General features: G+C 34.6%; 1 protein-coding gene across 1 annotated transcript; it reads left to right on the forward strand.

Moving 5' to 3' along the window:
* Window positions 1-21,955: 21,955 nt before the first annotated feature.
* On the forward strand, window positions 21,956-58,034 carry LOC111044354 (chitin deacetylase 1; the record flags this gene model as incomplete). The annotated part of the gene is made up of 6 exons (XM_039422883.1): window positions 21,956-22,160; window positions 41,176-41,351; window positions 50,206-50,355; window positions 51,182-51,281; window positions 56,509-56,830; window positions 56,959-58,034. Coding segments are annotated over 6 exons (1,380 nt in total), but the record flags the coding sequence as incomplete, so codon positions are not given.
* Between the last annotated feature and the right edge of the window lie 2,914 nt (window positions 58,035-60,948).

Here is a 60,948-nt window from a genome sequence, read left to right on the forward strand (position 1 = left end):
CTACCGAGAGCGAAAAAGTGACACTTTAGTATTAGGTTTCAGGGAGTAAAGTAAGTACTTTAGACAGTAGGTGGAGGAAAAATCTATTTAGTTGGAAACGTAAACTTACTGGCATATTTTCCCAACAAGAATTGTGAGTTTGCACTACAGGTAGGCTATAAAGTGACCAGTATTGGGCTAATTCTCTATATTATAATATTGTGTTCTACATTCTGTGAAAACTGGAGTTATTTTCCATTCATAGTTTGATTATAATTCCGGAAATGAAATGACGAATTTTGATAAACTGTCACAATTTTCAAGTGTTTCAATTCTCATTTGCTAAATACTTTTATTTATAGTCATTGAGATTGAAAAGATACAGGAGAGTTGGAGTTCCGGGTTTCTTGACAACCTTATTCAAATTATTCTCTTGATACCGGACCCCCATTTAATAAATAGATAACCAATGTTTGCTGCACGTTCATTAAGGTACATCTGACTGGCAGGAGCCAGTAGCAAGGAAGGAAGAACATACAAACATCAATTTTCCTCATCTGAGTTTTAAGCTAAAAATTCACTTAGGCCTACTAGAAAGTATTTTATAAGAAGAACTCAGTGAGAATTATTTTAGAAAATTCCTTTCAAAAGAGCCGGAGATCCATTGTGGTTGAAATATCGAGTCGTCTTACGAACTTTTGAACCTGATATTATAATCATAAACCTCAATCGGAATATTAAAGTGTTCCTTTTGACCTTGACCCAGGAATCTAAGTAGGGCAGAATTAGGAAGATAATTATTATTAAGATCAAATTCAATTGTGACTTGTCAACTATTAATTATCTATTGAACTGTTACATACTTAGCAAACCTAAGCATGAGTCAAATATTTTCGACGATTGTACCCCATTGAACTCTCCTTGAACTGTTGCAAAACATAGTAGACTCTAAACCAATGAATGAACAAGCATTCCGGGACTAGATAACACCTTGTCAAAAATTCAATGTCATTGGTAAATGAATGAAAGAGTCAGCAATCAGTTTGTGTTAGATAGACCCAGCCTAAATGTATCCTTAGAAATTCGTTAAGGAATTCTCTCAATGACTTCCTTGTCTAATTAGTTCAATCACTACGATAATTGGTATAACTATTAACATACATATTGGAGGAAATATTTTGAGGTTATCTAGGAGTTGAGAACTCATGATGATAGGAAAATCAGGACATTATTTTTTTGCTTGGTAGTAAGCTATTAAGAGCTATTCAATGCCCTTCAAACCGCCCTTTGAATCGTCAAATTTTTATCTTTTCATATTTTGTTTTTTGTTGTGTGAAGACATTTCAGTTGAATCGAAGACAGTAATAGTAGTATATAATCAATTTATGAATGTACCTGATAGAATATTTTCCATGTTAAAGCCTAGTGAATAGTGAAAGAAATCTAGCTATAGATTCATCAATGCTTATAACAAATCTCCATTAATTCATTCATGCCCTTACTATTCAATCAGTTGATATGAATATTATTCCATTCACTGATGATTCAGAGAATTAACCAATAAAACAGTCATTTATATGAAAAAATTCATAGACTCGTTTTTTTCCAATATCAATCTGTTCAAGAATGATTCGTTTCATTATTAAGGAATTTGGCAGAAATAGGAGCAAGAGAATTTGAATACTCTACATTGAACATTTTTTTTATCCAAACAAAAAAGGTGAAGCATACTGAATACTTCATTTCTCCTATGCTTGGAATCAATTCTTTTCTAAATTTATTTCTGAATACAATCGATTCATCATAACTCTTTTCTTTAACCTGACCTGATACAAAGTCACTATTGTTATTTTGAATTGTCATAATTTTGTTTCAAAATAATCAGAGGAATTCTAGATAAGCTCCATAAGAGCTGTACAATTTCAGTCTCCATCTAATTCAGTCTCATCTTTAGTATTATTCGAAACCGATATGAACTGGACAGATTATCAGGGAATTAGGTATTTTTTATCAATAAATTACAAACCAACAAAACGACCTGACTCACGCACACCCCCCTTTCCATTTGAAAACCCAAACATCTACTTCTTCAACATTAGGCTTACCACAATCCTACAGCACAGATTTTTGAATCGTATTCGGCCGGAATATAATTCATTGCCGGTAGGTGAGCAAGTAGAAAATGTATAGTAGATGCCTACGAGAAGAAAACCTGATCTCTCCCAAGATTAAGAATATTCCCCGAATTAACATAACTTTCGTCTTCTGTTATTATCATCATAATCATATTCTGTACAATAGGCCACAAGATATTGTAGCATAACGCTCTAATGCGAGAAAGCATCCATTTGTCCTATCAAGAGTGAAAGCGTGAAATTACCGTTGAATCTTTGTTTCAGTGAGATACTGGCTCAGTATTTCATTCATAATTATAACATAATATAAAATCCATTGTGGATCATTCAAGGCGATCCACCCCAGTTCAGCTCAACCCTACAGAGTGAAAGGCTCTGCTCTGCCAATGGATTCGATTTCCTATCAAAACCAATAAAAACCCTCCCACTAATGAACATGCGATCATAATATTTACACATGATATGCATTCAACAGTTTTGTATCTACATGGTAAAGTGAGATAATGTTATCCTACACATTGTAACATATTTAAATCTGGGTAGATAAAAAGCCCTAACAGAAATAGTAATAGGTCTAAAAATAAAGTAATTGGCTAATATCGCCAAGCAGATAATAACCAAGATTAGATAGCATCAGCTTGTTCTGGCTAAATGATACAAGAACTTAAAAAGGATTTGAAGGAAGTTTACTACTCATAAATAGATTATTTATAAAATATTTGAAGATTGAGGTTATATAGATGTATTCACGGATCGGTGACCTAGAGATCGATCAAACCGAAGAACGTAGAATCTGACCAAAACCCCTTGGCAGAGCTTTATTGCATTCGGATGGTGTGCAATGTGAAAAAACACCCGTCCACGTGGCTAATTATTAGGTAGCATGGAATTAATATTAATGTATAGAATATTAACTAGCATGCAAAGAGCATAAATAAAAAACCAAATAAAAATAATTTAATGTATTCAGGAAATAAGAGTTACCAGGCGCATGAATACCTAATAAAATTTGCATGCACCAATAGTAAAACGGCAGTTAATAGGCGGCAACTGTAGGCCAATTCAAAAATATTTATATATATTTATATAAATGTACTAGATTTTGTGTAAAAATTTGTGTAATCTATGTTATCAATATGGCTCGAATGCAAAGAAATTATTAATCATATAATCTAAGCAATATTTTGGCATTTTTTGTAAGATCTATTTGAATTTAATGGCGGAGGATTGGGATATTTAAATTTTATGCTAATTTGAAAGTCGGAAAGAGGATCTGTAAAACTTGAGAAGGAAGAACCAGCACTCGCCAGCCAAATGCCACCATAAGAGGACCCCAAATATTTTAGAGCGAAGTACCTTATTAATAATTTTGTAAAAATTAAAGTTAAAGTAAATTATTAAATTTCTTAAAAGACTTCGTGATGCTATTGTGAAGCAGAAGTCATTTTTCATTTTAATTAAATTTATAACCCCTTGGAGGAGACGATTCCGGCTACCATATTCCCGGACCACATGGAGTTGGATCGACATCGGCGGCTTACAAGAAGATTTTCGACACGTGAGTGATTAAATTTGAATTTAGTGATGGGCGCCCTAGTGCTTCGAAATAATCTGATGATCAAAGCTAGCTCGCCGAAAGGGTTATTATAAATTGAGAAATTAATAAGAGTAATACTTGCGCAAGTAAAAATTAGTATTAAAGGTATTTAATTGAAAGAAAAATATAGATCAATATTTTAGAAATTTCTATTTAATCAAAGAAGTACGAAATCTAGGCTATCAAACGTATGCATATAATATTTAATTTTTTGCAATACAATTTGCGATAATTTATCATAGTTCTAATTCACTAGATGAATGGCTCTACCTATTCCGTCAGGTGCCGAATCTTGCACCCTGAGATGAAAATATATATTCGATACAAATAAATCTACTAAATACTAGAGATTTTAATATATATATATTTGGATTATTAGTGGCTAATTTATCAAGCTGATCTTAGAGCACACATTTTTGATTGAATTATCCAAGCCGACAAGTATTAGCAAGTACATGTCGCAGCTACATGCAAAAGAATGCATATGATTCCAAGATAAAGGCACATGGTAATGATTCGTGCCATAAATCTAGAATATAAAGTTAGCCTGTGATATTTTTATTGATTTCAAATATTGTTCTATTTTTATATTATATTTTTTATCGCTCTATATATATTTTTTGCCTCGATTGATCTTTGCATTATTTGTGTAATATATGTGTGAAATTTTCATGGTGTGCAATTTATTTTTTATTCCTCATCTCTATAGTATAAGTATCATTTTTATATATATTTATTATTTATTGAATTACATGAGTTATTGGAGAAGCCCATATCTAGGTCTATCAAGATTCTTTAAGACTGAATACTATTAGAAAACCACGACCTAATTATATTAAATCTCATGCTTTACCGACTGATGCCAAGCAGGAGGCTAATCGTTATTTTAATATAAAGAATAACGTGACACAAAGACATGGCGCCCAACGTGAGGCCACGGATACGACACAAAGACATGTCGCCCAACGTGATAGGCCACGGATACGACACAAAGACATGTCGTACCAACGTGGGACTGATGATGAGAGCCAAGCTCATTGAATAATTATTTGAAATTAGGTCAATAACCATATTGAAAATTATAGATAACTTATACGAGTTGTGAGGAAAACTGGCGAAGGAAAATTTGTATTACTTTTTGGGGAATCAATAGCTTTAAATAAAGAGAAATTATATGTTTTAAAGAAAATTTTATATTATTAGTACTGTAAAAAATTACCTGTTTATAGAGAGAGATTATATTTTATAAGCCTAAACTGCTAGTCAGAAATCAATGAATAGTATTATTATATTATAAGAGCTTAAGTAATAAATAGGTTACCTGGCTTGTAATGTCCATAGGCCTATCCTCATTTGTGTCCTTATTAATGCCTTGTTGGCCAAAACTTTCACTTTTTTAACAAACACTTGACACTTAATCCATTTTTAAAATATGAGTCTCTTTTCGTCCACGCAAAGTAAGGTAGCAGACACACTGCAGACGGCGATAGTAGCGGAGATCGACGCTGAGGGGGGCGCGATGGAGTCCAACGCCCAGATCTCTTCAATCACCGCCAAGAATCCTGTGAACAGTAATAAACCGTTAAATGTCTCCCAAGAAGCAATAAAAAGGGTTATAGTAGAGGGGATGATCAAGTCATTTTCTAATAGTTTAGAAAAAACAATGACCATGGTAATGAAGGACTTGAAGGCGGAAATGAAGGAAATGCGGGAATCATTGAAGGATACATCGGTAAGAACGGGTAAGGAAACTGCGGACACAATATCAGCATCTACCGCTGAAAATCAAGAACTAATTACAACCGATTTAACAGCAAAAATAGATACTGTCACTTGTGAGTTAAACGAAAGAATAGATAACCTACCAGCACAAAACACTTCGCAAATTCATGAAATAGCTCACCCAAATTCTGATACAAATCAAAACATAGTACAACTTGAAGGTCAAATACATCAATTTCCGCACGAGAATATAGAGCCTATTCCCATAGCAACGTTTGATTCACTACACAGTTTCAATGAATTAGGCCGTTTTGACAATACAGACCGCTATCTCCAACCTAAAGAATTATAGATCAGATAAAACTAATTCAATCATTAACACCCACCTCTTGGAATTTTTGGCGTCTTCGTTTGACTAGTTTATTGATTGGCGAACCCCTGATGTTCTTTCGGAGTAGAGCCCATGAATTTACATCATTGGATGAGTTTGTCGCTGTCTTCCTGGAACAGTATTGGAGCAGAAGTAAACAGTTGGACGTGCTAGCGGACATTATCTCATGCGATTTCAACCCTAACTTAGATGGTGCATGTACCACTTTCGTCACTGCCCTACAGTTTAAAAATTCTCAATTGAGCGAGCCCATTAATGAATCGGCATTAGCAAGTATTATTTTAAAGAAGCTACCGTATCAAGTTAGAATGGCACTCGCCACACAACCCATTACTGATTGCAAGCAGCTGATAAATCATTTATATGGCATACAGTCTGTGATGGCAATATCAAACCACCGTTCAGACCAGAGATACGCACAAAATCAACATAACTCAAAATTTAATCAGTATAACAGCCAAAATTATGAATCAGTACCATATGATTGCTCACGATCTACCCCTCAATTTAAACGCCGCTATAATCATAATCAAAATAACAGCTGGAATAATAGAAGTTTTCAGAATCGTCAAACAAACCATTATCCACAGCAAACCTATGAAAGAAATTATTATTATGGCCATGATCGATTTAACACAAATAATGATTACACTCAGAATAATTATAATAGAAATTACAAACCGCCACCTCATCAAATAAGTACAAACTACACATTAGAACATGCGTCCAGATCAAATCACCAAAAAACACAGAACCCAACACCCAACAACCCGCCACCAGATATACAGAAAACTACAGCTAATAAACCAGGACTATATGATACCCCCGATATAACACCTACAAGCTCCAATGAAACAAACAACGAAAATCAAGAAATTTCAACATCATACACCACCTTTAGAAATGATTTACCGAAAATAGTATTAGAAGAACCGAAGCCAATACCAGATAAACCACCACCAAAAACCAGCTGTAAACATCAACCCCTCTTGAGCCTTATATTCCCCGCCGACGATCCATCACCGCAGGAAGAGCAGCCCGCATATCCAGAGACCGCCACCATGTGTCTGCACGTCACACTCGCGCATCAAGAGACCGCCACCGCACCCGCGCATCATTCGACCCCACCAAGGCACCCCAATGAACCCAGGATAGAGTACCAAGAGGATGACACCAGGGAGGACGGACTACCGGATAAGAGGAGCGACCACCGCAAGGCCCGGAGACGGAGGCGCCTGAGGACACCGGACGGCCGACATCAGGACGAGGAGGACGGCATTCGGGAGAGCATGCATCGTAAGGCCCGGAGGCGGAAGAAGCGACGAAGGAGGAACCGCGCGCGCGCATACCGGCCGCATGCACGCTTCAAGAGGCAAAGGAGGATACCGGACCGACACCGAGGAGGACAGGAGCGGACCGACGGCGTGCATCCGCGGCACATACGTTTTAAAGGCTATGATCGACGATGTGACCGGCAAAATGGAAGTAATAATTGGAACAAAACCGGAGCTGCTTACGAAACTACTATGGATTCATGTTGGAATAAAAACGGAACTGATAGGAAAACTATGATTGATTCGTGCATGGGCAACATAAAAGTGGACTACTTGTGGGAACTAATAAAGGATAAACGGTGGCTAATAAGATTGGAAGAATTAAAAAATAATATTAAGAAAGTGAAAGTACCTAGAGATTATAATATTAAAGAGATGATAAATGTTTGGATATGGTGTTTAATGTTTGTTATGATGTCTGTGATAATATTGAAAAGTGATACTATTGATGTTATAATTAAGACCATGTTAGTGTTGAAGGAATTTGTTGACTGTTGGAAATCTTGTATGGTGAAATTATTTTGTTATTAAGGCCGTGATGTTTGCAAAAAATTGTGATGTTAAGGAAATAATGAAGAGGATAATATTATTGAAGAAGTTTATGGCCTATGAAAAATCTTGCTTTACGAAACTGTTTCCTGATGTGATTAAAGTTGTTTATAAAGAAACTATGTGGACAGTATTGGAAGAAAATAAATCGAAGACTTTGGATCAATTAAAAGAAATTATTATTAATGAAACAAGGAATTATTTAAAAGATACACCAGATACATGGGCTTTAAATTTGAGAAGGATAAATTAATAATAGGACAGCCTCAACAATCAACAGCAGATAACCGAACGGCCTACAGCAACATCTACAAACAGAATGCAAGAAGATGCAAGTAAATCACAACATTTCTACATGCAATATCGTCAAATTTGAAGAAATATGATAAGAAATCAAGGAAAACATTATTATCAAACCGATTACTAACCTTCCTTAATAAATTTAATCTTGGTATAGGACCGCGTGGCAACAATCCAATGCTTTAATTCCTTCCAGCCGTTAGAAGCCTGCAATAAGGAAAAGAACAATTTTTAAATATGTAATTAAATCATATACATCAGATAAAAAAGGACACAAGCGGGGATAATAAAATTAAAATTTGTTAATTACCTTTTTAAGAGAAAAAATTGAGCAGTTAGGTTAGTTATGAAAGTCGATAGCAAATTCTGATGTAACATGTAGCACTATGAAATGTAGAACAGCGACCAGCTGACCAAAGCCACCCAAATCAAATGAATGTAATGTCTGTTGAACATATGTTTATAAAAAGAAGTACTGTACCCAAAGAGTTATTTATTATTGTTATTTATTATATTTATTAATGTCGATATATTTATTTATATGTTTTTATATTTATTACTTTTAATTATGCCACGTTTGTTACCTGAAAAGACTTAAAGTGAATACCAGCTACCAAAACCAAAGAGCCATTAGCAAAGAAAGTATTGTACCTGATGTATAGAAAATTATTTATATTAAGACCTAAGAAATACTATAAGACATAAGCCCAGAAGTTTGTGAATCGAAATTATTGTCTAAAAGGAATCATTGTGAGAATTATGAAATGTGTGTAGTTAGGTTGGTGGCCCTGCAAGCGGCGAATTTAAAAATTACTATGTTTTAAGTGTTGTCAGGAGGAGTACGTTTAGAAGTTTATATTTATGATATTTTATGTGTGTTGAGGAGGAGAATTTGTTATTGTATTTGATAAAGGTATAAAGGAGATGCAGCAAATATGTCTGCAAACTGTGATAGAAGTATGAGAGTATAATTTATAAACAAAGCATAGTGTATATCGATGTATTGAAGGGTGGGTTTTCATTAAAAACATTGTGATTCTCAAATATTTTGAATTCAAACCCAGGGGCGCGTGTAACATATTTAAATCTGGGTAGATAAAAAGCCCTAACAGAAATAGTAATAGGTCTAAAAATAAAGTAATTGGCTAATATCGCCAAGCAGATAATAACCAAGATTAGATAGCATCAGCTTGTTCTGGCTAAATGATACAAGAACTTAAAAAGGATTTGAAGGAAGTTTACTACTCATAAATAGATTATTTATAAAATATTTGAAGATTGAGGTTATATAGATGTATTCACGGATCGGTGACCTAGAGATCGATCAAACCGAAGAACGTAGAATCTGACCAAAACCCCTTGGCAGAGCTTTATTGCATTCGGATGGTGTGCAATGTGAAAAAACACCCGTCCACGTGGCTAATTATTAGGTAGCATGGAATTAATATTAATGTATAGAATATTAACTAGCATGCAAAGAGCATAAATAAAAAACCAAATAAAAATAATTTAATGTATTCAGGAAATAAGAGTTACCAGGCGCATGAATACCTAATAAAATTTGCATGCACCAATAGTAAAACGGCAGTTAATAGGCGGCAACTGTAGGCCAATTCAAAAATATTTATATATATTTATATAAATGTACTAGATTTTGTGTAAAAATTTGTGTAATCTATGTTATCAATATGGCTCGAATGCAAAGAAATTATTAATCATATAATCTAAGCAATATTTTAGCATTTTTTGTAAGATCTATTTGAATTTAATGGCGGAGGATTGGGATATTTAAATTTTATGCTAATTTGAAAGTCGGAAAGAGGATCTGTAAAACTTGAGAAGGAAGAACCAGCACTCGCCAGCCAAATGCCACCATAAGAGGACCCCAAATATTTTAGAGCGAAGTACCTTATTAATAATCTTGTAAAAATTAAAGTTAAAGTAAATTATTAAATTTCTTAAAAGACTTCGTGATGCTATTGTGAAGCAGAAGTCATTTTTTCATTTTTTAATTAAATTTATAACCCCTTGGAGGAGACGATTCCGGCTACCATATTCCCGGACCACATGGAGTTGGATCGACATCGGCGGCTTACAAGAAGATTTTCGACACGTGAGTGATTAAAATTTGAATTTAGTGATGGGCGCCCTAGTGCTTCGAAATAATCTGATGATCAAAGCTAGCTCGCCGAAAGGGTTATTATAAATTGAGAAATTAATAAGAGTAATACTTGCGCAAATAAAAATTAGTATTAAAGGTATTTAATTGAAAGAAAAATATAGATCAATATTTTAGAAATTTCTATTTAATCAAAGAAGTACGAAATCTAGGCTATCAAACGTATGCATATAATATTTAATTTTTTGCAATACAATTTGCGATAATTTATCATAGTTCTAATTCACTAGATGAATGGCTCTACCTATTCCGTCAGGTGCCGAATCTTGCACCCTGAGATGAAAATATATATTCGATACAAATAAATCTACTAAATACTAGAGATTTTAATATATATATATTTGGATTATTAGTGGCTAATTTATCAAGCTGATCTTAGAGCACACATTTTTGATTGAATTATCCAAGCCGACAAGTATTAGCAAGTACATGTCGCAGCTACATGCAAAAGAATGCATATGATTCCAAGATAAAGGCACATGGTAATGATTCGTGCCATAAATCTAGAATATAAAGTTAGCCTGTGATATTTTTATTGATTTCAAATATTGTTCTATTTTTATATTATATTTTTTATCGCTCTATATATATTTTTTGCCTCGATTGATCTTTGCATTATTTGTGTAATATATGTGTGAAATTTTCATGGTGTGCAATTTATTTTTTATTCCTCATCTCTATAGTATAAGTATCATTTTTATATATATTTATTATTTATTGAATTACATGAGTTATTGGAGAAGCCCATATCTAGGTCTATCAAGATTCTTTAAGACTGAATACTATTAGAAAACCACGACCTAATTATATTAAATCTCATGCTTTACCGACTGATGCCAAGCAGGAGGCTAATCGTTATTTTAATATAAAGAATAACGTGACAACATTCATTTATGTTGGAAGTGTTGGGAAGCAGAGGAGATTCCGAACGTGGTGATAAAGGTATCATCGACCTTGCAGACTAAGTGGATGACCCAGTTTGTCTGGACTTTCCTAATGTCTTCCCTGAAGTAGACATTCTTCTCACCTTGAGAGTGTCAGATCGAGACTTTGAATGTTCCGTTGCAGATGCTATGACAGGATTTCAAGAGATACAGTTTTTGACATGCAAAAGCCCTATTACAAGAAAATTCAGAAGGACATGAATGAGTGTAGGATTGGACTGACGCATTGTCAGATGACTGGTGGTGAAGACGACATAAGTATTTCTATCTTCATCTTGAAACAATTTGGAATTCGCTAATTCGAATTACTAGGTTTTTTGCATCGTATGAGTCATTAATACCATAATGTAACTATAAGAATACAGGAAAACAACATGATACAAATGAGAATATCAAAAGAATTTTTTCTTAGATTGTTCAAATTTATTATCATGAGTAATAATTATTGATATTGGTGTCAGAAAATTTATCAATTTATATTAATACAGTTTATTGAATTTTTTTAGAATAGTGAGTAAGTATTTTCAAGTAATCATTTACCAGGTTTACTTCTTCCTCGTATCTCCCCTCTTTACCCTTACTCTTTCCCCTCTTTTGTATACCTCTGTATATAGTTTCTTTCTCTTGCTCATAATAATATTATTCAAGAACCCTAGATCCTAGACCGGACTATACACGAATTGATGTCTTGAAATGAACGGATTAATGGATAGAAAGTCGTGGAGTTACATGAGTTCAACATATAAACATCGAAGTAGAAATATGAATTATTATTCACGATCTATCAACGTTATTAAATTTATTGAATAAACTTAAATAAAGGTTAAAGGTATTCATTTTTCGACGATTGATGACATTAAGAATAGGAAGAAATCCTTATTTTCAACACATTATTAATTTTTCGAAATGAGGTTCCGTGCTAATGATGACAACAGGAGATAAAATTTCAAATGAGATGCAGAGGAATGGGATGAAGTGAAGAAACACAGAATGATTTTGAAAGTAGTCGTACAACTGACATAATAATCTTTCTTCTACTTTTCAGTAGTATTTTTACATTCAATCTTCTCCTCGTACATCATTCCGGTCTGTGAATGACATCGAGCTTTCTAGCTCTTGAAAATGAATTTGAACTGACATCGGGTTTTCCAGCTCTTGGAAATGAATTTGAACAATATTGAATTACTTATGGAAATACTTATCTTGCTGTGAATCTTCTCTTAGTGCTCAATAACTCACAATACCTAACATGTCTCATACACGGAAAACTAATAATAGTAATATTGATAACTTTGATAAACATATTATGCTATGCACCACCCACTGAGTGATGGCTCATTTTTCATCATGACTGAAGCTGGAAATAGAATAGAAATAGAAATAAGGGTCATGCCCTATACAAAGAGTTGCACACGAACATCAATAATAAATACATAAACTACAACAATATCAAGAACAGAGTACAGAGAAAAAATTGAAATCACAGAAGCACAATTTACAATATCAACACCATGAAGACTATACCAAACAAAATAAACTATTTAGGATCAATAGCTAACGATCACATATAGCTACCGGTACACTAAAAACTGGAAATGAAATAATCTAGTGCTAAATCTAAAAATGAAAAATCTCCACTTGAATTATACTAATTGAAACTTAAAACTAATTGTTATTGCCTCATTTGGCACTTTTTACCTTTGATACAAATATTGAACTAAGAAGGAAGGAGACAGCAATAATGAGAACGCTTGAACTTCAATTCTCAGTCATCAGTGCAAAAATTGTTCGGGACCCATCTGTAGCCCTAGTCTAGTAAGTAAATCCTACACTATATTAAGTATCCACTATAATACTATCTAATATCCACAACTTGTGGATGAGTACCAGAGACAAGATTGGGAATCATGTTCAGGAAAAATATTTCTATAGATCAGTTTTCCGAAAGAAATCTCAATTCGAGACCTCAAGGTACAATTTTTCAGAACTTACGATTCTGACCATCGAAACTTGCAAATATCGTTGATAGTTTATGGACGATGTGGGCTAGCTTAACCTTTGACAAGAACATTCTATTCTTTGCTCTTCATCATGGCAAACATGAAATCGACATTTAACGTTCGACACAAATGCTTAATGCTTTGGAAGTGGAAGAAGACCCGTCAATAGAAGGGAGATGGTAAGCTGAGGAGGCAACACAATCACTAATAAAATAATACATACTTTTGGAGCGTGTTATGTAACCAGCATGGATGCGTGCAGCATTACCAGTCATATTGCTCAATTTTAATTCCAAGATGCAAAATCATTAAACGCTGTATTGTCGAGAGGACGGGTTAGCAGCTAGCAGCATGACCCGCTGACACGAATTCACGTTGAACTTGCGCTCAAAACAGTTTGCCACAACATACTCAACATCGTTTCAACGAGGGGAGGAACGTTATCATTAACACCTTCATTCGAATAATCTGTTTTTTATTGATGTAATATACATTTGCATATAACTGTTAACAATTCTCTCATTGTTATTGAACCACCATTAAATAGCCGTGCATAAATTATAACTAAACTTTAACGTACAAAACAATATTGAAAAGTCTTCGATGTAATAAAGCTGCTGTCAGACTCCCAAATTAATTCGTTGTTTACAATATCATTATCGATTTCATGAGTTCAGTTGAGGTCACTAATTCTATATAACATGCTGGAATGACTCCACAGAACAATCATTGTAATTGAATTTCGCAGATTATTTCTCATTGGCATATAATTGCAGTTCAACTGATAGAATGGAAGTTCAATATTCTTCAATAAAATTCATTGCAAATGCTTCACAGGATTATTGAAGCCTGAATAATATTAGACTTACACTTTTATTGGATTTAGACATACCTAACACAAGGATACTGAAGAGAAAAAGAGGATACTGCAATCAAAAGTGGATTGGTGGCTTATATATGATACAATATACAAATTACTAGTATACTGATGAAGGATGAGGATTATAAAATAGGAAAATATAAAATCAATTCTGATAATGTTTTCTACAACAATATTATTGTAGGAGCCATAAATGATTAGTGGAGAAATCTGTTAATATGGTTCATTTTGACTTGAACTGTTATATTTCACAATAGCTCTGCATTACGGGATACATTTCTAGTAATAAATCTGAAATGAGGAATAAATATAAAGTTAACTAGGATTATTAAAAATCAAGTGATAGATTTTACAAATATATTTTGAAGCACTCTAGAAGCCTTGAAGAGACATATCAGGAATTATCAAGGGTGAATATTTGGCACTCTTAATCAATATAATTTTGTGTTGAGAGTTTCATCTAATGATAGAACTCAAATATAAAAAATAGGTTCAACGTAAGAGAGTCATTTAGTTATCAGATTTGGTAGTGTAGCCTTCAATCTTCATCACAATTGAATTGAGAATACCTGCTATTAAGAAAAATATTGTAGTAGAAAAACCCTACTAATCTAAGTTTTCACCCAACTGGATTTCAAATTATTTCTCAATCAGATAAAGAGGAAAGAGGATGCTATTACTATTCCAAATCAAATCAGAAGCCGAAGGCGTCAATTATAGCCCATCCAAAACCATATTTTTGTAAGTTACATTCATTCCATAATCAGTCTAATCAGATTCAGGAATAGAATATCACAGTTTTATTAGAGAAGTTTAGATTTAGTTTAGTTAGTTTAGTTTTTATTAGAGTCAATACAGATCTCTGTATCTATTTATAGAGCACACTCTTGATTTCAAATGTTTTTTTTTGATTCGAAAGCAAAATGAATTCTTTATTCCGGTATATATGTATAATATGATGTATATAATCATCCTCATAAATCGAGATCATGATAATATCTATTCATACAATTAGTTTAGAGTTCAAAAGCACATTAAACAAAATTTGCCCAATCTTATTTTTAATAACAAAAGCAGATATAATAGCTCCCTGCTCCTTGCATGAATTCCAATAATTTTCAATGTTTGAACATTTTCATGTGTGGAGGTAAAAAAATAAAATTATAGGACAAAAATTTGTATATCTAGAGTGAAAAGTACCACTTTTTCTCCCTGAGGGGAAAAATTGATGCCCGAGGCGAAGCCGAAGGCAACAGTTTCCCTGAGGGCGAAAAAGCATATCTCACTCGTGATGTACACAACATTTTTCCTCCACCTACATTTTTTTAAAAACTGCAAAAAACTTACGTGACCAGTAACAATGTGTTACAACATAGTCTGAGAAGTAAGCAGCTGGCAGTAATCACAGTGCACCGTCGACAGTGCTATGCGCTATCTGTCGAAAAAAGCTGTAACAATGGCCGACTCATAACTACAACCATGATGAAGTTCGCGTTCTAAATTTGATTAGTTGATGAGAAATATTCGTTAGCTATTTTGAATAAAATGAGATATTGAAAATATTTTTAAATTTTTGTTGTATACTAATATGAAGTATGTAATAATTTTATCTAACAAACATATATTTCATATGTTGAACAAATCTGGTAGAGGTATTGAATTTAGATGGCTCAATGACTGGATGACTGACTACTCTATATGCTTCCTCATCTGAGCTTAGACCTTCTAACCTATTTCCAATGTAAGTAAAAATAGAGATGCTTCCCATGTTATTTAAATGGAGTTTCTTCTCCACCCTAGGGAGTTTTTCTGTTTTTTAGTACCGAGAGCGAAAAAGTGACACTCAAGTACTTTGGACAGTAGATGGAGGAAGAATAAATTTACTGTTTCTCCAGCGTTACTTTCAATTTCAACAATGTAGAATCATATCATTAGTAAATTTAAAATCTTATAAATAGCAGGATACAAGATAAGTCGAACCATGAACTTGAAATTCTCTCTATTTGCTGAATTCATATTTCATATGATCATACTCATGATTTTATATTCTGGTGGGAAATTACGTATGTCAATTGCAGATGGATGTGACAAATCTATACTTAAGTATAGTAATAGTGAAGATTTAGTAACTTCTATTTATGCGTTTTGTTTTTGGATGATGCCCTCATGGGCTGTTTCTGTTTGTGCGTGAGTAATGGGAAGTGTGAGGATGATTTGATAAGATGACCAAACGTTCATGCCTATTAGATGTGGGATTCGGCGTGATTCGAACCCGCGATCAAGTAGCGCTAGCAGACTGGAGGATGCAATGCCTTAGTCGTCTTAGCTATCCTGGCCGGCTAAGTGATTCATTCATCAGCAGATCTGAGAATCTACCGAGCCATGAAAAATATTAATGATTCTAAGGACTGGAGAGTATGTTCAGAAAAAAGTTATATTATTTTTAAGCTATGTTATGTTATGAAAATGAAATAAATTTTTCAACTTTTTTGGTGTATTTTTTCATCAAATTTCTCTAATTTGTCTAGAAGGAGGATTCAGTGTGTCATTGAAAATGGGAGAATCCTAAGGTTGGTTGCTAAACAAAATATAGTGAATCACTGCTCTAAACAGTTACTGTTCATCACACAAGAACAAGTCACTGCACAGGAGATGATTAAGTAGCCTGATCACAGGGACTATAGTAGCCACTTCCACTTGTTGCCGCGGAATTGGAAATGCCCGAAACTTGGATAATATTCATGACATTTCCAAAACCGTGGTGTCGCAACAGCCAGTGGAAGTTACTGTTGTCCCTGTGTACAGGCTGCTAAAGAACCAATAGATAAAATAGATAACAGGCCGACTGTTCAGCTGGGCTTAGCCCTCGACTCTCTTGCATAAAGCAAATGAGAGCTACCAAGTGAGGAAACGATCTACATGACGACACTCTTTCCTATTTTGTCAATGTATTTATAAGATTGTTTTATTTCTAGGGCTAGCCTGAATTTAAACCTGCTGCTTGTAGACAACTACTGCTGCTGCTTTCAGGACTGTGCCACACAGAGAACGATCTCCGATCAAATATTACTATATCTATATTTTGGATCCCTCTTTGCATCGCAGATTGCTCTCTGTGTGACTAGGCTGTGAGTCATTCAAAGAGCGTCAAAATTTGCTCTTCTTTTTGAATTTCATGCTATGTTATCTTAACAATTTGATATGTAGTTCCCAATCGATTAGTATTTTCAATGGTATTATTGGTGGGATCCGCTTCTTCTCTTGACAGAATATTATAATTCTCAACTTACAGTAAATGGGATAAAATTATATGGAATTTGAATGCTTCATCAAATGAGACATTATAAATTCATCTATGTATCAAACCAGGACCTCCTATATACTAACTAGTATATGGGAAGTCCTGATCGAACACATAAGATAACAAAGAGAGATCAAGATAGCGGGAAGATGATGCACTGGAGAGGATTGATGATAATAATAATAATTATCGTGTAAGGTCGTCGCGCGGAGGTGTGGGTGGAGACGAAGAAGGGTAAAAGAGCGTCGCAACGCTGAATGCTGAATGCCACACGTTTCTCACACTCGTCGATATTGTCGACAACACATGTTCTTGTACACAACCGATCGCATATATTAGCTGTGACCTTGACCAAATATTTCGACTTTCAAGACCCAAACACAATCAATTATCGCAGAAGTGAATCTATTTCATAGAGTCTATTGTAGATTATAGAGATTTACAAATTAGAACTGCAATATTATTTCAGATCCTTTTTTATTGTACTCCGAGCACCTGGAACGCTGAATGGAAATAGAATGTAACTGATTGGAAAAATGCTACATGTAAAAATACACATACGTTTAAAAAAAATCTGGTGTGGCGCACTCACACTCCTTGCCATTATGAAAATTGATCACGTGACGGTAGTGTTCCCGCGCATCTCAAGTCTACTATTCAAAGATTTGAGCCAGCTGGTGACAGGGCAATAACGCTGGAGACACACGAGGTCTGCTATCTCCTCATAGTGAATCATTTAATAGAATCAACAGTTGCCAACAGTTTGCAATTGGATAATAACATTTTCTCGAATTTCGAGCTTATTTTTAATTTCAGGTGAAAATGTTACAAACCATTAATAAATTGTAGAGATTCTCATTCTCAATCTTTTCCACTCGAAATTTTTTGTTTAAATTGTATCTGAAGTCTGATAATTGAGAATCTAAAATCAAACTTTGCATAGATGGGGCGGAGCTCCTGAAATTTTTACAGATATGGGACTTGTGGCAGTTGATAGAGCTTATCGATGACTATTTTGAGTATGAATTTAATCAAAATCGTTGGAGCCGTTTTCGATAAAATCGTGAAAAACCCTGTTTTTGTCAACATTTTCGTCATTTTAGCCGCCATCTTGAATCGCATTTGATCGAAATTGTTCGTGTCGGATCCTTATAGTGGAAGGACCATACGTTCCAAATTTCAAGTCATTCCGTTGATTGGGTGATAAGATATCGTGTACACAGACGCACATACACTCATACACACACACACACACACACACACACACACACACACACACACACCACACACACACACACACACACACACACCACACACACACCACACACACACACACCACACACCACACACACACACACCACACCACACACACACACACACACCACACACACACACACACACACCACACACACACACCACACACACACCACACACACACACACACCACACCACACACACACACACACACACACACACACACACAACACACACACACACACCACACACACACACACACAGACCAATATCCAAAAACCACTTTTTTTGCAAAGATTAGAAGCTTTTTTATTTCGAACAGCAAATTTCAACCTAAATGTTCACGATATTCTACCAAGGATATCAAACAGACGACCAGTGAGTGTATTCATGATGCACTGTTTTTAATGTTGATATGCAGGTCGATTCACAATTGCTCACAGTTTACTGTGTATATTACATAAGCTAATAGGTATATTACATGATAAATACTAGTTTTTGAATGAACAAAGGCACTAAAAACATGGATAGATTATACAAACATAGAAATGTTGTAGTACATCAGAGATAAACAATACATACAGTATAATTATTTCGATTCTTAGTACCTAATGATAATATGAAAAGATAAGATCATTGTTGAAAACAAAAATGAATGTGGTTAGGTAAGCCTATAGGGACTAAACCGATCGATTAAGCAATGCAATTATCAACCTCACATCCCCGCTCTTGACATTCCTAATTGGATGGAAACTTCTTAATTCCAAAGCCATAGCTATAATCCCTATTCTTGATTGTTAACTAACCAGTTCACAAGACATTATGCTGAGCTTTTGAATGAGAGTCGGGCCTACACTTTTTTATTCCAATGTAATCCATATGGATTGTGGGAGAAATAAGGACAGTGATAAGAAGATTACAATGTCAATTACCAATAGCACCTCAGTAAGAAAGGAGAAATATTAATTGGGCTGCACTCCTTACTAATTGGACTAGTTGAATATTTCAAACACTAATGAGTTCTTCGTAATGCGTGATCTTCCCGCTTGTTATCCTAGATGAGAATGCGCCCGAACTAATACATTTTGTGAATTTCGCATATCGTTGTTTCGTCACCAACAAAGATTTCAATACTTCCCATGAGAAACGTGTGAATTAACAACTGATCAAGCAAGGATAGCAACGTAATTCTCTCTCTCTCTCTCTCCTCTCTCTCTCTCTCTCGCTCTCTCTCTCTCTCTCTCTCTCTCTCTCTCTCTCTCTGCAAGAAAGGTTATTATGGGCAAGTGAAAATACAACAATAAATGATTTATTATAGGACAGTAAATTTTATTTTATGATATAATTTCCGGTATATTGATTGAAACTATTTCAAGATCACTTTTTCTCACCGACGTCTGAAGAAGCTGATAGAAGAAAAAGGTTCTGAATTAACACCGCAACAGACGTCTGCAGACGTCTCAAAACCTACTCTATTCAAATTCTTTGTCAAACTAGTTTATCAAGATAATAAAAATATCATAATATTATGTGAGAATAAAACAAAGTCAGAGTAAAAATCGTTTGCGGTCTGAATTACTGCATATGCAACCATCACTTTAGACAAGGGTGGAGAATGAGGTTTATCCTTCGATTTTGTACAAAACCATCAATCGTAGCATTTTCTTTTTATATTAATATTGACGTAGCATTATATTTTGATACTATCATGATGACACTGCTAATACACCACAATAATTCTCCAAGAACAGTTTCCCGGCCACCTTATCATTAGACGAAGCAGGTAGCTCTATCATAGAGAAAATATAGTAAAATTCTCTTTTTTTCATATTGCTCTATACTTTGTGGGCTAGTGGAAGAGAGGGCTCTTATTGCCTATGTGTTTTTTCTATTCTTTTTAGATATATCGAACGTGAGTTTTGTAAAGCTCGATCAAGGACTTTAGAAGCTCTCAAGAGACAATTATTACAGGTGTGATCACTGGAATACGGCTAGGTAAGCCCCGCACACACACACACACACACACACACACACACACACACACACACACACCACACACACACACACACACACACACACACATCGGTTACTGTTCGTACGGTATTTTGCCGTCCTTATAAATTCTATTAGTTTGAACAAATTATATTTGTCAAGTTCCGTTCAATCTGGTAGATGGAAATTACTGAGAAATTTCATTTTATTCAAATGATAATGAATTGATAATATTATTGTTAAACGAAAATCCGAATTGAATACTGTAAATAGATGTTTACCCTGTTGTCAATATTTGCAGTAGCAGAAGTCTTCGGGGTGATTTACAGCATTCAATTTGGATTTTCGTTTAACAATAATTATCAATATGGTAGAATTAATAAGTGTGTGTGTGTGTGTTGTGTGTGTGTGTGTGTGTGTGTGTGTGTGGGGGGGGGGCTTACTCAGTGAATATTATAATGTAATACATTCACTTTACAATGCATTACTATGTATTGTGATACATTTACAGTGAATATTAGGCTTACTCAGTGAATATTATAATGTAATACATTCACTTTACAATGCATTACTATGTATTTTGATACATTTACATTCTATACTCACTGGGCTTATCTAGCCGTATTCCAGTGATGACAACTGTAATTGTCTCTTCAGGGCTTCTACTGTACGGTAGATCAAGTTCTCGAAAACCTTTTTGAAGGACTCATATGTAAATTGCACAATATGAGACTGCTTGGAGGCTTCAATTTTAATAATATTCATCGAGTGTGCTTCAAATTTCAACGTATACACTTATCTGGTCTCAAATAGTCGAGAAGACAAAATCCTTTTTGTGAGGACACTAATCAATTTGACTGCACACATCAATATACAAAACTCAATGTATTATGTTACTTTTGCACTGTTAGGGTTGTTTGCTAATAAAAGCTTGAACCAATGTACCTAGAATACATTCTAGGTATTCTATAATACATTCTAGGTATTCTAGGTACCTTGGCTTGAACTGAATTCACTCAGCTGGTGGCTCAGAATGAACTACATTGTGACAAACTGAACTTGACGTGGATTAAATCCAGTTTAAAATGAAATTTCGTTTAAAATGAAATTTCGTTTTAACTGGTACTGTACAAACGGCACTTAATGTACACTATAACACTTGGTTTTCATTTACGAGGCTTGAAATTACTGTAAATCAGAATAGATATTAGATAGTTATTTCTGTAGTTTTTGTTCAACAATTTTTGTTTCTATGATGAATAAATTTTAGTTACTAACTTACAAGTTTCCAACTTTCCAACTTTCCTGTATCATTACACTACTATGAGGACGATGGGAGACATATATTTTTCGACAATAGAAGGCCTAAACCTTTATTGATAATATTGAAGCCCCTGATTCAATGTCAGGGGGACCGGCGCGTGCCGGCGGGTTGGCGTGCGGACGAGGCCAGGCGGCCAATGGGAGAAGTCGCTGCAAGAATGTAGGCCGCATATAAAAGCGCAGAGTTTGGCCGGCGCACCTCTACTAACAGTTATGGCGTGGATGCGAACGCAACTAGTGTGTAGTGTACTCCTGGCTGCTTCCGTCTGTCTGCACACCGGTGAGTACTCTCCTCTCGCTCTCTCTCTTACTTACTCTCTTTCTCTCTCACAACTATTCTCACATTTCTGTCTCTGTCTGACTGATATTCTTCCTCATCTCATCTCCTTTTATTATATTATGTTTCGGGCTTGAATATGGGATGACCCCATAATTTAGTCCTACAAAAACCTCTTCCAGCATCTCACTCTTCTGTTTTCGTCACTTCTTATCTCAATTTCAATGGCTTTTCTCTGTGCACAATGATGTTAATCTTATCATCTACATGGATATCTTGCACTCTCAATACGTCCTCAGTCGCAATTGTTAACGGACTATGTGCTATTTTGAAGGCAAAATACTCATTCTATGACAACATCTGTGAACAAATCTGAATCTACAAGTTGCGTTTTTGATAATGGCTCTTTATTGTATCCATGGATGGTATTGGTACATCTCATATCCATCCAAAGCTACAACTTCTACTGTTCATTGAGTGTGGAACACAAGGATACACGAGGAAATATGGAACAACCCATGAGGATACCTCAAGTGATATTTATGTACTTTGAGAAGAAAGGGTTATAGTTTTGAACTTAAGGATCTCATCATTCACGAAGGATATCAAAAGGATAAGTGATAGTGATAACAGGACTCAAGACTCAGTGATTTTATTGATAGTGATTTAAACATTCAAGAATGGATGAGAGATTTTGTAACATTACTAATATCATTGAAACTAGTGAATAACATCATTGAAGCATAATCGTTAATACTGTAAATGAACTCTACACTTTTTCTCAAGAATTGATACCCTCAATCTTCAAATTATAAGGAAGTGAATTCAGTATATGATCGTGAATCCAGTTATTTCATTGATTTGGTTAGATTCATTATAATGAGTTTAAGTTCAGCTATTTCCTTATGGACTACCATCAATAATTACTACTTCTATCAACTTCGAACATTCATCAATTACATGGAGTGTGAATTAGACTTTGAAAATTGCATGCTTACTGTCATAGCCACCTCTAATATGAGATATAGAGATATAGAGATATATAGAGGTGGCTATGTTACTGTATGTACCGCGCACTGCAGTACCAAGGTGATAAAAACAAAATGGCGAACACATCATGGCGTCATCAGACGACAACTCAACAGTGTATACGCCTCATAACATCATTAGTTCTGCTAGAGTACTTCTATCTCCAGTAAACTATCATGATATTTGAGATTTTTCTGCATCGAGGTGAAAAATTCTTATATATCTTATCATCTAAACACTATTCTCAATAGTTTGAACAGATAATACTTGCAGTATTTGCAGTCAAGGCTGCATCTGGGATCAACGCATGGGTGTAACAACATCATGATGAGGGTGTGCATTCGAATTATACATGGAATCACATGATAAATCTCCAATTCAAATCAACTTCATTTTGAATAGGATTCGGACAATACTGAACAATCATCCATTTTGAATCTTACAAATCAATTATTGTTTCATCGTGATTACGAGGCATCAAAGCCTCAATGGTTCAAGGTCATTATAAAACGATAATTCTCATATGGATTTGAACAATCATTGACAAAAAGGAAACATGTTCAATAAAAGTGGTTCCATCTCATATTTACGATAAATGATTCACCAAATTTATTTCAAAAATTTTAGTTTATTTCACTGAACCTCATTCCCCCTCCAGGGAATTTTAAGCTATCTGTATCAAGGACATAGAGTCATCACTCGAGACATATTTGTGCACATCACCAATATCATCGATGAATCAACAAGCAATTAATTACTATCGCTTATAATTGCTAATAATACAATCCCATAATCAATGCAGTTCTACAATTGAATTTTTAACCTCAATATCATATTCGGTATATTAGGCTTATTTTATTATCTTTGTATTTAGTGGAGGTCATCTTGGTTAATGGTCGAATTTTTTGGATATCATTATCACAATACATTGACATAAATAGTCACGTTCATTTGTGATTATATGGCTTAGAACAGTTCGAAGCTCTCTCACATCGAATAAGCCTCAGTCAAATATGGGAATTATCCGGAAGAAATACAAACTAGTAGTAGAATTTTGAACATAAACTTAATAAGTAGCATTTTAATGATACAAACCGATTGTTTTTGATACTCGAGATTCACTCCATTGACAATAATTGGGAAGCGGTTTGACTCAGTGGTCGCGTTGATAAGCTATCGCTTAGATAAGTTAAGAGTCATGCTCCTGCTACTGCCGTTGGAAGGGTGACCGCTTGAGCCAACTCCTCTGAATATGATTCATGAGTTGTAAATGCTTCCAGCTGGTTCGGGACCCACCTAAAACTGTAGGTCCATTCATCTATTATTATCATATTATGCCCCATTACCCACGCACAAGCTTAGAGCTCATGTGGGCATTCATGACGCATCAGGTAGGATGCAAGTGTAAAAGTATACCAACGACATCACTTACTTGTAACATGTAACTACCATATACAGTAGTTGTGATTGATATTACTTACTATCGCTTATAATTGCTAATAATACAATCCCATAATCAATGCAGTTCTACAATTTAATTTTTAACCTCAATATCATATTCGGTATATTAGGCTTATTTTATTATCTTTGTATTTAGTGGAGGTCATCTTGGTTAGTGGTCGAATTTTTTGGATATCATTATCACAATACATTGACATAAATAGTCACGTTCATTTGTGATTATATGGCTTAGAACAGTTCGAAGCTCTCTCACATCGAATAAGCCTCAGTCAAATATGGGAATTATCCGGAAGAAGTACAAACTAGTAGTAGAATCTTGAACATAAACTTAATAAGTAGCATTTTAATGATACAAACCGATTGTTTTTGATACTCGAGATTCACTCCATTGACAATAATTGGGAAACGGTTTGACTCAGTGGTCGCGTTGATAAGCTATCGCATAGATAAGTTAAGAGTCATGCTCCTGCTACTGCCGTTGGAAGGGTGACCGCTTGAGCCAACTCCTCTGAATATGATTCATGAGTTGTAAATTCCCAAAGGGAATTTCATAAATGAGAGTAATCTTTTAATCAATTAATCATCATGTATTACCACTCACCAAGAATAGAATTCATGCCGTTATCATTGTGAACCATAACAATACAAAAAACACGTTGGTAAATTGTATAGAGGGAATGATATCGAGGGATTGAATTGTATAGAGGGGATTCATGCCGTTATCATCAAAACCATAACAATACAAAAACATGATGGTAAATTGAATAGAGGGAATAATATTGTAATACTAAATACAAAAACTAATGGAACAGAAAAATTGGATTTGAAGAATTCAACAATTTATAGTATCATAGTTTTTCATTTTTGAGTTTACTTAGAAAGAACTCATAGATTCCTTCATGAAGAAAGATCTATGCTATAATAAAGGGAAACACGTGGGGGATAGGGGAATTATGATTTACGCATCATCACGTCCGAACTACTGAACTGATTGACTTGAAATTTTGCATATCGATTCTTTATTAACCGAGGATGGTTATAGGCCTATTTCCAATTATTCAAGATTTTATCACGTCAAGTTTTAAAATTGCCCCTTGCGGAGCACGGGTTACCTGCCAGTCATCAATAAAACTCTGTGGTGAGGGGGCTACTCTTCTTAATCAAGTAGTAAAAAATCCAAGAACCCTTTTTTAAAAACTTTTATTTCAATATGTTGAAATACGTTGTGGATAAAAGTTTTCAAAAAGGTACTTGGATTTCATATTTCTTGATCATTAACTATTAATTCCTATTCGCTGTATATAAGAGTACTTTCAGTCCAAATACAGATGAAGAGTTTCGGGTATTATGATCAAGTATGTCAACACACGGCATTAAACTAAATTTTCTAGTCTTTCTTGCTAATATAACACGCTCATATCAGCTATGACTGTCACTTTCTCTCATACGAAATACAACCATGTCAATTCTGTTATTATGTAAGATTCAATAACATCCCGCTTTCTCCAAGTGGTTAATTTGCATGTCTCATAAGAACTCAATGGTAGAAGCAGTTCTTGAAAACTCATTACTTCTTTCAGTTGGATTATTGGAAAAAGTTATTAACCTGACACTTAGATAGATGCAGTTTGCTATCATAGAATTATTGACTACTTTGAGATTTATGGTTGTCAAATTTACTGTTGTAACAAGTGTCTTATATTATTCGGTTCTTCAAACTCAATAAAACCTGATCGTAAGTTTGCCCTCAGGTCTGAAATATTCGAATACGGATTTAACTTGTCATTTCCTCATTAGCGCAACTGCAAATCGTTATTTCTCAGCTAAATCCAGATAAAGTTGAATAGTTAGCTGTGAAAATTTCTCTGTAATGACAGAACCTTGTCAAACAAATTGCTCAATATCCTATTAGTTTCATAATAGAATTGTTACCGTATCATCGTGAGATCGAGGTAAATATAATATTGTTAATTGAAAATATCCTGTTGGTGAGAGCACTGCTCCCTCAACCAGAAACGCGGATTCAATGAATTCTATAAATTATCATTAACACACCAAAAAAAAATTACTTTTTCAAATATTTCTATAACAAGAAGCTAGAGAGGGTAAAGGTCAAATAGAATACGAATTTCAATTCAATCCATTTATTGAAATTTTTGTAGATTACGTCTAGATAACTGTTTTCGTTTCGTCTAGATTACGTTTCATAGATTATGTCTCATTGACTTACTTTACTTACTTTATCCGGCTCTACAGTCCTGGGTGGACTTTGGCCTCCTCAACATAGCGCCTCCATTCGTCTCTATCCTGAGCACTCCGTCGCCAGTTTGCCACGCCCAGGTCTCCAATCACGTCGTTCAGCCATCTTGTCCGTGGTCAAGATCTCTCACCTCTCTTTCTCGTCCCAAGCATTCTTTCTTCCAGGAGTCTTGATGGTACCCTCTCGTCACTCATTCTGGCTAAATGTCCAAGCTATTCAATCCTTCTGGCCTTTATGAAACGCACCATATTTCCTGCTCCAATAGCCTGGTCTATCTCAACATTGAATCTGGCTCTCCACACTCCTCCGTCACATATTGGTCCCCAGATTCTTCTGTACATTTTTCTTTCAAATGACCTTAATCCTTTTTCATCTTTGTTTAAGATAGTCCATCTTTCGGCCCCATAGGCTACAACTGGTCTCACTAGCGTCATGAACATTTTCACCTTTGTTTTTCTGGATATGAGCCTAGCCATCGTTCTAATGGAAATGGAAGCCATCGTTCTAAAAAAATGAAATGTTTATGAGTGAGGTTGTGAATAGCTCCCACACATAATAGAGGGTCAGTAATTACCCAGTTTCTTCTTTTACAACTCTCCCTCCAAGTCATCTACATACCTTGTTATATACCCTTCAACATATATTGGTCCCCAGATTCTTCTGTACATTTTTCTTTCAAATGACCTTAATGCTTTTTCATCTTTGTTTAAGATAGTCCATGTTTCGGCCTCATAGGTTACAACTGGTCTCACTAGCGTCATGAACATTTTCACCTTTGTTTTTCTGGATATGAGCCTGCTTTTAAAAATTTTTTGATTAGCAAAGTATGCTCTGTTGCCCATCATTATCCGAATGTGTATTTCTTGACTGGTCTTATTGTCTGCTGTCAGGGTTACCCCAAGGTATTTGAACTCTCTGACGCATTCTATAACACAGTCATCGGCTATTTCCAGATTACATACTTGCCTTCTTGCTTGATTTGTAGAAATTCTCATATATTATCTCCCATTGAAGCTAGTCCAAAAAGTATAATGACAGTATATTTTCTCAATCTGAATTAGGAACATTTTATATTCTGATAAGGATCTCTCAAATTGAGAAGCTGTTGGGCTCAGTGTTCGGGGTGATAAGCTATAGCTTTGATATGTTAAGAATCATGCGCTCAATCATTCATCATTTCCCTTGCGGAAATCATTCATGATTTCCCGTTGGAAGGGAGACTACTTGAGTCCTTTCCTCCGAATATGACTCATGAGTTGAATAATATTGCTTCCCGGTGTTTCGGAACCCAACTAGAACTCAAGGTCCACTCATCTCTATCTGCCTCATCACCCATGCACAAGCCTAATACTCATTTGGGCATCATTCTAAAAAAATGAAATGTTTATGGGTGAAGTTGTAAATAATAGAGGGTCAGTAATTTCCTAGTTTCTCCTTTTACAATTCTCCCTCCAAGTAATCTACATACCTTGTTATATACCCTTCAATCTTTGAGAAATTTAAGTACATAATTTGATTGTATGGTATGAGATGTTGTGGTATTTCTCCATAATTGAAAGAATAAGACTTTGATATTGTCAAATTTAAGTACAATTAGAAATAGTTGTTGAAGTTGAATTTGATTATGAAAAAAAACTTTGTTAAATCATGTCACAAATCTATACATAATACGAGTAATCTATTTTGATTTAATCTGCGAACGGGTGATTTTAAGACATTTTGCTCCCATCTAGTAAATTTTCCAACACAAGTCAACCCAAGTTGGCCTCCTCAGATCCAGTGTAAAGTATAGTGTACATATGGTTTTCACCATATTCAGACCTAACCTGTCTCTCAAATACAAATTTTCAAGGACTCCACAGCTAAACAATGGTCACTGCTACCTGTATAGTTGTTATATGATAGCAGACAATGTAGACTCCAGTGTACAAGTCGTCTTAACCTAAAAGTGGGAATCCACACCACCATAACAACTAACATTCAAAAAGTAAATGTACAGTATAATAAAAATCAACCCAACTGGAAGAAGCCAGTTCTGACGAGGCTAATTACTTGACACTTTACAGTACATATCCAATTATACGTTAACATTACATAGTAGACACATTAGCCAGTTGAGCACGTAATCACAATCGGTGAATCACTGGAACTAGCAGGCTCATCATTTTTCATCTGAGCATCCCTGGGAGCTGATTGCGATTTACAATGCTAATTTTGGAAGTTACTGTCTCTCATTTCTCATGTTATGACAATGAGCATTATTCAACAATATGACTTGCCTGTTGTATGCTGTTCATTGTTGTATTTTATTCATAAAATTCATGATTTCCTCGATCATTGTCTCAATTACAATCCAATATTATTATGCAATGCTCTTCCTTGTGTCTTGGGATGTTGTCTGAAGCAGGAGAGAGAAAGTTACACGATGTCATTTGAAATACCACAGAGAGCACAATTGCCTTGTCTCATTTCATTCAATAGCTCATCAATGTATTACTCAACATCCCAATTTGAATATTATTGTCTTATTGTTACAAAGCAGAATATGAGAACTTCACTCTTAAGCTTTTAAAGTTTTGAACACCTGTGGAAAAACACTCTTGAAACATAACCTGATAATCTAAACTATAATAAAGGAGCTTGGATAGGAAATTCACGTGTGACGAATCATCACGTCTGAACTACTGTACTGATTCAAATAAGATTTACACGGTTTATTCTGTAAAAAATCATATTTGTCTCTTTCGACAGCCTCTACCTACCTTGAAAAGATTTAGGCCTAAGTGACAAAAGTAAAGATGTAACTTGAAGAATAAAGTGGATACCAAGAATTAATATTCTTTGAAAAGAATAAAAACAAAATTCGAATTTGAAAAACTTCAAATCCTCAGTGGGTCCAGTTTGCCAAGTTTTTAATTAGACCCTTGCGGAGCACGGGTTACCTGCTAGTTGAAAATAAGATATTCATGGATCATTCTAGCAAAACGTGAAAGTAGTTCCCAATGAAATTTGAATTATTTTTCTGATCATCTCTAAATTCAATTCAAAACATCAAAGCTGTGTCCACCCATTGTTTCAAATAAAAATAATTATTCAAATCACCACCATAAATCGTTATCGTTATAATCGTTATCGTATCGTTATCGAATCGTTATCGTGATCCTTCTATTATTGAAAAGGAAAAGGGCACTAGTTTAGGATACATTACTGAAGATGGAATGTAATGTATAAATTTCATGGCTTTTATCATTTTCTTAGAGCTGAAATATTTTCACAGCTTCATTTTAATATTAAATATTCGTATGGCTTTTATTCCTTGACGAAAGTTCCACCTCGCCTGAGTACGTAATTTGAGGCATCAGTGACCCTCACGACTGTTATATATTAGCCGGGACCGACAATTCGGTCCATTCCATAATACAGGAGTGACTTGGCTCAAACCTTTCATTTGTATCCGGGTTCGAACCCAGGACCTCCATGCTGCTGCGCAGGCACTATGTACACTAGACCACAGATCACTCGATTTTAAAATTGATTTCGTTTCTGGTTAGAGCGATAATGTTTTGGTTCAATAAATCCTACCATTTCTCACTACTATATTGATAATTATAGATGACCTCATAATACATGAGATAGATTAAGAATATAAGATAGATAGGCAGATAAATCTGTTATTGAATTCGCAACTGTATCAAATCATTTCCATTTGACAGAATATTATAAATTTATGATGTATTAGTTCCTTCCACATCGATTGTGGGACTATAGCGTTATTGTGTGTTTCATTTCAACGATTTTTCCTCTGGTTCAGTGTGACACTGGCCTCACTTTTCCCAAAAAAATTTGTGTTTTATAAGACTGTGTGAAGATCGGTTGATCCTTTTGTTGGTATCTATAACCATCTCTCGACAATATAATAACCAGCATTGTCACTGAGAGACCTATTACGCAACTGGAATTCGACTTGATCTTCTCGGCGCTATTTCATTTATGAGTTTTGAACTTGATCGCTGGAAAAACCCGTTGAGGCGAGCTGACGGAGTGTAGATACACTGCTTATGAAAGCATGATCCTCGGCTTCGACTCGGGCGCAGCTCGCAATACTCAACTTGGTCGTTGTCGAACCATATAGAAAGTCAACAGTAGCGTTCAGTTTTGAAGGAGAAAGTGTATCTACACAAACACATACGAACAACCTTGTACTGTGAACGAACACCCAATAGAAACCAGATATCTATTACATCCACCTCCGGCTGCTGCCTGCTGGTCCAACCCACCTTATCTTGTTCTGGTATGCTATGCTATGCGCCCAACTCTTCCATTGTACTCCGGGCTGGCTCTATTGCAAAATGCATACAATATCGATTCTCCCTCCATATCAAAATATCGTGCCAATGCAGAGCGCAAACAAATCTGATTTGCTCAATAATATGCTGTGTGTCTGCTTGTGAGGTATTCAGAAAGTACTATTCATATTATTGGGTGAAATTAACATAAAGAGCAAACATCACACATCCTTGTAAACCAATTGATCAGAAGTTTGAGTGCTGATTGCACAAAAGCCTAGAATTTTAATCGTGATTACTTTCTCAAGAGCCAATCAGAGAAGCCTATTTTTCGAAAGAGCCTTCTCTGATTGGTTCTCGTGAAACTAATCATGATTAAAATTTAACCGACTGCTGTGCAATCGAATGCTGTGAGTCTATTACAAAGTTATCGATTCAAGAAAACGAAACAAATCCACGGTAACCTTTAAACTGATTGCATCTGAGAAAAATAGTGTATTGATTCAAAGATAATCATGCCTTTCCTTTCAAATAATAAATTATACCAACTCGAAACTGTGAACAAAAACATCATACAAGACTGTGTTTGAGAAACAATGAAGCAAGATATATTCAGGGCTTCTCATCTTCAAGTAATGGAGATCCAGTCATTAAAGAATGAATCTATAGAGCAAGAAAAATCTATTTTCATTTTCTGCTGAGTTGCACAAAACAAATAATGACATGTGATTCAATCACTGGTTCGTGGACTTGTGGACTAAAGATGATTTTTTACGGATTGAATTGAATCTAACAAATTATCCATTAAAGATTATGATTGTTCTTAGCCAGTATTTGAATTGGGGTTCAAGTTGAGAGAGATATTTTACTCAACAGAATGAGTCTTATTCTTCCCATTGAAAATAATCAAGAACTAACTACAAATAATAGTTATCCTCAAGACAGGTTTATCAAGTTTTTTAAAATATTTTATTCAAATAGCCTAGAGATCACGTGGCAGACAGAAGTTCGGTATATACATTACTTTTTATCTTTTTTGTAATGTGACTCTCATCCTTGCATATAATATTGGTAAAATTGTAACGAGCATGAAAAATCAATATTAATCGGTGCATCATCTTAGAATCAACAGAGCACGTCCACCGAGAAAAAAAGCGGGAAAATGCGTTCAATGATAAGGAAAACTCTCTCAGTATAATGGCAGGACATGTTCCGCATTGAACGTCACCTTGAATCGATAGTGCTAAAAGTCTGCAAATCAGAGATAAGGCTTGGCTCAGTTGAGGAATTGCTAGGCTATAGCTACTGTGCCTTGGTGCCTTGGTACTGGCAGGTTGAGTATGGCACAGCTGAGCGCCTAGATGTTTGCATAAGACAAGAACTGAGACAGAGACTGGTGCTGAAGTGGGACAGGGTTGCATAACCGGCACAATGCACTCCTAAACCTTATCAATGCAATGCGAATGTCTGTCTGCCTCCATTTTCCATCCACACAAAACCACACTGAAAGAACATACTGGCGTCTCAATTAAAACTACCAGAATAGCTGTTACAACTCATAATAGTGAATTTTCAGAAATGGCGTATTCTAGCATCTTAATTGTTATTGTATAATATGAACAATATACAAAGTCGCTAATCAGGTGGACCTCTTTCAATACGAGAGGAATCTTTATTGCTCATACAAGCATCAACAGAAAATCTCATGATATTTGTAGCACCTGAAGATATCTTCCTCTCTCAGCTCAATCGTTTGATTGGTTGGCTGCCTTCCATCCAAATCTGTCGATTGTTACTCTCTTCCATTGTAAATAGCTCATTGCTCATTGCACCCAGATCCTCCGTCATTTTTTTGTCTCAGGTACCATAGCCGGGGCTTCCCATGACCCCTTTGTCCATCAAGAGTACCCTTTGTACCTTCCAGAATACTTGACTTCTTGTCTAACCCTGAGAAAATTCAGAAGAGATCTCTTTTCCATCGTCTTCTGAAATACCTCCTCATTCGTAACTATGAAGATATATTGAAATAATATTCGCCAAGTAGGCTATGACTGATGTTTTCAAAGTGTGCAATTTATTGAAAAAAGCTCAATTGATTTGACTTATCTTTATTATAGAGGAAATTCTCCAATACTTATACATCAGAAAATCACGAAATATGATTTTCCCCAGTATAAAACGTATTCAGTACTTGCAATAATGAATCCACTCTCAATCATAAGTAATTGGTTATTACCAATAATAATAATGGATCAGTATAATGTATTATTATGATCAAACGATTCTATTATTCACACAAATAAAAATGAAATTACAAAAAAAACACAAAAACAGTGATTTCCCAAGTTTGACAAAAGTTTTGGTAGATGATCCTTGAAATTGATTTTTACTTGAATAGATGATTCAATTTTGTATGAAAATACATGGGATAGGATTTCTCAAATCAAATTTAGTCATATTGTAAAGTGAGAGCTACCGAAGTTTATCAAACAATCAACATTATTTGTTTACAAGTATCGAACAAACACATTTTCGATAGTACCCATAGAAAACAAAATGTCAATCAGTGAAATAATGTCCTTCAGTTGAAAACTAATGTAATGAATGCAGCTCACCAAAATTCCATTTTCATGTTTTCAAAAATTTGATATCACCTCCACGTTATAATCACATTGATCGACATTTTCTCGTCCTACAAGATGACGCCTACAGGTCAGAACATTTAAGGAGCTAGAAAATAATAATTCAACAAATTGGGGCTTTTGCTATATAATAAATTGAAATCATCTCATTCTTCTTAAAATAGAGTTCAACATCAATAATAATGAATATACAATCAGGTTTCAGAAGAGAATATTTATTTATGGCTGTGCTACATACAGTGTAAATACATATAATAGATATGATAGTATATACATATGTAGCACATAAAAGAAAACACTTTACAGGTTTATAATATTAATTTAAACAGGAAAAAAGCGACACAGATAGATTAAAAACACTTGGGAACTTTGAATATTTTCGAAATTGTCGATGGCTCAGCCAACGTTCCTCAACGAAGTAGTTGTAGTGAGTCAACTACAACTAGTTCGTTGAGGAAGGTTGGCTAAGCCACCGAAAATTTCGAAAATAATGTAAGGTTCCAAGTGTTTTTAATCTATCTGGGTCGTTTGTTTCCTGTTTGAATTAGTATTATAAAATATTATATATGATATTTATTAACTTTAAACATATATAGTAAATCTGGCTAAATCTTTGGATGATATGAAGAGCTTTGGATGTATGAATTCACTGGAGTGAGTAATTCAATCATTATTAATTTCAGAAGAGTATTTTATTTGGATGAGTGGTGAAAATCAAACTCACTTCACACCACTCCAATCAATATTTAATAGGTTCTATTCAGTATTGAAGTGATAATTCAATATTAAAAAGTCTCAATTCGGATGGTCACGAAATGCTCCGAAAATGAAGCACAATAGTAATTTTCACGCCTGTGGATGTGAGGAATGCAGTCAACAGGTTGAATGACTCGAGAATAATCAATAGAGGAATGAGGATTATTATGACAACGTGTTGTGTGGAATCCGTGGATTCCTGAGCCTTGTGACATAAGAGAGGGCGCAGTCAAGTACGCAACTGTGACATTTGACCAGCCAATAGGAGGCTTTCTCTGCATTTGTTAACAAATAAGACAGCCGGTTAACAACATTCGCAACAAGTTAGCAATGTCTGATTCTTACTTTGGATGATGTATTGTTGGTTCCGTGAAAACCATCACGAGATTTTTGTAGATTTGATCATCCCCTACAATTTGAAATCTTGATTTCTATCTCTTGGACCTTGGTCCGTTCAATGTCTGAAATTATCATGATTGAGGAACATTTCTCCTTTAATAGCAAATTCATTCTCATTCCCGCCCTATAAATTCACCTCGAGGCTCGAAATCATTTCACAATTACTAATCTCGATTCAATATGTTGAATCGATGTTTCAAACTGAATATGACATGATTTTCTATACCTTAGATTCACTGTTGATCCGATCAAAATAACGGAGTTGGTGTGAAATGATAATTCAATTTTTGTGATATGTCCTGGATTTGGTCCAATCCAATCTTGTCTTTCACAGAGGATAGGTATGCAATACTGTATTCGAAATGTATTTGCTAAGTGAGTATGTCGTCTTACTTGACTCTAGTGATTTATGGTATCTTTATTGAACACGAGTTTATTAAGAACATGAGAACTGACAAGGAAAATGAGAATCCAGTTTGCAGTCAAATCTGAATTTAGAGGCAAAATTAATATGTGTCATGCAATTAACGCTGCTTATAACACCTCAGAAAATAATATTTTCAACTTAATCAGTGAATGTTTGGAGTCCACATTCCAGTTTCCAGTCGGAAACAAGTTCTGTGGAACTCGGAAGAATACACTTCCTTGTGGCGCCAACAAAACGGGGTTCACATAGGTGATTCCATGCAATCAGATCTGGGCTAGGAATGGAGATCAGCTGGTCCACCCCTCCACCCATCACCAGTACACCCACTCAATCAACACCCTTCCGGTGCTAGTTCCGGTCAGCGAAAGTGGCATCCATCCTGAAACCGCCCTAGGCGCGCGCATGGCTCTATGTCACTTCCAAACGAAAGCAGGTTCAGCTTTTGGTCGCACCCAAAACACTTTCACTCTCAGTCGTTGAAGAAGCAATTAAATCAACAGCTAATTAGCGCCGTTTATCAGCCGCAACGTTTGGTCCAATAAATACCATCTATCGATCTCGCGTTGTTTGTTGGAACACAGTAGCCTACTTACATAACCTAGGCCAATCCAAAATTCATTAATTCGACTTCACCATTCATAAATCGATCAATCTTCGAATAAATCAACAATTCAGGGAATATTGGAACGTCAACTGATCAATCTCTACAAGCATAAATGATGTAATGCATCAAAAATGGGGGAGTAAAACAGAAAATGAATGGGAAATATTGAAAACAATTTCGGCACGATAGTATTCCATAAATTAGTTATCCATAAAGAGAATGCTTGAGATTTCAAATAGGGAGTACGTCTAATACTGAAAGAGAAAAAATAATATCATTCATATAGATGTGGATGAAGAATTTTTCAGAATTTATTCTGCTTTAATAAACAATAATTCTGTGGAAAAATGTCAGATTGATACTATCAAAGAGGTGAAATTCTGAAGTCAGGCTGGATAAATGAGACTCACAATAATCTATGTATCTGAAATTCACTGGGATAACAAATTATTGATTGTTCAACTTAGGACAACAGTAGTAGTCGATAGTACTGTGGTAGTTGGTAATCATTGATTTGACCAATAGCCGTACTTGACTAAAAGCAGTATAGGCTGTGCAAAGGCTAAAAATAAACTTTTTACTGGTGATATTTTTCCAAGTTTTTTGATTTGTATATCATCAAGCTATCAAAATGAAAAAAGTTTTCTGAGGAAAACATTTTTTTCTGATCATTACTTTTGAGATATGAGCGCCTAGAGTTTAAATTTTTGGGACAGAACATTTCAAATTTGGTAAGAAATAAATCCATGAGATTTATAGAATAGATTTTTAATGGTATTGTTGATCTATTAAAACAAAAATTTTCTGAAAATATCAATTTTCAAGATAGTTATTCAATTCACTAAAAATAACATTTAGTTAGTTTATTTTTGGTGAATTGAATATTTTTTCAAAAATTGATATTTTCAGAAAATTTTTGTTTTAATAGATCAACAATATCATTAAAAATCTATTCTATAAATCTCATGGATTTATCTCTTACCGAATTTGAAATGTTCTGTCCCAAAACATAGTTGAGAATGATTGTATCTATTAATGTATAAATAAATAAATAAATAAAAATTCAAACTTCAGGTGCTCATATCTCAAAAAGTAATGATCGAAAAAAAACGTTTTCCTGAGAAAACTTTTTCATTTTGATAGCTTGATGATATACAAATCGAAAAACTTGGAAAAATATCACGAGTAAAAAGTTTATTTTTAGCCTTGGCACAGCCTTAACAGCAGGTAGCCTACTCTGCCCCTGATCGATTATTGCAAAATGCAGGATTCCCGTCGTCGATAAGCAAAACAATATTCGCATGAAACTCTATTTACTTTCTTTTGGATCTCAGCTAAATGATGTTATGAGAAGGATTCGCATCATGAATTGACATATAACTTATTTTCATCTACGATGTGTCATTGCAACTTTCTAAAGGAATTCAATGTTTAAGCCGATCTGCGTTGGCTTAGATCAGTGAAAAATGATTGAATACAGTAGGCCTATCACCAGCGACTTTTATCACAACCGTACTGATTCCTTTACTGAAAAGTTTAGATTTCATATAGGATAAGGTTAATAAAAATTGTATTATTGTGGTATCTTTTCAACTCATAGCTAGGAGAATTGTGTCCTACCGTGTTAAAGTCAAACAGCTAGAAGAAGTTTAGTCTTATAAAGTGAAATTACTCAACAAATAATAGTAAATAAAGCCTAGATCTTTCAGATAACAATGAATTACAGAAAAGCTATCATTGGAAAATATCCACCGCAAACCGAACTCAGAGGAAGCTGAAATTCTTGAAATACTTGATAGGACACAATAATTATCTGCTCGATCCAATTGGCAAGATTGTGTTGACATATCAACTAGTGCAGAACGCGCTTTGTGCCAACTTATCCAACGAAACTGAGCTCGTTTGCTATGAATCATAATCGATCTATCGCAATTGTTCATAGCCTGAATTCAAAATTGGAAACAAAACTTTCTGGGTGTAAAAAAATCAAGTAAGAGTTCGATTAAAAGCGAATAAGTTATATAAATACAAATTTTCATATTATCTAATAATCGAGTCAGTCAATATAAATTCATAAATTTTGGTGGAATAAATCGCGAATCCACTTGAATATAGAGCTCTGTGGCAGCAGTTGATGCTACGTCTATTGACAAATCAATATAATATAACATAGGTACTACCTGGGGTATATTATCAAGGTATCATACCTATGAAATATCTATGATAATGTGTACTCATAAAAATCACGTAACAAAACATTCCACTAGAATGAGAACATTTCTCAAATCCCTTTCGTAGCTGCAAATCCAATATGAAGAATGATCAAAAACTTGGAGAATGAAGCTCAATTTTCTCTTGTTACTTTTATTGCTCATCGTTTATATGTTTTCGATTTGAATTGAGTTATACTTTCGACTCCTATCTAGTTTTTTTCAGAACATTATTTGAGCCATCTACAATTCACGTGAGCCATTCACTATTGTTTCATTGCAGATTTCCTAGACGCACGAGTTCGAAGTTAGTTGTAAATACACATTAACAACTTAATCGTACACAAGTCTCGTTTGATTGGAACACAAATACATCAGTCAAGAATTTGCGAACAATTGCCAGTTCGGTGCTGTGATTACGGTCACGCTCATCCTTTCACTTCGCAGTTCTGTCAGTCAGCTCTGCCTCATGTCAGTCAAAGTCTGTGAACTGAGTCAAGTAGAAGAGCAATCGATCGATGCTTGGTTTGTGTAGGTGATTTAGCACTTAGCTAGAAAGCTTCAAAGAGAATCTCACGTTTGTTTTGAAAGCTATATCATTCAAGATATAAAATAATTCTACACATTTAAAACAATCTTACTATCACTCAGTGATATTTTTCTCGTTTCCTTCTTCAATGGCTCTACTGTCGAATTCAAGTATCAGCCTATTCAATAAAAGTTGATTCTCCACAATATGAAAACGATTGAACAAATAGAAAATTTTACTTGTTTTGAAGCTTTTTCAGATGCATTAGCATATAAATTTCAACCACGATCTAAATCGTAGTTGTCTCTCGGTTTCTGACTATTATAATTTTAGAATTTCGCTTGAAATCGAAACATTGACTACTACTGGACTAAATTCAAAACAAATCTTTAGTCCCTATCCAAGTGAATGTGTAGAAGGAAATTGGAGTGAAAATGATCATCCATTGTCTCTAATAACTAAACAATCGGTTCAGATATTGTCGGAACTTAGTGTTCTCAATCTTTCGAGGAACATGACCAGAATTGAAATATTGTTGAATTTAAGGCACAGTGAACAATGAACAGTAAACAAATGAGTAGTGTGTTGGATTGTAGACAAAGGCCGGAAGAGCTGACCCAAAGGATGTATCGCAGGAGAAGCTAGCCAGGAAGCATTAAGAAATAGAAAGGTCATGCCATTCAAAGCTTGTTACCACCTACAGGTCGAAACAAACAGTTTTGTTGTACTTAAAATTATTCTAACGCTGATTAGTTCCTACTATCTCGATGATAGTTAAAATTAAATCATCGAAAATCAAATTTATCTGTATTGTTCTCAATATATTATAACAATGATTAATTTACATGAATGTCAGTCATGTTACAGACACAAGAAGAAAGTATGTTACAGTGGAATAAGCAGGAATGAGTGCTAGAGCAGATAAAAAAGATGAAGTTAACTATATAAGAACTTACATTCATGAAGTTGAAAAAGACTCACCGTTAATCTATGGAGTTGAGAGACGAACGCCAGTATAAACTACCTATAAGCTAGTACCAAGATAGAACCAAAATATGATTAGATGGCAGGATCATTCTTGAAGAAATGTTTAGACTAAGTTGTCTGATAATGCTGAATTTAATTTTTGTGAGAAGAGTTTCCTTTGCTGTTGATTCAATCCTGTTCAACTGTTCAACAGCTGAATAATAAAAAGCGGCCACGTCTGGAATCTTTCAGAGATCTTGTAATATTGTTGATTATCCAACAAGTGGTTAAGTTTCGACACTGTATCATTCCAATACCATCTATATTTATGAGAAGACTATCTATCTCGATAGTGACGAGTGGTGAATCTGGAACCAGTTTTACGTCACCTAAACTTGATTATTCTATTTTTCACTTTATGAGGATGTTTGATGGCAGATTACTCTCCAAAAAGAGTTGTGGAAACGGATTTTTAAATTCTATTTTCGGAAACTAGTGATAGCAAGTACAAGGTCGTTGTAGGCTATAACATAATGAGGTTGTTATAATATAGAAATTCTTTCTATACACATATATTCTTGTTACTAACTTCCAGGAGAGATTCAGTCACCTCATGAAGGTGATTGACGGCTCTACCGTCATTCTTCGACCCCCAGCAGTTTTTATAGCCATCAAATGTCACAGTAGTAGACTGTGTTCACACTAGGAATTTTTAGTTTTGAACAATTTCAATATTTCTGAATAACATGAAATAATCTGTCCTTCAGCGTTCGCTCAATCAATTAGTTTAATCACTCTTCACTGATTCTACCGATTTGATTTTCACCCGATCTAGGATTTTTATTTATCATGTTCAGCCATAGTGTTTCGTGAAGTTTCGTGCTTCATGAAGTGTTTCATGCTTTCGATCTCTCAATCATACTGCTCTAGCATATTTTGGAGAAAAAAATAATCGAATAGTCCATTCAAATGTGACTTATCTTTGGACAAAACTCACTCAGCACTTATATCTTATTAAAATAATAATGATAATCATCATCGAATTGCGTCTATTGTACCTGTTCTGGTACCCAAATTTTTCTAGATTCACCGATATTAGATCTCTATATTTCTAGATTTCTATATCTCTATTTCTTATTAGTCTGAGTGGCATCTCATATTGAATCCTATTCAAAAGACTGCACCAGATTTACCATTTTATAAAAACTTTTTCGGTTATCATTTATTCGACCTTCTTGCCAACTATTTTAATCTTTATTCTTACTAATACTTTGAACATGTTTCGCGTGTTTGCAGTGTCATCAGCATTTTACCATATTGGGAAAGAAAAGGTTATTTGACCTTCTCAGCTACATCATTCAACTATTTTACCTGCTTTTGCAACTATTTAAATAGTTTCACTATCTTTATTTTTGCTAATATTTCAAAATTTGTTGTGTGTGTTTGCAGTGTCAGCAGCTGACGGGAGACAAGTGCTGAGGGTGAAGAGGCAGGAGGAGACGTCGACGAAGAAGGAGGAGAGCTTCGAAGCGGAGTTGTGCAAAGACAAGGATGCTGGCGAATGGTTTCGTCTGGTAGCCGGAGAGGGCGACAACTGTCGTGACGTCATCCAGTGCACATCCTCGGTGAGTTCTCTATTCTTTCTCTCACTACTCTTCTCTAACCTTACAGCTTGTGACTTCTATCTTCCTAACTCAATCCCTAATAATTTCTCAACCTCGGTGAATTATATATCTTTTTCTCACCCCTCCTCTCACCCTTTTCAGTTTTTTTATTGTAGCCTTAATATTTCTCGGACGAGTATTTTATTGCCAACCGAATAAGGCATGCGCTGGAAAGGTGATCACACTCAAAGTGCAAGAAGCTGTTCGACTATCATTATTTTATAGACTTGTTTTACGACATTGAAGATGATTTCTTGCGAGTGTGGGTAGTGGCATAGGGATACATAATTTCCATATTCTCCAATTTTTTAAAAGTAAGTCAGTAGGATCGTCTTTGAAGAATCGGTATACAGTATGAAGTTGGAAAATTATAATTTATTGGAATACATAAGAGGTGCCATCATCTCTTCGCAAAACCAAACGCGAAAGAGACTTAACCATTATGTTCACTCGCAAGCTTTAAAATGTGTTTGTGTTGACAGAAATGTTACATGTTATGCATTTGAACTAAATCAAAACATAGTTTTTGTAGAATTATCCTCTTGATAACAATAAGATTTCTTGCTGACCTTTGCAGAGTTTAATATGTGGAGTCTAAAATGGTATTCGTGTGGGGAGTGAAGTATTTTATAGAAATATTGTGATTAGATAAACCTGAAATGAGTCATAACTCTTTCAAATCTTATCATTCAACAAAATTTAATGATGATATAATTCAATAGTGAGTCCCAAGTACAGTACAGTACAGTCGTACAGTATTCACAATAATCTCAAATAACTTACGATAACTGTGAACAATGCAAATGATTGATTATTTGTGGAAAGTGGTTGAGACTAAGAATTACTGAAAACTCTCCCAATACAATTGAAATTTGATTCAACAATATAGATTGGGATTCAATCTACTATAAAATACACTGAATTCGAATATTTATCCAAATAAATCTTGGCTCTCTGGGGATAGAAATAACAAGTTTCTCAGAAACCTTTTTCTTATTTGAATATAGACATAATCAATAATTTTAAACATCAATTAATATTTCGATATCAATGAAAAATAGAAATAAACGTTTTTATTGAGTGGAATTTCATAGCTGCCTTTAATTGAACTTCTACACAAACCCAAAAAATAGTAGGGAATCTCAGGATTAATTCGCAGGCGATATATAATAATACTGTACTTACTTGAAAACGTTTGACAAAACCCCGGATCCAAAGAAGTTTTTCCCTTGCCCAAAAATTGAATTAATAACAAATACAAGGCTAGAGAAGCATGAATGTAGATGGTGGAATATTTTCCTAGAAAAAATTAAAATTGGCTGGAAAACTTGAATTTTGATCTGTGGAAGAAGCAGTCTTTCACTTACAAAATAAATTCAACAACATTAAACTACACAGCCGAGATAAAAAGTTAAATTCAACCTCCCAAGGAAACAAATTGCCTTCTCTCATAACCAGAGAGTATGGAATGTAAATTCATACATTCATTACATTCTATACTGTCTGGTCATAACCTATTGGTATGCAACAATCAGTCTTCTTCAATAGACAATACAGTAATTAATTAATCAGTTGGCTAATAACAACATTGCAACAAGGTGAGTTCCAATCCTATTGTTGAAGAGGTAGTAACGGTTCTTGTCAGACTCTAGTCTGGAGAAAAATGCGTCTGTCTGTGCACCGACAAAAAGAAGCTGAAACTGCTGCATATAGGTTGGTCATTTCAGACGACCTTCAGAATGCAGAATGAGACTTCCTGACAGACTTTGAATGGCGAAGAGATGCCGTTAGTCGAGGAGAACCGCTTTTTTCTCTAGACAAAACACATTTGAATTTAACGGTTTGGACAAGTAATCAATTTCGCTACGCCTACTTATTACATCACCTCAATCGTCATCAGGAAAACTAAAGATTATTATAAAGAACGTACAAGACGTTCCATCAATACTAGAAGCATCGTTAGGAAATGGCAATTTATTGGAAATCGTTTGTAACGAGTATTGTAAAAACCGGAGAATTCCGAAAACTATAAAAATAAGATAATTCTCTCTTAAAGATCTCAGGAGAATCTCTTAGGTAAGTCAGGTAAAATAGCTGGAGGAATTGGAAAAAAGTATCAGAGCAGTTTATTCATGATGGATAGCTTTTGAAAACGCTACAATTATTTTTTTCCATATTCTTGAGCTAAATTCGACTAAAATCCAAATAGGCGAAACGATTATTCACTGAGTCCCTTGTACTCTTGCTTTTAAGAACGTCGACTCATTTTATAATAACATCATTCAACTCTTTGTTGAATGAATGATTGCTTGAAGAAATCCTACTGGAAATTGATTCAACTGGTCGAATCGTTATTCATTTGCATATAAATAAATAAATAAATAAATATAAATTTGGACATATATTTCACTAAGAAGGTGGGCTACAAAACAACTTACTGTATAAGGGAAAGAGTATTGAAGAATTAGAATCAACAAATATGATTCATCATTGGGACACGATCTTTCACTGTATTATCATCCAATTTATAATTTCCACGGTTGTAATGCAACGTTGAATATTATTAAGGGAAATCAGAAACATCGAATGAGATTTGTATCAATCAAATCATCAACCTTTCCAAGGACATTATAATGTATCAGAAAAACACATGGAGATATCAACAATGAGATAAGTGAGATGTTGCTGAAAAGTCGTGTCACAACAAATTCATTATAATCTGCAAGCGCAAATCGAGGACTCTCTATGGTTGCCCGCAACAAAGAAGGCAATTTTCCAACTGGTATTCTAAGGCAAGGCAAATTGCAAATCGCAATGCATCATCCTCCAACTCATTCATCCAACAAAGATGGTAGACTGCTCATTGTCATCCCTCTCCGCTTTCCTCCACCACCAGCTATAATTCTGGATGGCCTTCTGATTTGTTACAAGTGATATGAAAGCAATGTCATTGATCTAGAAACCTTTTTCTGCTCGTCAACCGGTGTCATCAATGCAGCAGCCATCTTCGCGCACCGCGTACTGAATTCAATCTGCTTTGACCTTCTTGGGTCATTCACGTACATCGCGAGTGGTTAAAGAAGCTCATCTTTCTAAAATTCAGTGATGCTGCATACAAAACTCTCAAGATATGAAGATATTCGATTTCATTATTATTCGTGTTTCGACCAATCTTGAAACAGAGATCAACATTTTTCGCGAGTATATTTTTCCCAGAATGGTAATAATAGTACTTTAACCTTGGAAGATCTTTGATTAAAACATTCAACTCATAGAACGATTCAATAATGTTCTAGAAAACCAAATTTTTCTACGCAGCTCACCATTCTGTGATCTTACTAGATCGATTAATTATAATGAATAAAAATCGAACAATGTAATATCCAGGCCTTTTGAGATTATCAATTCTGATTACTATTCAATCCGTGAATCACTATTTACCAAAAGGAATTATAATCATTGGAAGGCCTGGTGGAAAATACCAATTACAAAAATGTCAAAGGAAATAATTATTGACTCATCAATAATAAAAAAAAGATAGCAGTCCAACTGATTCAAGAGAATAATTTAACAGCAACATTACATTTTGTTTCTTGGTACAGAGTAGATTATGCTTTTTCTGTCTCGATTGTAAATGTTGAGTAAGAAGACTACAAGATTTTACACTACTAGTATGATAGGTATCCTATTAGCCTATATCCCAGTGTCCCATTAGATAAAGACTAGTATTTTGAGCTTCCACATGAAATACCAATGTATTCATTATTGGCTCTTTTATTTTAATACCTTACTATTATTATGGAAAATGGGCTCCCAAATAGGTTGTAAGAGTTTGGTGGGATTGTTAGTAAGCATGAGCGGTTCTTGTCAACATGACAAAATGCTCTTCAACTAAAATAAACTTGGGAAGAGGTCTATTTATATCTCAAAAAGGTATCATCATGATGAATTATTTCTAATAACAATATCCTATACCAACTTTAGGATTGTAAGAAAAATCTATTATCATTCCATATACTATTTTTATTTTGTTAGGTTATTATTGTTTTAGAGATAATTTGTTGTATTCCCTGAAAAAAATCAGTATAGCAGCAGTCAGGTGCTACCATTTTTCAATCCAATTATCAACTGTGAATTACCTGTAGGTACTCTTTTGCATAAAAAAGAGCCCGAGTGGTGAAAATGACATACAAGTTACATTACTCATGTTCTCGGTGTTCAAATCACATGCAAGTAATAAGTTTTGCACTACATTCAAGGAGTATTCTATGTGATGATTACATATTCTTTGCTGAATTGGAAATGTTTTCCAATTTGTTTTTTAAACTATGGATGATGAAAGAAATATGAACTAATGCTTTTCAATATTTCTATTTCTATTATTGAATCTGTTATGAGCATTTCATGAATTAAACAATGAACTATGAAGCTGTCTAGGAATTTCATTTAAAAAGCCTTCAAACATCTTCCTGAGAAATGTGTTCCTGAAAAACGTTTATGTTTTTTATGTAATTAAGGAATGTAATAATAAATGTAATAATAAATGTAAATGTAATGTAATGTTTAAATATAAACTAATGCTTTTCAATATTTCTATCTCTATAATTAAATCTGTTATGAGCATTTCATAAATGAAAAACCGATATGAGAGCATGAACTTTAAAGCTGTCTAGGAATTTGATTTAAAAAGCATTCAAAAATCTTCCTGAGAAATGCGTTTCTGAAAAATGTTCAAGTTACGCTTATGTTTTTGTGAACGAATACATTTATGAATAAATAAATGGTTGCGTGATACCAGTATATTAAATTTCTTGGATAATTCATTTGGTAGAATATCTATCATAGAGTATTTCCACGATAATCATTGCCAGGCATTACATATCGCAAAATGAGTGATGGCATCATTTTCTTGGACTCTACCAAGTACCAGCTTTGAAGTGTAGTTATTTGGTGATCTTGACACCCATTTGAAATGTCACAATTCGTTCTCTTTTTGATACCACCATATTCATCCTTCAATCCCTTTAACCTGCTAAATAGATTTCAAATAAATATAATTCAAATAATCATCATACATATTTCAATTTGAAATAGCAGGAAAACATTCAGATAATTAATTCTGAAGAGAATATTATTCTGCCTCATTAACTCAACATCCTTGCCCCTGCCCCTCCACTCCTACAATATGCATACATTTAACGCATGCAATGCAATATAAATTTGTTACCTCACAAACACAGTTTACATGTACCTTTAGCTGAATACTATAATTTATTAGTCAAACTCATGGCAAATTTCCAAGCAACAAGGGAGATCCCACCAAACTTGCACGACAGGTATATTATGCATCTCTCAGAACGTTTATCACGGCTGCTCTTGTCTAAGCTCAAAAGCACCCTAGACTGTACTCTGAAACTATTTATCGCTTTTGAAGGAAGATATCCTGTAGATAATTTCATTACGAGCGTACTATTCAAATTTCTCTCTGACAAGCAAAGAAATATATCTACTAGTTTCCAGAAAAAATCGGTAAATCTTCTCCCTCCTGAAAGCCTCTTCTGCCATATACCGTCTAAATCTATTCATCCTTTACTAGAGAATGAATCATTATACCATTAGTCCCTTACCAGCGATGATGATCGAATAATGATTAAATCTTAAAATTATGGATAACGTATCCCATCTTAGGTACAAAAAATATATCACTATTATGCTAGCTTCACACGCATTCGATTTCATTCGGTTCGGTTCGGTTCGTTACCGAAAACGAATGAAGCTTTCATACATGTCAGGTTTTAATTCGTATGGTTCTAATCAGGTATTTTCTTCTCAAACACAGCCGTGTTTGGATTTTCACAGTTCATGCTTGTATATTTAAATATAACAGCTGGTGTTAAATTGTAAGATGTTATTTCTTGAACAACAAAATTTTAAAGTTAATTAAAAATTGTGAATTATTTGAATAGTTTATTTTTGATTATGTTAATTTTGGATGTTCAGAGAGATTTTTTTTAATTGAAAATTTGTTCCTTGTTTTGACACCTGGTATATAAACTTTATCTCCTCTCTCCATTGATGAAATCATGTAATATTAGTGGAAAAAAATCTTCCTGAGTTTTAGTTTATATCTTTCATATTTTGTTAGCAAACTATTCATTGAGAAAAAATGTTCCTGTGAACTAACAGAAATGAATTGACCATTTGATTTTTACTTGGAAAATTTTGAAACAGACAATCACGTTATCAGGTTAAAATAAAAACAAAAAAGGCAAGCGTGTGTAAAAGACTTTTTTTCCTGTTTCCCTAGCAACGAATTCGAATATGATGGAACCTATTCGTGACGAGGGGGCGTTCGCTGCTATGAGGTTGCTATTCGGTACCGAATTCAAACCGAATAATCGTTTCACACTTTTCGGAATTTGCCGAAAACGAACCGAAAACGAAACGAGCCGAACCGCACCGAAAGTGTGTGAAAGTAGCCTCTCGGTAGCAACGTATTGAAACGGAATTTATTAGAGTCAATTGGGCGTTCGGTTCTATGCGGTTTCTATTCGGTACCGAATTCAAACCAAATTACCGTTTCACACTTATCGGAATTTGCCGAAAAGGAACCGAAAACGATACGAACCGAATGAGTGTGAAACTAGCCTTATTTTACTCTGCATCTTTCTTGACATCACATGGAAAATGATATAGCATAATTTTCCACCTAACTTTTGTTATGGAATCTCTGTAGGTTGCATATATACAGTATTTCAAAAGAGACTTATCAACTTCCACTTATTTGTACATATTGAACTATATAATATGGATTTTAAAATATTAGAAGTGTTCCAGTGAAAGAAGCTGCTCCATTGCTTTATTAGAGTTTCATTGATCTGGCTATTTTATATAGAAATTTCTGATTCTGGGAGATGTCTCACTCTTCTAATCTAAACTGAATCTAATCTAAACAGAATCTTATCTAATCTTCTCCTTCTTCGAAGAAGAATAAGAAGAAGAAGAAGAAGAAGAAGAAGATTGGAGGTTCAGGTTTTAACCGGGAATTTGAATCATGTGATCATTTGATACTGATTTTAATTTTTCTGGTACTGGATTCAAATTGTTCTTGTTCTTAAACGGTGCAACTCAGCATTGGATAATCATCAACATATTTACTGCAATTTAATTATTGTTGACAGCTCCACACCCAAATTGGAAGGAATTATACTCAAATATCAATCAATATCTATAATAGGCATGATAGTGAATAATGTTGTTTCTATTGAATGTACAATTCTAGTGACCCTTGTTGTGATGTTGAGAAACCAATCCACCTACAACTGAACCGCGTAGTTCCTTCTTCCATGGATTGCAGACCACCTTGTTCCGATTTGAAGAAATTCCCTGCACTATTTCAATATGCAAACCGATAAAATTTGATCGATAATCGATTAACATTGGACACGCTTTTTGTGAGCATGAGAATGGATTTTGTGGAAGTATATTTGCTGAATTGGTCATCGAATCGAGTTGGAGTTTTTAAAAGAGTGGAGTTAGATCAGACTCAGTTTCAGCTCCGTTTCTATAGAGTGTACGGTATTTTACTTTCACCTTCAGCAGCCGACGACGCCCATAGCATATCCTCAGACGGCCGTAAATAACAATTCTTGTTGAAATGTCCTTTGACAAACTGGTTATTCGTGTTCATTGCTTGATCTTGTTCAAATACTAGGCTACCGGTGTTTATCACTGAATGATAATTATCAGATATTATTCAGGAAGATTTATTCCCATTTATCGGCGAGAGCTGTAAATAGATCAGGAATTTCATTGAGCTGGAATCTAATTAGGTCCAAGTTGTTGGAAAACATCTATGATGAAATCAGGGGTGCTATCGGGATTTCCCATACCATAAAATAATTATTTATTGGAAAATGATAAATCTTCAATAATACAAGAGAAGAAGCAGAAACGCCACGCAGTGCTGTGGGGATATCTCATGCCATAACATAATAATATTTTGGAGCAGGATGAGTCTTTCATGATACAAGAGAAGAAGCGGACTTACTCCTTCGACAGATTGATCTCACATAGTAGAGACAATCGACATATTGTCTTGTACAGTAGTCACTGTATCCTCCTCGAATATGACTATGCTCCCCAATACACAAAACCTTATCTCCCTGACTGTCATATCAAGTAATAGTCGTATGCTTAGAAAATTGAGTATTTGATCCCCTGAGTTTATAATTAGGCTGAAGCATTCCACGGAAAGTGCACTATCTAAAAGAAGAAATAGTTTCCATACTAGTGTCATTTTGAAGTGTGAAGTGATAAAATAATATAAGTACTTTGAAGTTCTTTTATTTCGATATTATAAGGGTTTTTCAAAAGGAACTGCTCCTCACAATGTTTCTTCAAGATGAAATGATAGAGAAGAACATGACTGTGATTCAACCCTCGGTGAAGAAATTGTGAATTATAAGCACAAATTCTCTTGGCCAAAAATACTTCAGCTATATTCTTCCATGTATTCAAATAGTTACTATAGTGTACCTGAGAAAGAATGAGAGGGGGATTTGAATTTTAGTGCCAAAATCAGAAGAGTAACATTACTTTAGAATAGTTTATTGATCAGGGCAGATGTTGGCTAACATCTACGAAGAAAATCCCTTGAATACGAATTTTCCATTTCAATTATTGTCAAAGTGTTCATTTGATGTATCTTCCCTTAGTTCGAACTTACTCTTTCACTTTGAGTAGAAAATCAGAAAGATATAAACAGTTGAATATTGGAAAATATTGCTGATTCCATCAATGATTTCTGTTACAGGGACTCCAAGCCATAAGATGTCCAGCTGGTCTGTATTTTGATATTGAAAAGCAGACTTGCGACTGGAAAGATGCAGTCAAAAACTGCAAGCTGAAAAATAAAGAGAGGAAAGTAAAGCCTCTACTTTACACCGACGAACCTCTTTGTCAGGTAATTATCACGCATATCTTAAATTATTATTATTATTTATTGATAAGTTCTTTTTGTAATGGAATAAATTGATAACTCCTTCAACTCACATGGAAAAGAAAAATTTACCAATTGCCCGAGATCGTTAAGTAATCATACTAGAATCTCCCTCACTCACGTCTTTCGAATCCATTGTTTACACGCCTAAACGGAGCTTCCAATTTTAATGAATATAGGAGGTAAAAACGAAGCACGTATTATGTGCACTATATTCATGGCTGTGTTTTATATCATGGCGTTATAAATAATCATCCTCTCTATAAGTTATAATAATATTTAGTGAGGAGATTCATGATTGGGTACTGAAGAATCATGACTTGATACAATGGAGTTCCAGCAGAAAGCTATAAAACAACGTGATAAAACTACTATTTCTCAAATGCTACTTGTTCTTATGAAATGATGCCATGATGAACAATCAGTTTTCAAACAACTCACCTCAGTAGGACAACTTCACTTCAAACTGAATTTTTCTATCCAATCCAATTTTTCAAGCTCGCTCATCAATGAAAGATGATTATACAATTATTTGCTTTAACATCATCAAAATTGTTCGATTCAAAATCTACATAATTTTTTCCATTCTACCCATTTCAACAGTAAACAAACTCCAGACATGGGAATGGCTGTACTTAAATATTTCGTATCAATGAGTTGGTGTCATTTGAGTCAACTTTGATTAAAAGTAGAAGTAGGCCACTATTAATGGTTACATCGATCAATACAATAATAATATCAATCCATTACAGTACAACTTTGATTTTATAAAATGTTGAATTTTTTCTAGGATGGTTTCTTGGCTTGTGGAGATGGCGCCTGTATAGAAAGAGGTCTTTTCTGTAACGGAGAAAAGGATTGTACAGACGGATCAGATGAAAACACCTGTGGTGAGTTCGAAATTGGATTTAATCTATGAGCTAATATCCTCTTCTAACCATTATTCCTCATCAAATATCCATGGTGAAATGCTTGTACTTTCATTTTCTATTGATATAAGTAAGAAACTATTATCATATAAGTAATAGAAGAAAAAATCTCCAAATTATAGTAATTGTGTTGGAAATTTTTGGCAGTTTTCAAGCTTGTAAAAAAAGAACTTTTGAATTCTTCAATGTTCTTTTCCACCACGAACTGCTTATTATTAAATCACTTCTTGCTATTAGAAAAAACGACTAGCAGTCAGATATTTGAATTATCTGACTCTAGTCGTTTTTTCTAATAGCAAAAAGAACTATTGAGATAGTAATGGAAACTTATAGCAACTCACCTAATAATTATTTCACTCTCATAACAAATTAGATGGTAATAAATGAAATTATAATTTTTATCAATCCTGTTAAAGGGATTATGATATTAGTTGAAGGGATATTAAAAATGTTTTAGTTGAAATTTCAACTGTAAAATTTCTGTTAATACAATAGGGCTTGAATAATCTGAAATGAATGGCTAAATGGCTAAATATCTAGTTTGAATTTTCAACTTCTAACAAATTAATGAAGGTTTCAAAATATTTCCTATTCTCACTGATGCCATCCTTAACAACCATTCATATTCACAATATCAAAGTAGAATACAAACTGTCAATGCCCCTAGGTTGTGACCTAGAAAGATGACGAGTCATAATTTTGATGAGTGCTTTATTATTCTGCGGTTGTCTATTAGTGGGGACAAGTAGTTTTGCAGTGAGTATTTTTTCACTCACGTCTCAGTCAATCCTTTCTCTACGCCACTTTCATAATTGTCTTATCCTACTTTCATCTGAGTAAGTCATCTTGGCGCAATCATGTATTTTTTTAAACCAAGTAATCACCAACTAGTCTCAAACCATGCTAATATTAGTGGTAGCCGCAGCCAGGTTTTAAATGTATTCCTAATAAGAGCCGTTGCATTTCGCTGGTAGGAGATAGCAATCTTAGCATTAAATACACAACTGAAACGTTTCTCATAATCTTTTTAATAGCCTGTTTGTTGAAACGTCAGTGAAAACATAACAACTGGGGAGACTGAAGAAACATAAGAAACCACAAAATTAAATGAAAACGAGCGTACCTATTTTTGAGGCGAACGTGATGAATTTTCCTCTCCAACGTCTTACTTATACTGAACACAAAATTCATTCAAGTTTTGATTTGCTACATGGAAATTTAATTTGAGTTTGGTTTGATAAACGTAATATGTCAGTTTTTTAAAAACAATTATTTGATACCTCCCTGCTCAACTCTCAAGAAAGCGATTTTGAATCTAATGTTAATTTACATTAGTGAAGGGGTGAGGAGAGATCCCTTCGATGGTTTGATCATCTCATTGGATTCTTGAAATTGATATTATATCTTTTGATCACAATAAAAATTGGAGGAATTAACTCATTGGTTCAATCGGTTCACTTGTATCTCAATTGTTATATTGATCACTACAAAACTTGGAAAATGATGAATTATTGTTAATGTGAGATGAATGAGTTCCAAAAGTATTTCCAGGATACGATTACAGTGTGAAGAAGGCTGGATGCTTGTGTTTTTTATAGGGCTTCCGAGCCTAACTTCCGAGCTTTATCATTTATTTTTCAGTGAATTACTCACATTACTGATAGGATTCTCATCAGACAAGATGTCATTTAAACATTGAATCTGAAAATGAAATATTAGAACAGATTGGAATGAAAATCGATATCTGCAAGGATGGTTATAAATTGATGATAAAAACAAAATCAGTACTAATATTATCGAGATGGCAAAAAAAATTGAACAGAAAACGTTTACTAAACTCTCATTACATTAACAATAACTGTAGAGGTTTTTACTTCTACTTGATAGTATTTAAAACGCATTGGGACCAGTAGATCCTTGGCATAGAAATTGAATTCCAAATACGAGAATGTTTTCAGGTTTTATTACTACCCAATTCGGTTGATTATCGTTGGAGAGTGAGTTACGTAGGTGGAAGGAGTCGGATAAAATATTCACAATCTGTTACGTAAGCAAACTGGAATGTTAAGCTTATTTTTCAACTGAAATTCCATTGCTTCAACAAGTTGCTTGGTTCCCCGTATTATAGATAACCGGTTGTTTTCGTGATGCTTGTTCAGAGACACGGCTTTGAAATTAATAGGAATTTATTGTCTTTGCTTTCTATGCTTCATCCATATTTGGAAGTTTTCCCTGTAGCTTGATTAACATTACTATAAATTAATTGCAATTATTATAACAACTGCTCCAGAAGACTGGATAGACCTCTGAAGTTCGATAGCCTAATCCTACAGAGTAAAGATAACGTATTGACATGTACATACTTAAACTGGAGTTTGAGCGTAAAACTCCAGTTAGGTGTCTACTCAACGCAATAATTATTATAGCTCAAATTCACGAGCAATATTTTAACAATTATTGAATCATGATGAGTCATGAAAATAAATGAGCTTTTTCAATTACTTATCTTTTATAGAACAATGTATTTTATTTTCAATTATACGACATCTTCCCTACTTATTTGATAATGATTATAAAATTTATGAACACGTACTACTGGTGCTCATGAAATGATGACTATCGCTTGTTATGTAATCACTCAAAAGCAATGTACATAAATCACGGTACAGTATAATCAACGAATAACGCCATCAATTAATTTTAATAACAGTTCATCGATAAAGTAGCAAAACATCTTAGGAGTTTATGATACTTACATTTCCAACTTCAGCTACTCATTTGCGAAACGTAAAGTTTCACAAACCTCGTCTATAGTAAAAATGATGAATCTCTGTCCAATAGAATGAGTTGAAAATTCCCAGATTTGATGAATAGTAGTTACGTATAAATTAATGAAATAATAGTTGCGCAGTCAGTGGAACTTTCTTATTTTCGATTTGTGAGCGGATATTGTTAACGGAACTATTGGCCAGATAATCACGTGACGCTCCATTTCGTTTTTCCGTTGTTGGCTTTGTGCTATTCGACTCGATTGAAAAGGTAAACGGGGCAACACAGCCAGATCGTTTGCACTTTCCAACTAATTGAATACAATTCCAGTCTGGCTTTTCTTCTCTTTTGTCCTATCGACGTTGCTGTTTCACTGAAAAATTCGCATTCAGTCAGACGAAATGACTAAATGATACTGCATTTCGAAAGTAGGACCACCAGTTCCAAATTATTGATAATTGCAGTTTTAATAGAGTGGCCAACTTTCACAAACATCAATTTTCGGCTCAGTTTTTTTTTTAATATAGGCAATCATAGAGTATTTTCCCCCTTGATTAACACATGCCATTCAAATTGGGTGGATTGGTGGGAAATCTATTTCCTTAAAGTATTCCATTTGAGTCAAACTTATTTCAAGTCACATACGAGTATGCTTTATTGGAGTATTTTCAATGTGGAACAAATTTACAATTCCTCAGAATATTCATTTAGGAGTTATACTATCACAAAAGCCTCTTTATCCATATGAATATGCTTGGAAATACATAATAAATTATGTTCTAGTTTTAAAAACGAATATTAGTAATACTAAATTTATAGAAAAATAAGAAATAATAGAAAAAAGCGTATTAAGAATACTACATTGATATCATCATATCACAAAGTCATAGATCAAAGTATCAAGCAACTAGTACTGCAATATGATTTTTTTTCTTTTCGCGCCAAGATGAAGAATGTAGTATACTTGGTACGTCTTTACAAACTAAAGATCTGTAGACTTTGTACGTACTTCCTAGACGTAGAAATTTCACAACATATTGCTTTAGAGACAAAACCATAACGACAAGACGTTGTCTTGAAGCTAACAACAGTATTGTTTAGTTTGTAGTGCATTAGAGAGACATGAAGTGTATTTATGTGTATTTGGAGCGACCGTAGGCTGTGCGCCTGCTATGTCATGTGGGCGCGGGGCATTTTCAAAGGTATTTGGGTTGGGTCTCCACAACACACAGCCTATCACTGATAGCAATTTATCAGAGTCAATCTGTCGCCAGTAAACTCGGTTATTCCATTCAGAGATCTCGCGATTTATAGAATGTACATTACAAAATTATTTGGAATGAGAGATTTTTCCCATACAAATGGGTTGAAGAAAGCGTTGCACCTTAGATGTATCAAGTTTTCACCTACTCATTGGAAATTGAAATCTGTAAGGGCAACAAAGAAATTACATTTTTGGTTTCAGATAGAAAAATCTCTAATTGAAGTTTATCAAAGTCAGTCTCTCGCCAATTCTTGTGGCTATCCCACAGTGAAATTTAAATTTCTGTTAGTGCTGTTTGCACAGAATAAGATTGTTATGAAATTAAAAATGTAGAAGATACATATGAAAAAAGTAATTATGGTAGTGCTTGAGTGGAGATCAGAATTTCATACATTTATCATTGTATAGCCTATCAGCTTTTTATTTTTGTCGAATTTCATCCCCTGGGAGACTCTAATGAAAATAAAGATAAAATAGCAAAAACAACAATTTCCCATGATAGTCACAACATTTCTACTCTACCTACATCTATAACATTACAAAGAACAAAGAAATTTTCACAAAATTTCCACTCCATTATGATCTTTCGCTTCTCATTAGAGTCTTGCGCTGTCTTCTATGACTGACGATCTGAAGTTTTTATATCCTATAGGCTAACCAGGCTTCCTATCTCCAATAGTTGGCGATCAGACCTTGAATACCAACACTTAGAGAAGCCACCTATGATGTTCAAATTTGTTCAATTTTAGTTCTCAGTGCGTAAACATACGCTTAGAGTTAACATAACATTCGGAGTTCGAGTTAATTCATTTTATATTATTTCCATTCAATTCAGGGAGAGAAAACAGCTCTGGGAAGGCCTGCTAATTAATCTCGAACTTTGTAATCAATTATTGTCAATAATTGAAAATTGCATTGTTTCCATTGTAAATTATTTATTGTGAATTGTGAAGCAATTTCTAAAATTATGAAGTGTGCACCTATATTGTTGTAAAATGATAAATTCGTCATTTCACTCCATTGGGGTAATGTAGATATTATTAAATAATGTATAATGTATGTATTCTGTAGCATCATATGACTTCGAATAGTTTGTGGAGTTGGCGGAAGAGGAATAATAAATTTATTGATGTTTGTGTTGTGATCTGTTTGCAGATAACGACAACGACCCGAACCGAGCACCGCCGTGCGACCCGGCCGTGTGCGTGCTTCCCGACTGCTTCTGTTCGGAGGACGGCACAGCCATCCCCGGCGACCTGCCACACAAGGATGTGCCACAGATGATCACCATCACCTTCGACGACGCAATCAACAACAACAACATCGAGCTCTACAAGGAGATATTCAACGGCAAGCGCAAGAACCCCAACGGCTGCGACATCAAGGCCACCTTCTTTGTCTCGCACAAGTACACCAACTACTCCGCCGTCCAGGAGACGCACCGCAAGGGCCACGAGATCGCAGTGCATTCCATCACGTAAGTCACACAACAATCTCTTTTCAAACAACCCATTGGAGACTACAGAGAATAGATTTTTTCAGTTATGTGGATGACAATAGATCAATAAAGCAATAAGAGAGACATGTGGAAGGTGGGATAGATTAGATTCTCACCGGAGACCAGTTCTACAACTTCCTCAACCACAATTTCGACAGACATTACGACCAGAACAGAGCTCCTCTTGGTCTGTACTTCCACGCTGCTTGGCTGAAGAACAACCCCGAGTTTTTGGATGCATTCCTGTACTGGATCGACGAGGTGCTGGAGAAGTACAAGGACGTGTACTTTGTGACGATGACCCAGGTGATTCAGTGGATCCAGAACCCGCGCACCGTTTCCGAGGTGAAGAACTTCGAGCCGTGGAGGGAGAAGTGCGCCGTCGAAGGCCCGCCCGCCTGCTGGGTACCCCACTCGTGCAAGCTGACCAGCAAGGAGGTACCAGGCGAGACCATCAACCTGCAGACCTGCGTCAGGTGCCCCAACAACTACCCCTGGGTCAATGACCCCACGGGAGACGGCTTCTTCAAGTAGACGATCTCATCAATCAAACGCGTGTGTGCGCCCCGCTCCACCCGCCCGACCGCACGCCTCGCCCCCGCCTGCACTGACTGATCTAATTCTATAGTGTTTGTAAAGACTTATTAAAACTACTTTATCTGGAGCGAGGCAGCGGTGGCTCCGGCCAAATTCGAAAGTCGCATTTTGTTGTTGAGTGAATGTGTTCATCATGCAACAACTATGGTGCGCTCGTTCGTAGGACGGTCTTTTCAAGTGCCAAACACCCCGGCAACTCAACACAATCGCAACCGTGGCCAACTATTATCTCTCCCGACTATTTATTTATTCCATTCCAAGCTATCTAGACATTCAATATATTTTTAGAGATTCAACCATACATTAATACGCATTAAAAATTTTAGTCGAGTCTACTTGGAGGAAATAAAAGTGTGAACTATTGAAAAGGTGGGAATGTAAATTTTAAAACCGGCCTCTTATGAAGATCTAGCTTAGAATTGAACCACGACATATTATACTATGTAACATTAATAAAGGGTGTACATGAATAAGATTCACCCCCATTGAATTATTAAATATGTAAATTTTATGAAAAGTATGTGATAAATTATACATATATGTTTATATTTTGTTTCAATTTTTTTTAATAAACCATTTAATCGTACATTCTACTGACTTAAAATACCTAGCCTTAGTAACAATTCGATAAGACATTTCCAATTAATTCAACATAATATAATATGGCACATAGCGATGAGACAATAGAAAATTGACTTCCAACTATTTCCAAAATTTTCCTGTACAAAATTATATTATCAGACAGTCCTGAATTTATTGAGTTTATTTGATTCGAAACAGTAATTATTTATTACGTACGTGTGAATAAATTCAATAGTCTCTATCAATTACTAGAATACATCTCATTTTCTCTTGAATGAATCCAATGATTGATTTCACCAAAAAAATAAGTTTGGAGAAATGAATTGGAGTATGAAAATAATGAAATAGTAGTAAAGTAGTAAAAGATTGTTCCATTATTGCCATATGAAAGAATGCGTCAGAACACGTCAGGATTGCTGTGATAATATCACATTTCTGAATATTGTAATGGAATTAATCAGCATTCCGTTCTACCATTTTCTAATATCTCTTATCGTTAGCATTTTGTTGCTGAGCAGAAACGTTGAGCTCCAATCCAGGAGTAAGTATTCAGATTATATCAAATTATTCAAGTATGTCCTAGTATGTAAGTGTGAATTGACTGTTCCATAGAAATGATACTCGCATATGATATTGATGTAGAATCAATTACATAGAATATTTATTGAGTTGAGAATCATTGTCTTCAAATTATTGCCAATAATTGAAAGTTTTTTTCGAAGAAGTGAAATTTTTCAAGATAAACCAAACATAAAAGAAGAGCAATTATTATTACAGTGATAAAAAAAGTTCAGTGATTAAGATTAAATTGACTAAATTTCTATTTTGGAAGATATTGGATTAACTTATGGAAGTAGTCCTACATCAAAAAGAAGAATAACTCATTCAATATAAGAAGTAAGTTACAGTATAGTTTCATTCATTTCATGAGAAACTCTAAAATACAAAGTATGATCAGAAAATTTTTTGTATTTTTTTAAATTACAGTATCTGTAATTTTTCTACTAAACCTCTCCCAACGAAAGAAAAAATGAATGGACCGAATTTTGATGGCATGTATTAAAAGTATGAATAAATTATTTAATTCAAGAGGAGAAGTAAAAACACAAGAAAGCTATTCAGGTGTACGATAATATTATGGTAGATAGTCATAACAAATCGAGTGAATTCTTTATTCAAAATTAATATAGAGAATCGTTGTAAAACTTTTCGAAGCATATAATTATATCGTACATGACATGATGATGGATAGCCTCGTAAGGTAGTAGCTTGATCTTAAAGAGTAATAATAATTCCCATTAGTTTCTCACACGAGATTGAGACGAGGAAAGTAGTATATCCAAATTTAAGACAAGAAAGGAAAGAGCTTTTACCACACCAAGTAGACATTTTTCTCCAAACTATTTCACCTCGAATAATGTTATGAATGGGTTCATTGTTGTGAAGATAAAAGAGTTCTTGTGTTCTCTGTCGCTCCACAATAATATTTGTTTTGCAGGAAGATTTAGAATCAAAATTCATACGAAACGGAGATAATTGATATCAGAATTCATTCCTCATTTTTAAAGAAAGAGTGCTTTAAAAAAGCCAATTGAATCAGAATGAATTGGAACCAGAATAAGGAAAAGCCGGTGTAAATTGTAATCAGTTTAAGCTACTAAGCATGTTCCGGGTTTCTCCAAAACTTGACGATCACGAACTGGAGGCCTGGATAAGTGGAATACAGTGTAGGCTATACATTGGTGAAATGAGTAAGATAAATTTTAGCTCGAATCTCATTTATCATAGCTATGTTCTGAAATAAAACTTATATTGGATGGTTTGGTGAATATCTTATGGTAACATTTATGATATTATATCTAAAATCCTGAACAAGGTAAAACTAGCAATCAAATCAATACTAGAAGATATTCACATGAACAGTATGTCACTTCAATCACCAATTGATAATTATCGTAGAATGAAATAATCGTATAATAAATATATGAAATCCATAAATATATGATCGACATGATTTAATCGATAAACTTATCAAGGAGGAGAGAATCTACAACACACAAATGGAGAAACAAATCAATGCAAGTTGGTTATTTGCAAGGTACGTGCTACTTTTATGATTTCTTCGTGAATAATCATCATCATCAATCATCATCAATCATCATCATCAATCATCATCATCATCATCATCATCATCATCATCATCATCATCATCATCTTACGTGCAAGCATTTGGCTATTGCCTGTTCCGACATACAAACATCTCATACAGTAGTTATTCAAATCCAAGTAAGTTATACTAGTGAATTCATAATATCATAATAACATGCAGTTACGTGACCTTCCAAATGATCTCTTGCCTCCTGGTCTATAATTCGATAACTATAGGGGAACCTATCTGCAGGCATTATTTTTAAATGTTCCCTCCATTGACTTCCGTATTCTGCAATTTTTTCATCCAAATTGTATATTCCCAGCTCTGATCGGATATCTTCATTTCTAGAATGATCTCTCCGATCGCAGCAGCCCTGTTCAGCAGCTCAGTTATGCGGAGGGACCGCATCTCTGCCGCGTGCGCCGCGTGCACTCTACTCTCAAGTGGTTTTATTGTTACCCATGACTCACTTGCGTAGACGAGGACAGGAGTAGCCACTATTTTATAAAATTCCATTATAGTATCTCTCCTCGTTTTCTTCCTCAAGGTTATGCTAATATTACTAAATGTGAATTATAAATCGATAAATCCATTAAATTAATTGATTTCATGATAAATCCAATAGTATATCCAATTCCCATGAGAACTATCGCATGACTGAGTCCTTCATCAATCAAAGCAGGGGTGCCCACAAGAGGAGGGTTGGACGCAGAATGCGTCCTGGAAATAAATTCTATGGGGGGGGATCAAAGCATACCTTTGATAC

The sequence above is a fragment of the Nilaparvata lugens genome, chromosome 3 (genome assembly GCF_014356525.2).
Source record: "Nilaparvata lugens isolate BPH chromosome 3, ASM1435652v1, whole genome shotgun sequence".
NCBI lineage: Eukaryota > Metazoa > Arthropoda > Insecta > Hemiptera > Delphacidae > Nilaparvata > Nilaparvata lugens.